Source organism: Castor canadensis, chromosome 7, assembly GCF_047511655.1.
Source record: "Castor canadensis chromosome 7, mCasCan1.hap1v2, whole genome shotgun sequence".
Lineage (NCBI taxonomy): Eukaryota > Metazoa > Chordata > Mammalia > Rodentia > Castoridae > Castor > Castor canadensis.
In genome coordinates, this window is record NC_133392.1 from 68954335 (window position 1) to 69024866 (window position 70532).

General features: G+C 45.1%; 4 protein-coding genes across 4 annotated transcripts in view; 1 reads left to right on the top strand and 3 right to left on the bottom strand.

Annotated features, from left to right (window-relative positions):
* The first annotated feature begins 6474 nt into the window (after nucleotides 1-6474).
* Sftpd (surfactant protein D) lies at nucleotides 6475-31859 on the top strand. The gene is made up of 8 exons (XM_020184722.2): nucleotides 6475-6599; nucleotides 9200-9401; nucleotides 14981-15097; nucleotides 15368-15484; nucleotides 15823-15939; nucleotides 16370-16486; nucleotides 16992-17075; nucleotides 19084-31859. The coding sequence occupies exons 2-8, from the start codon at nucleotides 9203-9205 to the stop codon at nucleotides 19458-19460; spliced, it is 1128 nt and encodes a 375-aa protein (XP_020040311.2). The 5' UTR covers nucleotides 6475-6599; nucleotides 9200-9202; the 3' UTR covers nucleotides 19461-31859.
* On the bottom strand, nucleotides 31494-35424 carry LOC109699851 (mannose-binding protein A-like). The gene is made up of 5 exons (XM_020184723.2): nucleotides 35281-35424; nucleotides 33703-33872; nucleotides 33249-33365; nucleotides 32353-32427; nucleotides 31494-31942 (listed from the first exon to the last, which is right to left on the bottom strand). The coding sequence occupies exons 2-5, from the start codon at nucleotides 33866-33868 to the stop codon at nucleotides 31569-31571; spliced, it is 732 nt and encodes a 243-aa protein (XP_020040312.2). The 5' UTR covers nucleotides 33869-33872; nucleotides 35281-35424; the 3' UTR covers nucleotides 31494-31568.
* Nucleotides 35425-43389: 7965 nt separating this feature from the next.
* On the bottom strand, nucleotides 43390-47252 carry LOC109699849 (pulmonary surfactant-associated protein A). The gene is made up of 5 exons (XM_020184721.2): nucleotides 47117-47252; nucleotides 46308-46502; nucleotides 45948-46067; nucleotides 45153-45230; nucleotides 43390-44691 (listed from the first exon to the last, which is right to left on the bottom strand). The coding sequence occupies exons 2-5, from the start codon at nucleotides 46477-46479 to the stop codon at nucleotides 44315-44317; spliced, it is 747 nt and encodes a 248-aa protein (XP_020040310.1). The 5' UTR covers nucleotides 46480-46502; nucleotides 47117-47252; the 3' UTR covers nucleotides 43390-44314.
* An 18944-nt stretch (nucleotides 47253-66196) lies between these two features.
* Nucleotides 66197-70532, bottom strand: part of Mat1a (methionine adenosyltransferase 1A) — a 15417-nt gene continuing 11081 nt past the window's right edge. Inside the window, exons 6-9 of the mRNA XM_020153773.2 lie at nucleotides 70515-70532; nucleotides 69255-69437; nucleotides 68763-68896; nucleotides 66197-68154 (exon numbers count right to left, since the gene is read on the bottom strand). The exon at nucleotides 70515-70532 is cut by the window's right edge and continues 201 nt beyond it. Coding sequence (XP_020009362.1) covers nucleotides 68052-68154; nucleotides 68763-68896; nucleotides 69255-69437; nucleotides 70515-70532 — 438 coding nt within the window. The 3' untranslated portion in view covers nucleotides 66197-68051. The remainder of the gene's footprint in view (nucleotides 68155-68762; nucleotides 68897-69254; nucleotides 69438-70514) is intronic.

Here is a 70532-nt window from a genome sequence, read left to right on the forward strand (position 1 = left end):
TCCAGGAAATCATCAGAGACTACTTCAAGAACCTATATTCAAATAAATTTGAAAATCTAAAAGAAAAGGACAGATTTCTAGATACATATGATCATCCAAAACTGAACCAAGAGGAAATTAATCACCTGAATAGACCTATAACACAAAAGGAAATTGAAGCAGCAATCAAGAGTCTCCCCAAAAAGAAAAGTCCAGGACCTGATGGATTCTCTGCTGAATTCTATCAGACCTTTAAAGAAGAACTGATACCAACCCTCCTTAAACTGTTCCATGAAATAGAAAGGGAAGGAAAACTGCCAAACACATTTTATGAAGCCAGTATTACACTTATCCCAAAACCAGGCAAAGACACCTCCAAAAAGGAGAACTATAGGCCAATCTCCTTAATGAACATTGATGCAAAAATCCTCAACAAAATAATGGCAAACCGAATTCAACAACACATCAAAAAGATTATTCACCACGACCAAGTAGGCTTCATCCCAGGGATGCAGGGGTGGTTCAACATATGAAAATCAGTAAACGTAATAAGCCACATTAACAGAAGCAAAGACAAAAACCACTTGATCATCTCAATAGATGCAGAAAAAAGCCTTTGATAAGATCCAACATCATTTCATGATAAAAGGTCTAAGAAAACTAGGAATAGAAGGAAAGTTCCTCAACATTATAAAAGCTATATATGACAAACCTACAGCCAGCATTATACTTAACGGAGAAAAACTGAAACCATTCCCTCTAAAATCAGGAATCAGACAAGGATGCCCACTATCTCCACTCCTATTCAACATAGTACTAGAATTCCTAGCCAGTGCAATTAGGCAAGAAGAAGGAATAAAAGGAATACAAATAGGTAAAGAAACTGTCAAAATATCCCTATTTGCAGATGACATGATCCTATACCTTAAAGACCCAAAAAACTCTACTCAGAAGCTTCTAGACATCATCAATAGCTATAGCAAGGTAGCAGGATATAAAATCAACATAGAAAAATCATTAGCCTTTCTATACACTAACAATGAGCAAATGGAAAAAGAATGTATGAAAACAATTCCATTTACAATAGCCTCAAACAAAATCAAATACCTAGGTGTAAACCTAACAAAAGATATGAAAGACCTCTACAAGGAAAACTATAAACTTCTGAAGAAAGAGATTGAGGAAGATTATAGAAAGTGGAAAGATCTCCCATGCTCATGGATTGGTAGAATCAACATAGTAAAAATGTCGATACTCCCAAAAGTAATCTACATGTTTAATGCAATTCCCATCAAAATTCCAATGACATTCCTTAAAGAGATTGAAAAATCTACTGTGAAATTTATATGGAAACACAAGAGGCCACGAATAGCCAAGGCAATACTCAGTCAAAAGAACAATGCAGGAGGTATCACAATACCTGACTTCAAACTATATTACAAAGCAATAACAATAAAAACAGCATGGGACTGGCACAAAAACAGACATGAAGACCAGTGGAACAGAATAGAGGATCCAGATATGAAGCCACACAACTATAAGCAACTTATCTTTGACAAAGGAGCTAAAAATATACGATGGAGAAATAGCAGCCTCTTCAACAAAAACTGCTGGGAAAACTGGTTAGCAGTCTGCAAAAAACTGAAACTAGATCCATGTATATCACCCTATACCAAGATTAACTCAAAATGGATCAAGGATCTTAATATCAGACCCCAAACTCTTAAGTTGATACAAGAAAGAGTAGGAAATACTCTGGAGTTAGTAGGTATAGGTAAGAACTTTCTCAATGAAATCCCAGCAGCACAGCAACTAAGAGATAGCATAGATAAATGGGACCTCATAAAACTAAAAAGCTTCTGTTCATCAAAAGAAATGGTCTCTAAACTGAAGAGAACACCCACAGAGTGGGAGAAAATATTTGCCAACTATACATCAGACAAAGGACTGATAACCAGAATATACAGGGAACTTAAAAAACTAAATTCTCCCAAAACTAATGAACCAATAAAGAAATGGGCACGTGAACTAAACAGAACTTTCCCAAAAGACGAAATTCAAATGGCCAGAAAACACATGAAAAAATGCTCACCATCTCTAGCAATAAAGGAAATGCAAATTAAAACCACGCTAAGATTCCACCTCACCCCTATTAGAATAGCCATCATCAGCAACACCACCAACAACAGGTGTTGGCGAGGATGCGGGGAAAAAGGAACCCTCTTACACTGTTGGTGGGAATGTAGACTAGTACAACCACTCTGAAAAAAAATTTGGAGGCTACTTAAAAAGCTGGACATCGATCTACCATTTGATCCAGCAATACCACTCTTGGGGATATACCCAAAAGACTGTTACTCCAGAGGCACCTGCACATCCATGTTTATTGCGGCACTATTCACAATAGCCAAGTTATGGAAACAGCCAAGATGCCCCAGCACTGACGAATGGATTAAGAAAATGTGGTATCTATACACAACGGAATTTTATGCAACCATGAAGAAGAACGAAATGTCATCATTTGCTGGTAAATGGATGGAATTGGAGAACATCATTCTGAGTGAGGTTAGCCTGGCTCAAAAAACCAAAAATCGTATGTTCTCCCTCATATGTGGACATTAGATCAAGGGCAAACACAACAAGGGGATTGGACTATGAGCACATGATAAAAGCGAGAGCACACAAGTAAGGGGTGAGGATAGGTAAGACACCTAAAAAACTAGCTGGCATTTGTTGCCCTTAACGCAGAGAAACTAAAGCAGATACCTTAAAGCAACTGAAGCCAATAGGAAAAGGGAAACAGGTACTAGAGAAAAGGTTAGATCAAAAAGAATTAACCTAGAAGGTAACACCCATGCACAGGAAATCAATGTGAGTCAATGCCCTGTATAGCTATCCTTATCTCAACCAGCAAAAACCCTTGTTCCTTCCTATTATTGCTTATACTCTCTCTACAACAAAATTAGAGATAAGGGCAAAATAGTTTCTGCTGGGTATTGATGGGGGGAGAGGGAGGGGGCGGAGTGTGTGGTAAGGGAGGGGGTGGGGGCAGGGGGGAGAAATGAACCAAGCCTTGTATGCACATATGAATAATAAAAGAAAAATGAAAAAAAAATCATATGAAAAAAAAATATATAGTACTGGAATTCCTAGCCAGAACAATAAAGCAAGTGGTAAAAATAAATAAATAAAAGGGATTCAAACAGGGAAGGAAGAAATCAAATTATCCCTATTTACAGATAGTATAATCTCACAGCAAGAAAATCCTAGATCTGATAAGCACTTTTGACAATGTAGCAAGATATAAAATTGCTATATAAAAATCAGTGCCTTTCTGTACAATAATGATCAGTTCAAGGAAGAAATCAGGAAAACAATTCCATTCACAATAGCTTAAAAAAAAACTCCTAGGAATAAGCTTAACTAAGGAAGTGAAAAACCAATGAAATATCATAAAACCTTGAAGAAACTGAAGAAGAAATCAGAAGATGGAAAGACCTGCATTTTCATGGACTAGCAGAATTAATAATGTGAAAATGGCTATATTACTGAAAGGAATCTACAGATTCAATGCAGTTCCAATCAAAATCCCAATGTCATTCTTCACAGAAATATAAAATGTCAACCCTAAAATTCACATGGAAGCATAAAAGACTCTAAGAAGCAAAAGCAATCCTCAGCAAAAACAGCAATACTGGAGGTATCACAATACTGGACTTCAAATTATACTACAGTGCCAAAACATCATGGTATAGGCACAAAAACAAACACTATGACCAATGGAGCAGAATACAAGACCCAGAAGTAAAACTGCACAGCTACAGCTAACTGATTTGACAAAGGAGTTCAAAGCATACATTGGAAAAAAGACAACCCCTTCAACAAATGGTACTGGGAAAACTGGTTATCTACAAGCAGATTACTGAAACTAGACTCCTATCTTGCACCTTGTACAAAAATTAATTAAAATGAATCAAAAGTCTTCATGTAATCTGAAACCTCTAAACTACTACATGACAACCTAGGGAAAAAAACTGGAAGATATAGGCATAGGGAGTTATTTTCTGAATAGGGCTCCAATTGCTCAGGAAATAAGAGCAAGAATTGACAAATGGAATTTTGTAAAATTAAATAACTTCTGCAAATCAAAGGAAATAATTACTAGAATCCAGAGATAACTCATTGGGCTGGAGGTGTGGCTCAGGTGGTTGAGCACCTGCCTAGTAAGCATGAGGCCCACATTCAAGTCCCAATACCATCGAGAGAGAGAAAGAGAGAGAGAGAGAGAAAGAGAGAGAGACAGGCCACAGAATGGGAGAAAATCTTTGCCAGCTATTCATCAGATAAAGAATTAATATGCAGAATATACAGAGCTCAAAAATTAAACAGCAAAAAGAATATCTAGTTAATAAATGGGCAATAAATTAGACAGTTCTCAGAAGTACATGAAGAAATTTTTATCATCTTTGGCCATAGAGGAAATGCAAATCAAAACAACATTGAGATTCTATCTCTCCCCAGTCAGAATAGCTATCATCAAGAAAACAAGCAACAACAAATGCTGGTGAGGATGCAGGGAAAAAAGTACCCTCATGCATAATGATAATTATTATTATTAGTGATAATGTCAACTAGTACAACCACTATGGAAATCAGTAAGGAGGTTTCTCAAAAACTAAAAATATATCTACCTAACTAAAAATGACACCTATGTTTATAGCAGCTCTCTTCACAATGGCCAAACTGTGGAACCAGCCGTGCCGTGGTCCCAACAACCAATGATTGAATAAAGAAAATGTGGTATCTATACACAATGGAATATTATTGAGCTATAGAGAAGAATGAAATTATGTTGTTGGCAGGATAGTGGATGGAATTAGAGATAACCAGGTGGATTGAAATAAGCCAAGTTCAAAAAGCCAAATATTGCATGTTTTTGGTCATACGTGAAATCTGGACCTAAAATGATAATGATGAAATGATGATAATAGGACATGACTGTAAAAACTGACTGTGGTGAATCAGTGGGATGTGGAAGAGGGAAAGGAGAAGTTACTAGTGGGTGGAGAGGATCAAAGTATGGTTTTATATATATGATTATGTATATTTTTGTAATGACAGCATAATGAAACCCATCAAACACTGCTGAAAGTGGGGTAGAACAGAGGGGAGCTAAGAGAATATAATAAAGGGGGTGAACTTGATCAAAGTACACAGTACACATCTATGGAATTATCACAATGAATATCCTTATACTATTAACATATGCTAATAAAAAAGGGAAAACGTAAAAAACAAAACAAAACAAAAGGTGATGGGTAAGAGAAGCATACTTGCAAGAGATGAAGTACGGGGCTCCTGTAGTGAAAGTCACTGTAAGGAAGGAAGAGTCTTTGTGGAGAGGAGAACTGTAGTTCAAAGTAGCCTCCATGCTGGCCCAGATCTCTAGAAGGCACATGAATATTCTAGAATGAAAACAGCTGTGTGTCAATAATGAATCAGCTCTATTATCAGGGACATGAATGGCTTTGTTATGAGATCCTACTTCAAAAAAAATGCAATGGGAAAAGCATACTATTCTGCTTCCAAAGGGAAGACTTGGTGTACTAGATTCCCTAGTATGAAGGAGATGCCACAAAGAGTATCAAAAGCCAGCAGCAAGTCAGGCCACCAGTTGGGTGGCCCATGGAGAAGGTTGGAGACATAGGTTTGCTAGTGTGTGAATCTAGGCAAAGAGTTGATGCAAGGAATGAAGTCACAGGAGTCCAGAGGCAAGCAAAGATGATACCAATGGCAGTAAGATGTCTGACAGTTGCCCAGTAATCCTGGAGACTAAGAGCCACCTGGAGGTGGCCGAAACATAGTATCAGGAGCTCAGGCATTCTAACCAGTCAGTAGAGCAATGCAGAGACAGATGGAGAGAACACGCCTGAACCAGGGCAAGGTAGACACCTGATAAGGGAAGCCTACCACATAAAAGGTAAGTGAAGGTCTCTCTGAGTCCTAGCATAGGATGCAAAAGAATGACACCTTCCCATGTCAGCCACTTGAACTGCTGCCCCCACAGGTGCTGCCTCTACAGCCCCTCAGCCTGCCCCACCCTTGCCTGGATTTGCCAAGCTGCTTCCAGCTCTTTCCCAATATCTGGGCAGGGCTTTTGAGATGAAGAGAAAAGAGAAGTGGACACAGTAGGTCTTGGCCCTTGAGATTGCAGATGCGAGCCTTTTTTTGAAACCACTGTAGACAATGGACTGGTCCCTGAACCTGGAATTCCTGGACATCTGCACAATATAGACACTAGAGATGCCACTTCACTCCCAGGGCTGCATGCAATCACAGTCTGAGAAAGCTCTAAAGTGACAGGCATGCATAGGGTATTGCAGATGGGTGGCAGCTTTCCAAAGTGCAGGGAGCTGGGAAGGCAGGTGGGGGTGGGTAAGTGTGAGTGAGTCACCAAGCAAAAAAATTGTTCCACTTTGTTCTGTTGTTTCCCCTCTTGAAGGAAGTTCTCAGAAGGCCAAGGCTGGGCAGCTCCAGTCACAGGACAGGTATAAATAGTGGGTGCCTGCCAAGCAGAGGCTCATTTGTCTGAAACTCCCAGGACCTAGAGGAAGCAACCTGTGAGTGTCTCTGTCCCTGCCTCTCATTTTATTTCCCCCATGTCCTATGAATACCCTCCTGTCCACTGGTGTTGAGGACATGGCCAGGGTGTGTGTGTGGGGGGAGTTCTGGGCTCTGGTTCTAGGTTCTGATTCAGGAGTTGTGGGTGTGGGAGATGGGAGCCCTGGGCCAGCTTCCCTGGTACAAGGGGAGATTTACTTTCCCAACTTGGGTACAAAGGATGAGTGTGAGGTGACACCCCCACCAGACCCAGAAGCAATCTCAACTTCTCTTTTGGCTCCCTCTTTGTCTTCGATTTCTTCGGAGAGATAGTGGTAGAGAAACAGACCAGGCATTCTCAGGGCTGAGTTTTAAATCCATCCAATCATAGCCTCAAGTCTTTACTAAAAAACACACTTTACTGCGTTAGGTCTCTGGTTTTCCAATGACCAGATGAGTCCCTTTTTCAACAAACTCTTACTCTGAAAGCACAGCTGCCCTGAACACTGCCTGAGCTTGGGGGGGCTGTGGTTGTGCGCACTCCATCTGCTGCCCTAGCTCAGTTGCCTTGCCTGACTCTTGGCTGTGGGAACCTGTAAGTTGCTCTCTGTAAGGCTTCTTCATGCCCTGGTGAGTAGGTGGTGGTGATCTCCATGCCACCTTGAGCTTGTGGAGGAATGCCATTGCTGCTATTATTCCCTAGAATGAGGCATAGGACTCCAGAGTTGAGGAGGCTGCAGGCCAAGGTCCAGCACCTTTGCTCTTGTCCTCCGTGCTTGTGACGGAGTCTCTGTCAGAACAAGGGCAACAGACTGCCTGCTACCAGCCTGTGAGCCCACAAGGGTGTTTCTAGGGACTCCCAGGATAGCTGAGGAAGTTATGAATTCAAGATGAAAAGAGGCTAATGGAAAATAAGGTTCACCCGCAGTCCAGAATCACTAGCAGCTGGAAAGGAGGCACTTCTCTGGCCAGAAAGGCTCTGTTCTGCCACCATCCCAGATAGCTGGTGAGCCCCTGCATCTTTGCACAGTACTCTGGTTTTCTTCCCAGCATCTGTGACTCCTACTGACTCTTTTCAACCTCATAACTTTATAGTTTCTTTCTTGGAAAGGGGGGATGCTGTTATGGTTTGGGTTTTAAATGTCCCCCAGTGGCATGGGTCCCCAGCCTGTGGCACAATAGAGAAGTGGTGGCACCTTTAGGGCATGGAGCCTAGTGAAAGGAAGTTGAATCTTTGGGACTGTGCCTTTGGAGGGGATCTTGGGAACCTGTCCCCTGCTCTCTCTCTGTTTTCTGGCTGCTATAAGGTGAACAAGCCTCTTTTGTCCTATGCTCCCACCATGTATTCTGTGTCGCCACAGGCCCAGGGTGATGGAGCCAGACAACTATGAACTGAAACCTCTGAAACTCTGAGCCAAAATAAATGTTTCCTCCTTTTAAGTTGATTTATCTCAGGTATTTGTCACAATGATAGAAAGCTAACAGATGCCCAGTGTAGGAATGACCCGGGTCCTGCATCCCCTGGCTCTGATCTCAGTTCCTAAGTCTCTCTCAGATGGTAATCGGAGGCCCTGTTGGATAAGTTTTCTTGCATCCCTGAAAACTAGCCTTCCAGCTGACTGAGCCCATCTGATATGTCCTTTTCCTCCACCAGCCCCTCCTCCAAGCCCTCTCAGATGGTCTGGCAGACCTCTAGATGTCTTTGCAGCTCTCTACTTCCTGATTTAGTACCTCTGAAACCTTTCACCTGCATTCTCTCTGGGAATTTGGGGACAAGGAGCAGTACTGGGGTTTGAACTCAGTGCTTTGCTCTTGCTAAGCATGAGTCATGCCACCAGCCCCTTTTGTTCTGGTTATTCTGGAGATAGGGTCTCACTCTTTGCTCAGGCTGGCTAGAGTTCCTCCTCTTCTGTAGCTTGAAATGACAGGTGAGTGCCACTGCACCCAGCTTTTTTTCCATTGAGGTGGGGTCTTACAGACTTTTTTGTCCAAGTTGGCCTAGAACCGTGATCCTCCTGATCTCAGCCTCCCAAGTTGCTAGGATTGCAGGCATGAGCCACTGGTTTTTGGCTCTCTCTGGGTCTTTCTTCATGGAGTTATTGGTTGGTCCAGGAATGAAAAATTGCCTGTCAAACATTCAGCCACAATCCAACTTGAGCTCAGGACAGACATCACAAAGCCCTCAAACTCAGGCTTGCTTTCAGACCAGCCCTGTGGGCTGCCTGCGCTAAACCATTCCAGGCCACAAGTGAGAAGAAACAGATTTATCTTGTCTGAGTAAGCCAGCTGCCTCAATGGCACAGGCAGGGAAAAGGAGGTCCAGGGAGGGGAAGGTCCTCAGTAAGGAATATTATGCCACAATCACTATTCTGATGGAGCAGCTGAGAACAGATGGACACTGCTGTCAACCCCTGTCAGAGTTCTAGTCAGGTAACTCAGGCCCTTCAAGTCCAAATCATGTGCCCACCTCCCTAAACAGATTTTGGAGTCTTACTGCTCTGTGCTCCACAGCAGGGAATAGGATACAGGGAGGGGGACTTTTGACCTCCAGGAGCTGGGCCAAACCCTTACCAAAGTCTTCCAACCAACATCGTGTCTTTCTTCTTCCTTATCTCCCCAGGCCATGCTGCGTCTCCTTCTTTCCATGGTAGTTCTGCTCACACAGCCCCTGAGGTACCTGGGAGCAGAAATGAAGACCTTCTCACAGAGACCTGTAACCAATGCCTGCACCTTGATCATGTGTAACTCAGTAGAGAATGGCCTTCCTGGTCGTGATGGACGGGATGGGAGAGAGGGCCCTCAGGGCGAGAAGGGTGATACAGGTAGAGCTGGGACCTGGGGCTTATCCTGGTGGGGAAGGGTGAGCGTCAGAATGATAACTAGTCTGCACTCTGGATGCTCTGTGATGGAAGGATTGGTGGAGGTGGGCTTCTTCCTTCCAGGAGAGTAGGTTTCTCCTGATGTTCATTCCACTAAAAGTGCTGCACTTGGCAAATGCATGTCTGTCTTGAGACTCAATGTACTTCCCCTGTCACCCAACTGACCTGACCCCTTTCCTAAGATCTCTGGATTCTCCCTACCTGAAGAATGAGGAAATAGTGGGTAAATCACTGATATTGGGGAACCTCAGGACTCTGTTCCAGCAGTTAGCAGTTGTTCATTTTGATTAAATGGTGCCTGTGCAGGATGTTAAGTGTTTTAATATTTCATCAAATTCTACTGAATGAAAGGTAGGAAAAGATGAGTTTCCATGGCCTCATACACAGACTTAGTCAAAAATATTTGCCTTAAACATTACAAGGGGAATGGGAGAGCTCATATTTCTTTGTCCAGCCCTGTGGTTGAGTATTCACTTGAGCAATTCTTTAACCTTCCAAGGAACATACCAATCTCCCTTGCCAGGTAAGAGAAGGTCAATAGCCACCATTCCAGAAGGTGGAAAGAACCTGGGCCTCTGCATCAGACAGACCTTGGATTGACTGCTAGCTCTGTCTGCACACATGGGACCCTTAGGACAAGCCACTCAGTCTCAGAATCTCAGCTTGCTTATCTGCAAATGGGAATAATATTTTGCCATCAAGTGACAGTTGACAATGATCTTATTTTTTATTGTCGTCATGAATGATGAAGTTGCACCGTCCTGATGACCATTAGGTGAATTCTCGTGATGTTACCAGAGGTGCTGATTAAGAGAATTGTCCCTGAAAATATTGCCTGTGCTCTAAGAGAGGACCTGAGCCTTATTGGCAAGTAGGGAAAATTCAATGAACCAACAACATGAGCCAGGGGACCACATGGCACCAAGCCTAGGTTTTCATGGGATCAAATGCAGACTATCTTCCTGGAATTTGCCTTTTGATTGGGAGGAAGGAAACTAATGACACCTAAGACAGACAGAATGAGAAACATCCATGGCTTTGTGGATAGGATGTGGCTCCCAGGGTAAATGGGGAGGGTACCAGCTCTCTCAGAGCTCCCCGGTTCTTTCTGGCTCCCTGAGGGTCTGTGGATTGAGTACGGGTGTGGAGGGAGGTGGGGCCTCCACAGTGGCCCTCGAGCTGGCCTCACTCCTTGCATACACTCAACCTGACTTTAAACAGAGACTAGCACACAGCTGGGTGGGGAACGAGGCTCCGCTCTGGTACTTCAACCCCACGCACTTTAGTCACTGACCCTTTCGGGTCTGAAAATGTCCTGGGGAGCTTGGAGCATCCTCAGAATCCTGACCCAAGTAAGTGCAGGCCAAAACCTGCACTTGTGACAACCTCTTCTGCAGATTTTGGGGTATGTGGTCCACAGAACTTGCTGGAAAGGGCAGTTGGGAGGGGGTAGATGGTGGGGCTGAGGTCCATTTGGAACTGGTGAAGTTCCAGATAATGGAGAGCAAACAAGACTGAGACCTACATTTGGGCAGACAATTCTCTTGTTCGTCAGCACTTCCAGCATGACTTCCAAGAAAGATTCACCCAGAATCTTTGTGGGGATGCTGATCTTTCTCTGAGTAAAACCACAAACCTCACAGTACAGACCTTTCCCTATCCTTGCTTGCTTCTTTCGTCCAGTGCCTTCTATTCCCCCCCTACACCTGCTAGTTTACAACCATGCTGGCTTCTTGCTGGTTCTTAACCACACTTGGTCGCCCCCCTCTTCTTGGACCCTGCATTTGCTCTTCTCATGGGGGTCCCTCAAGCTGTCTCCACTCTGTTTAGGGTTTTATCTCCCTGTGAGGTATTCTTTTTTTTTTTTCATTTTTCTTTTATTATTCATATGTGCATACAAGGCTTGGTTCATTTCTCCCCCCTGCCCCCACCCCCTCCCTTACCACCCACTCCGCCCCCTCCCTCTCCCCCCCCTCAATACCCAGCAGAAACTATTTTGCCCTTATTTCTAATTTTGTTGTAGAGAGAGTATAAGCAATAATAGGAAGGAACAAGGGGTTTTGCTGGTTGAGATAAGGATAGCTATACAGGGCATTGACTCACATTGATTTCCTGTGCGTGGGTGTTACCTTCTAGGTTAATTCTTTTTGATCTAACCTTTTCTCTAGTACCTGTTCCCCTTTTCCTATTGGCCTCAGTTGCTTTAAGGTATCTGCTTTAGTTTCTCTGCGTTAAGGGCAACAAATGCTAGCTAGTTTTTTAGGTGTCTTACCTATCCTCACCCCTCCCTTGTGTGCTCTCGCTTTTATCATGTGCTCATAGTCCAATCCCCTTGTTGTGTTTGCCCTTGATCTAATGTCCACATATGAGGGAGAACATACGATTTTTGGTTTTTTGAGCCAGGCTAACCTCCCAGTGAGGTATTCTTACTAAGGACATGCTCCAATGCTCCCTAAACTTTACTGTACCTCTGTGGCACCTGCTATAATCTAATGTGCCATATGTTGTACACTTTAAATTTTTAAATGATTTTATTCATATATGATAGTTGTACAGGGAGTTTCATTGTGACATTCTCATATATCTATCTACACATATACATATTTTGTACCCTGGTTTGGTTCATCCCCTCCATTATTGTCCCTCTCTTCCTACTCCCCTTCTTAAAATGACTTTGGCAGGTTTCATTGTTACATATTCAAAGATGTCTAGAAAGTACATCAGTCATATACACTCTCCGTTACTCTCCCCATCCCACTATCACCCTCCCCTTACCATACACATTTTACATTCCTGCCCTTCATTGTGTTAGTCTCTTCTTTGTTCAGTGAGGTCTTGCCTTGGTATTTTGCCTGATATAGTTTCATTTTTGAAAGCCTATTTCTATGCAGTAGACTTGAAACCTAATGAGGAAAGGGATTTTTTTTTTTTTGGTCTATTTTGTTCACTACCACATCTCTAGCATTTAGGACAGTGCCTGGTAGAAGCTCAATAAATATCCATGGGATGAGTGAGTGAATGTAAACTGGAAGGAGAGGAGGAATTTTAGGACAGTCAAGACTGGCCAGGGGGCCAGGCCACACAGCTTCACTTCTGGTGGCACCAGGAAGCAGAGCTGGGTCTGTAACACCAGCTGCAAAATTAGTGCTTTGGGGTGCTGTGGTTGAGGAGGGTGCCTCTCCTCCTCCTTGGGGTTCTATGGACTCCGTAGCATATGTACCAAGAGTGGGTGGCCTCTTACACTCCTTTCTAGAGAGTGACTTTGTTCCCTTGGCCCAATGTGCCTGCTTGGCTGGCAGCCAAGGTGGAGTCATGTTGGAGTCCGAGAGAGAGCACAGCCTGAGTCTGCAGCATCTCTGCCCTCAGCACAGTGCTGAGGCTGTAGAATGTGGCAGAGTTGGATGTAGAATGTGGACCAGCCCTGTCACCCTCTATGCTTCCATTTTGTCCCCAGGAAGGATTTTAAGCAATAACAAGCAAAGAACCTCTTGGCAAATTTACATGTAGTCCCATCCCAACCACGCTCTTCCCCCATTCCTGCCACAGGAGCACAGTTTCCAAGTCTGAAATGTCACCTCTCTTTTCTCTTAAATAATTTAGAGAGGACTCAGTCTCTCTAAACCACCTCTGTTCTCAAAGCCCTGTTTCCTCCTTCAGGAAGATACTCTAGGATGTGTCTGAGCTGGGGTAGGGGCACAGTGAGGAGTTGAGAAACATCTCACTTATGTCCTCTTCACCTGACATCCTGGTCTCTCAGTTTATTATAAATCTCTGGCACCCCAGGGCCCGAGCTTGTATTTGCATGTGGTCCAGTACAAATCGTAAAGTAGATATGCATAGATTTTCAAAATATTTCTGTTAACATTATTCATTGTATATAAGGGGTCTCAGTGTAATATTCACATGCACTGGTCAAATCCAACCTCCTTTCTCCACCCTGCTCCCTATACTTTTCCCAGCGTCTGTTAATCACAACTCTATATTCAGGGCAACTTTTTATATGAAAAAGATCATGCAATATTTGTTCTTCTTATTCTGTACCAGGGTTTGAGCTAGGGACTCTAGCTTGCTAAGCAGGTATTCTACCACTTGAGCTATGCCTCTATCCCTTTTTGCTCTTAGTTTATTTTGCCTTGGCTGGCCATGGACCATGATCCTCCTACCTCTGCATCTCATGAAGCTGGGAATACAGATGTGCACCACCATGCACAACCCTTAGGATTTCATTCTTTTTGACTGAATAATATTCTGTTGTGTATATATACTAAACTTTTTAGATCCATTCATCTGTTGATGAGTATGTAGGCTGATTCCATATCTTAGCTATTGTGGCTATTGTTACAATAAACATGGGCATGCAAATATCTCTTTTGTATGCTGATTTCATTTTCTTTGGATAAATATCCAAGAGTGGTATAACTGAATCATATGGTTGTTCTATTTTTAGTTTTGTGAGGACCCACCATACTGTTTTCCATGGTGTCTGTACTAATTTACATTCCCACCAACAGTGTATAAGGGTTCTTTTTCTCCTCATCCTCACCAGAATCTGTTTTCTTTTTTTTTATAATAGCCATTCTAACTGGGGTGAGATGGTATTTCACTGTGGTTTTCAGTCATCTTTTTTTTTTTTTTTTTTTTGGCAGTATTGGAATTTGAACTCAGGGACTTGCACTTGCTATGCAGGCACTCTACCACTTGAGCCACACCCTCAGCCTTCATTGTGGTTTTGATTTGTATTTCCCTTATGGCTACACATAGTGAACATTTTTCATATACTTGTTGGCTATTTATATTGCTTCTTTTGGGAAGTGTTTGTTAGGATCATTTGCCTATTTTAAAAATTGAATCGTTTGGGGTTTTTTGCTGTTAAGTTTTTTGAGTTCCTTATATATTCTTGATATTAACTTTCTGTCATATGAATAGTTGACAAATATTTTCTGCCAGTAGATTGTCTCTTAACTCTGTTGATTTTTTTTTTTTTTTTGCTGTGCTGAAACTTTTTAGTTTGATGGAAATTCATTAGTTGTTCTTGTTTCTTGTGCTTTTGGGGGATTTTCATGAATAAATAATTGAACAAATGGACAAATACCTGAGTGAACAAGTTAGCATCTGTCTGATAAAAACAGTTGGTACACGTGCACACACATGCAGACATGCCTGTGCACATGCTGCGTGTGTGCACACACACACACACACACACACACATGCACGCACACACACACACAGGGAAATCAAGAAGTCCATGTTCCTTGGTAAATGCCGACCAATTGGCTCCTGCTGATACTGTGACTGTGGGGCAGGGGAAGCGCTGCATGGAAACTCACACAGATTCAGGCTTGTCTCCACCTCCAGCTCTGGAAAGATTGTTTCCTCAAAACGGGAAGGTGATGCTCATTTCCTGGATCACCATTGCAGTAGGCTGCGTGACTCTGGAAAGTCCATGCTCTGCAGAACCTTGAAGGAGTACTAGGAGCTTTCACCTAGGGCCAACTTGATGTCTATTTCTTTTGCTGCTATAGGATCACCTGGAGCTGTAGGGCTAGCAGGGATGCCTGGACCAGCTGGCCCTGTTGGGCCTAAAGGGGACAATGGCTCTGCTGGAGACCCAGGACCAAAAGGAGACTCTGGACCAAGTGGTGAGCAACTGGGCATGGAATTCAGATGTCCCCCAATGGTGCTTCTGCCATGAGGGCATGTCAGTGGACATGCACAGAGCCCCTCCAAGGAAGAATGAAGAAGATTGCTCTGAAGGAGGCACTGGGTTATTTCAGGCTGAGCTTCCTATGGAGCAGTTCAATGGTGCTGCCTCTTGACCTGTACTTTGACCTTTGCCATTACTTTCATCTTATGCAGCCCTGTTGCCAAGGGGATTTTGTGTCACTGACTGAGTTGATCCTTTTCCCCAGGACCTCCAGGACTTCCAGGTATGCCTGGTCCAGCTGGAAAAGAAGGTCCCTCTGGAAAGCAGGGGAACATAGGACCTCAAGGCAGACCAGGACCAAAGGGAGAGGCTGGACCCAAAGGTAGGTGGATAGGATGTGGCTACCCTGGGAGGGAGAAGGGAGGAATGACAGTGGCAGTTCATGAGTGGCCTGAGGCTCACTTAGGGTGATGGGAATAGCCCAGATCACCAACACTGTGAAGGCCTCGCCATGCACCCCTCCCCCCGACTCCTTCACGTTAATAAAGCTTCCCCCTTACCCTTCACAGAGGAGCCCCAGGCAGCAATGGGCAGTCTCCCTGCTCTCTCTCTCTGACCCTGGAGTTGTGGGTAAAAAGCTATACTGCTGTGGAAACCTTCTCAATGCATGCTGACTGAGCACACTCTTAGCAACTTTGTCCCTGTTCGTTCCTTCCTAAGGAGAAGTAGGTGCCCCAGGCATGGAGGGCTCTGCAGGGCCAAGAGGACCCACAGGATCTAAAGGAGACAGAGGTATCCCTGGTGAGCGTGGAGCTCCTGGAAATGCTGGGGCAGCAGGTGAGTGATGGAGAGATGTGGGGCTGGATCCAGATCTGTTGTGCCCACATGGAGCCACCGAGGCCTGTCCCCTCTCCCTTACCACTCTTGAAGTCAGGGCTGGCACTGCTGGGCCGTGGAAAGGGACTGATTCAGGGAAGGTGCACTTTCAGGCTCTGGGAACTGTCCACATGTAGGGGGGTACAGTGTTAAACCATGGGGGGAGACTATATCCAGGGAAGGTTAGTTATAAGGGCTATGGACAGTACATAGAGGAGGGTGATTGCCAGATGATGGGGACAGTCATTACAGAGAGGGCTCAGGGCTGGATTCTGGGAATATTCTGCATGTGGGGAATAGTCTGCTCTACAATAAGGACAGCCCATGTGCTAAGAAGATGAAAATGCTGGAAAATGGCTGCATAACTCACCCAGCTCTTCTTGGATTCCAGGGCCTGCTGGAGCTGTGGGTCCACAGGGAGCCCCAGGAACCAGGGGTCCCCCAGGACTAAAGGGAGACAGAGGTGCTCCTGGAGACAGAGGAGCCAAGGGTGAAAGTGGGCTTCCAGGTAAGGCAGCAGCTCCTGTGCGGGTGAAGAGAGAGGAGTCCCCTCCAGCTTGGGAAACTGCCTCGGTGGTGGGTGGAACTCAGGAATGGCTGGCAGGCTAGGGGGAAGAATTAGGCTCAGGTCTTAGTCATCTAGAGTTGCAGGAAGGCAAACCTCGGGAAAATGATTTGGGCTGCTTTCTAATTCATAGGATACCTTTGAACATTCAGAACCCAATGAGTGGGGATTACATGTGGAATGTGTATTCCTATCCCTCTCCCAAGAATGGAGATGCCATTGTGTTTCCAGATTTAGGAGTCAAAATGTCCTCTGGTTTAGTGGCAGTGGGGTTCAGGGACTTGATCTGGGAATAGTTTATCCAAAGCAGAATCATAAATCCCTGCACAGCAGGGGCCAGAATCATCAGCAGATGTGAGAACTGGGCACACTTCCTCTGAGACCCAGGCCTGAGTTGTTCCTGGCCTGTGAGGGAAAAGTCTTCATATGGCCATTTCCCAACCTGCAGACATCACTGCTCTGAAGCAGCAGGTGGAGGCCTTACAGAGACAGCTGCAAAATCTCCAGGCTTCCTTCTCTCACTATAAGAAAGGTAAGTTCCTGAATCCATACCCAGCCTTGCACCAATATTAGGCCCCAAACAGGTTCTGGGCCTTGGTTGAGGGTTGAGCTGGAGCTACACATTTGTTGGACCACAGGCTGAGCCTCACCCTGGGTCTAGGATGGGAATGAGCAGGGTCTGTGTCTGGAACTGGACTTGGGGCTGGGGCAGAATTTAGGGTTAGGCTGCAGCAGGGAAGTCACATGCTCCAGGAGTGGAAGTAGATCTAAGGGACAAGTAGAGGGGTGTGGCCCGTGACACCAGCTTACTAGGTTGGCAGAAACATGGTTGAAGCTAGTAGGCAGCCTCTAATGTTAGTGCCACCTGTGTCCCAGGACAGATGGATGTCCTGGGGTCAGTATACCTTCACTCCTACTGCCAGGGCTGTCCCCTGGATAAGAGGATACCCATCCTGGGCTGTGTTTCTGTGTTGCTGGCCAGTTGGAGAAATGTCCAGAAATGTGGCTGCCTAGTACAAGGCAGTACAGAATCCAGAGATTGTTCTTAGGGCTGAGACTGAGATTTTGTTCTAGGGGCACAAGGTCAGTAGGGCCTGACCTTGGTGTATGGCATTGATATCTCTCCTTGTACATGCTTCTGGGGTTAAGCAGGGAGACTGCCTCTGGGCTCCAGCCAGTACTGGGCTTTGCCTGCAGCTTCTGGTATGTTTAGAACAGAGGTTGTACCCTAACTGTGAAATCCTGGGGTGTCAGAGGACTCCAGCAGCACACACCTGAGTGTTTTGTGCCTTTTTGACTCTCAATTTCAGTTCCCAACTGCCCTACTCACCTGCTCTCACTCTATGACATTAGTTCTGAGTTTACATCCTGGGGCAAAGCTCATTAAGCCAGAAAAAGAAGAGTTGTTTTTTTTTCCTGCGTGTTTCCTTTTGGTTAGATGTAGGTTGAGGCCTAAGGACCCAAGCATTGCTTATGTCTTCCTCTCTCCATAAACATATTTGTCCAAGTACTTATTCATTCATAGGCATGCACAAAGCCCATGAGCATCCGCCCCTGCCGTGTGTGTGTGCATGTGTGTGTGTGTGTGTACTTAAATGTCATTCATTCTACATCTATCCACATATGTAAGCTCATGTGCCTATATAGGCACAGGCAGACACACACATCCAGATGGACGCTGGGTACTACTGTGTGCTCCTGGATGAATGCATGGGAATATTCATGTAGTAGTGGGATGGACTGGAATAAAAGGACAGACTTGGCACATTATGCAGAGGATGGTTTTGTGAGGTGACCCCTTGCTTTAGAGATGAGGAATCGGAAACCCTGAAAGGGGAAGTAACTTCGCTTTGTTTGCCCAGACAGTCACTACCAAGGTGGGTCTTAATGCCTGGTCTGATGCCTATTCAGGGCTATCTCTAGCACTCACCCTACCCCATCACATGCACGTCTCAGATGCCCTTATCCCCTCCTCTGCCACCTCCAGGGCAGGCTAGCTGGTTGGGGCATCACCCATGGGCAATTGAGGCCAACACGTTATATTACTCACATGTCCCACTCTATCCTCTCTGGCACTCCATCACAAAGCTCAGACCTTCTCTGACAACCAACATTGCAACAACAGGGGTAACAGTGGGCTCCTTGCATTGTATTTTCTGTACTTTCAGAAATCATTTCCCTGGGAAAAGTTATTTGATGCTGCCTAGAAATTAGAAAATCAATTCCAGAATACAACATGGGCTGAAACAGAAAGAGCATGCCTGAGCTTTGGACTCAATGAAGTCTCCCAAAACTGCATGCTTGAAAGTTGCCTTGTACTTAACTCCCATCTGTGAATGGGGGACCATGGCACCCTTCTCCCCACGGTGAATCATGGTATTGGTGCTGCTTTGGAACTGCATGTCTCCCTTACATCCTCTGGTGCCTGATCCACTGAATGGGAAGGTCCCGGATGCTTGGGTTGCATCCCAGAGATCTCAGGGCCCCAGACCGCTGGTCAGGGGCTGCCACACCTCAGCCTGACTCTCCTCTTCTTTCAGCCGAGCTCTTTCCTAATGGCCGAAGTGTTGGGGACAAGATCTTCAAGACAGAAGGCTCTGTAAAACCTTTCCAGGGTGCACAGGAGCTGTGCATGCAGGCTGGTGGACAGTTGGCTTCCCCACGTTCTGCAACTGAGAATGCTGCCCTACAGCAGCTGATCATAGCCCAGAATAAGGCTGCTTTCCTGAGCATGACAGACAACGACACGGAGGGCAAGTTCACCTACCCCACAGGGGAGCCCTTGGTCTATTCCAACTGGGTCCCAGGGGAGCCCAACAACAATGGTGGGGCAGAGAACTGTGTGGAGATCTTAACAAATGGCAAATGGAATGACAAAGTTTGCAGTGAGCAGCGTCTTGTGGTCTGTGAGTTCTGAGCCACCATGGAGTGGAGGGCCAAGGGTAGGGTTTGGCCCAGGAACTTGGCACAAGGAATAGCCCAACCTGAGTACTGCCAACATCTTAATAAAAAAGGTGACCACCTCTGCCAGCCTGGGCTTCTTATGCAGCAGCCAAAAAGCAGGCCTCTCAGAGCAAAATGTGACACTGCCTTTCCATATTAAGACCCTTCAGAAGAAGGGGCCAGCCTTCTTTCCCACGTATGAGGACTGACAGTTTGTTTCCAGTGACCTCCCTGTCCCAAAACCCACTGACTTCTTTTTCAGCTGTCTTTTTCAAACTATCAGCTGCGTTTGGCCCAGCTGATCACTCCCTCCTCTTTTCAACTCCTTCTCCTCTGGGCTTTCAGGATACCACTCTTGCTTGCGGTTACTCTTAGCCTTCTGGCTACTCTTTGTTTACCTCTTTCAGGCATCCCTATTGCTCTCCTTGACCACTCAATGGTGGAATGCCTGGCCTTCAGCTCTCAGTTCTCTTCCGTTCTACACTAACTCCAGGATAAGCTCATCCTGGTCCCTGGCTCCACATTCTGTCTTCAGGAGGTGGCTCCCATGTGTTTGTTCCAGTTCAAGGCTTCTCCCTGATCCTCAATCTTCTCTAGCATTTCAGGGTGGAGTCCCAGGAATGGAGGCTTCTGGCTGCTTATTGCTTATGCCCAGGTAGCTGCCCAGCCCAGCCCAGCAGGGTGACCTTGTAGGGAATGTCTGCCTGTCCTGCTGGACTCCATGGCCCATACCCAGAACTCTTCTCCACCCACACACTGCTCAGCATCCCTCTCCAGCCCTGTTAGTGTCACTGTGTCTTGGCTCACAGGAGGAGGACCAGCTGCACAATTCTAAAGCCATCTGGACTCTCAGGGAGCTTTCTGGCAGTTTCAAATTCATCCCAAAACTTTTGTCTGGCAGTTCTAGGAATGTTCTTTCCCTTCTCTGCCTTAAAGATAATCTTGTTAAATCTTCCTCTTCAGTTTTCAGATATGGAAACCAAGGCACAGAGAGGGGAGGGGACTCATGCAGAAACCCAGGGGACTGTGGTATAAGAGCTGGGTCACGAACAAGGTTTTTCTGACTCCAAAGCTTATATTTTTGCCTGTAAATACATAGGTCAAAGACTTCCAAATATTTAATTGATTTTAGTGACACACCGTTGCAAAAGTTATTAAATGACTCTTGTGTTCAAGAAATGGGAAGGATACCTAGGAACCACAGGCCCATAAAAGGGGCACAAATGCCTCTTCCCCCAGACAGGAAACCAAATGCTCTTTCCTTTATTCACAAGGACCAGGGGGATAGCCATTTCTGGACAGGGACCTCCAAACCACATCCCCCCTTTCCCAGTAGTCTTGGAGCATGTTCCTGAATAAAAAACACACTTCCAGACTGCATGTAGCCTAGGCTCTCTATTGAGACCTTTTTCCTATTACAATTCCTGGCACTTCTGAAATAAAAGTCAGTTACACAACAATGGGCAAACAATTCCCCAGTACAGAGGCCACACCCGGGCACACTCATGGAGGGGTGTTAGAAAGGCTTTTTTTTGTATCACAAGTGAAAGGAAACAAATAGATCTAGTTTAAGCCAAAGAGAAGCATTTTTCTGTGACTAGATGGTTGTGAATGGGCTTGAGAAGTGTTGGGGGAGCACAGGCAGCATCAGGACATCTCCCTGGCTTTGCCTCTTTTCCTCCTCTGCATACTGGTCTCCTCTGCTTCTGGCTGCCCAAGGATGGAGGAGCATGCACCAGAGAGATGAGAAACTCTCACTTTCTTTCAATTTGTGGAAAGTAGCTGCTTGTCTTAGATGCCTACCCTGTTCCAATCAACTTAGCTTTTGGGGCTGGGACTAAACAGCACAGTTTGACCACTGAGATCCATTCAAGGACAATGGTAGTCTTGGTAGACCCTCTTAAAGGGATCACTCCCCATCCCAATACTAATGCCAAGTTTATTTCTTGACACGGGGGAGGAAAGAGCAGCAGAACTCTGTGAAGAGAAAAAATGTCTCCCATGGTGCTGAAGGCCTAGAAGGTTAAGAACCTTCAAATCTGCCAGCTCCACGGGCATAAGGACCTGGTTTACTCTCCAGCACAGAACATGCCAGGAGGGTCAACTGGGCTTTGTAATCACAGGATGATTAAAGAGAGGATTGAAGCATATATTTCAGAAGTTCAAGTCCTAACTTGAGGTTTTGAATGCAGAAGGCTCCCTATACTAACACACATGAACAAAATTTCACTTGGATCTTAAGCAGTTTCTACCCCCTCAACCAAATTAGCCAAGGTCCCTCTTTCAGTAACTTAGATGTCAAGTGAAGCCATGGGACTCTTATGCTTGCTCTCCAGAAATATCATGGCCCTCACAGTACTAAGTGACCATGAGAGCCTGTGGTGTCTGTCCGTGTCTGGAAGGAGATATTCTACAGAAGTTATACTAAGAAGTCCCTCTTCAGTTTAGTAGTATATTCTCAAGGCCCCTCCTGTTCTGAACCGTTCTGCCATCAAACCAGCCCACATCCTATAATGAACAGCCAATGAGGAGCCCTCCGATGTTTGCTTTTCTAGGATCCTATTTTTGTCTGGATTCCCTTGATGCACAACATTGATAACTGAATTGGTTAAGGAATTCTCAATGACTCTTATCTTCCAGAGAGCTACCTTAGTTCACGCTTAATGATGTACTTCACCTTTTCCGGTCACCTGCATTTTATGTACAAGAGCAAAGAAACTAGCTATCTATGAGGGGAATTCAAACGTTAATTTAGATGTCAACTATTTATCCAGGCACTGGATACAAAGATGGCAATGGATAGTCATACTCAGCCCTATACTTCCTTAACATAGGGGAGAAGAAATCTGTCAAACTGTGCTCCAGCAACATACACTAGAGGTGGCGACAAGTACATTTTAGGAAGAATGGATGGATTCTAAGAGCTTTTAACCAGGATCATAGAAGAGAGTCACCTCCTTGTGCAATCACCAAGCTACTCAGAAAGCCAGACACTCTTCATTATATTACTGTCCACTTTAGTTGCAGGTGACTGTGGAACCTTGAGTAATTGCATGCAAAACAACTGCCCTCGGGATTGGCTGGATCTCACTTTGAGTTAGATTTGGGAGTCCTTACTGGATACATTTCAAATATTAACATATTTGACCTTTATTTACTTAAGAGTGTATAGGCTTTGTCATGCTGCTTGGCTGAACTACCTAGTGCCACAGAGGAACTTAAAAGGGCCCTGCCTGAGTGAAATGGTTACTTCCATATTTATTCGCTTAAGAATTGAATGGAGTGAATAAGTGAGAGTCGAGTGAATGATATTCTTTATTCCTACTTGAAAGTCTTGTTTGTAGGACTGAATAAAGTGTTTTTAAGATGTCACCATGCCCTTTGATGTCAGGTAAGAGCTCAGTTACTTCACTGCCTGCCTTTCTGCATATTTGCTTTTAAATTCCATTAATACTTCATTTCAGGTATGAGTAGCTGGAGCCAGGTCAGAGCCAAAAGGTCAGATGGTAACTTCAGGACAAGAAATGCATTCTGTAGTCAGACGGATGGTCAGAGCAAGAAGGAGAGGAAATTGGGTGGTGGGTTTTTGAGCAAGCCTGGATGATTCGTTCCCCAACGAGAGAGAAAGACAGTCAGAGAGAGAAACAGAGAGACAGTCAGACACACACACACACACACACACACACACACAGAAAGAGAGAGGCTGAGAGAGCAGACAGAGGAAAGGGGTGGGAATTCTCCACTTCATGTACTTCCTATAAAATATTCAGAGAAAAAAAGGAATGCTTTAGACTGTGAAAACTATAAAATGATCCTAAAGTTCTTCAGAAAGAATGAATCCTAGAAGAGTCAGGAAAATTGCTTGGAATAGCATAATTAGAATGGACCCGGCCCATCTTACGTTAAAGGGTTTTATAAAACTAATATGATTAAAATAATATAGTAATGATATAACAATAGAGAGAAAACTGAAGAACATAACGTCTAAAAAATGGACCCAAGTACATGAAAATGGGACACTTAAATTATAGGAAAACAATGATGTGTCAGTTAATAATGCTGGATTAAATGACTAAGCATTTACAGAAAAAGCAACATCAGATTCTTTTAGTTACATATAAAAATAAAATTCACAACTTGGAGGTAGAGTGTTTTCCTAGCAGGTGCAAGGCCCTGAGTTCTATTCCCAGCATAGCAAAAAAAAAATTTTAAATTAAAGTCAAAGAAAATATAAGTGTGATTCATGTACTGTTGGAGGAGAAGAGCTTTCAAAGATGCTATTAAAAAGGAAATCCAAATTGATAGTACTGATACATCTGACTAAGAAACAGATTAAACGTCTTTGCTGAAAAGTAAAACACAGAATAAAATTTTTTAAACATGCTGATGTGTTTGCAATGCACATAACAAATAAATTAACAAGAAAATGATGGCTATCTAAATAAGTAAAATGGAATAAGAATAAGAGGAGGAAATTCATAAAAGAAATAGTAATGGTCAATATAACTGAAACATGAAAAATGCACAACCTTAGTAGAAATCAAAAACATTAAACAGTAGTAAGTATCCCCAAATCTAGGGTTAGAGTTAAAGCTATATTCAGAACAAAATATTATAATATAACTTTACTTTCTTTATTAAAAATTTTAAAAAGTCATGGACTGAAATAGTTGAATCAAGTGCTTATCTCCTTTTAAAACAAAATTAAAATAATAAAAATAAAGTACAAAAGAAACAAACATGGAAGTAAAATTAATGAATTGAAAACTGATTAAAAATAATAGGAATGAGAAATTAACTTAGAAGTCAGACTTATTTAAAGTCAGATTTGAAAACTATATCCTTATAAAGCTAAATAAGAAAAAATCCTTCAATCTGTAAAGATATTGCTCAATTTACAAGGGAGTTGTACCCATTAAACAATTCAGAGCTAAAAATATCATAAGTTGAAAAATATACTTAATACACCTAACCCACTGAGTCAGCTTAGCCTACCTTGACTGTGCTCAAAGCACTTACATCAGCCTATAGTTGGGTAAAATGATCAAACACAAAACCTATTTTACAGTAGAGTGCTGACTCCCATGTGCACACACTGCAGTGGGCATTTTGTAATCACGATGGGATGTGAAAACATGATCCCCATAAGAAATGCTGGCAGCACAGTACTGTGTGTGCGTGGTTTTCCCCCGTGATCTTGGGAGTTATCGGGAGTCGTGGCTCACTGCTAGTGCCCAGCATCGTGAGAGAAGATTGTACTTGATCATTGCCAGCCAGGGAAGATCCAAAGTCAACATTTGAAATATGATTTTATGCCATCAGAAAGTTAAAAAATCCTAAGTCAGGGACCATCCATAGTCGAAATAAGAAAGGAGCCTACAGCCACAAATATGCACCTCTTTGTAAGAGGTAAGGAATTTGGCATTCCTCTCCACCTTCCTTGGTTTTGCTCTATGGCCTAAGCTCAGATTCTCCACCTCTTGCCCTGAGCTACAATTTATAGCTTCCTGGCTATGGAGGAGGAAAGCAGTACTGCCTTATCTCTGATCTGGAATTTAGCTCCTAACCTTGAGGCATCAGTCAAGAAAGGCCATGCAACAGTGAGTGTGGTGTTCAGCATCCATCCCAGACACAGTTGGCTGCTTCCACCTCCAGCCTCTTCAACCCGTTCACAAAGTGAAGCCAAAATGTACACCACCTGGTAGTACTTTTGCAATTGCTAAAGCTACAGGTTCTTTTTTGTGTGTGTTGGGACTGAGGTTTGAACTCAGGGCTTTGCCCCTACAAAGCAGGTGCTCTACTGCTTAAAGCCATGCCTCCAGTCCATTTTGCTCTGTTTATTTTGGAGATGGGATCTCATGAACTGTTTGCCCAGGCTGCCCTCAAATGGTGATCCTCCTGATCTCTGCCTCCCAAATAGCTACGGTTACTGGGTGTGCCAATGGAGCCCAGCAAAGCTATAGGTTCTTGGAGGAACAGGAAGCTGCACATTTCAGGAGCACTAGGCAGGACTGGATCATGAGTTCTTTTCTACACATTACCTCAGATCTTTGGAAATGACTACAGGGTTCAGTGACTCCCAGGGCCTTAGCCAGGCAGTGCAGGAGGTAGCTGGTTAGCTGTGTCCTCAGCTGACATGGGGAAGGAGAGGGCAGTGTGTGTGCTGATGTTCAGTACCTTTGCTTGAGTGTGTACTGCTTTATAGGACAAGGAGCACTCTCTGGGACCCTGCATCTTGGTTCCTCTATCACCTGGGCTGCCAGGACAAGGAGCAAGGACAATGCTGCAGCACCAGCTATACTTAGTGTGAAGGCAATGACATTTCCTTTGGGACCTGCAGGAGGTATCCACCATCTCTCTGTGCACTCTCTGCACTTTGTCTGATGGGCCCCAGGCACAGTCCTTAAATTGTCTTTAATTACAGGTCCCTAGCTTGAGTCCTGAACTTTTGAGAGGATGTACAACTTTACAAAGATCCCAGTGTTATCAGAAAGAACACAATTCAGAAAAAGCCCGAATTCCTGCCCTGCTGATGTTGAGAGAAGAAAAAAAGTGACTGCATTTTAGAGAGATACCCAGAGAGTCCACAGAGGGAAGCCAGAAAGAAGCCCACCAATGTAGACCCAAAGGGCCCAGGCAAGAACAGCAATGAAGTCCTGTCTTGAGATCTGTGGGACACTGTTAGGAAAGAAGGTAGAGAAGGCAGCCGGCACCTGGGTCTTGCCCTAAAGAGCTCATATTCTAGGTTTGGAAATGAGACAGCTATGTTTACAAGGAGCAGTGAATTCCAGCAGAAGCCTGGCCTTGCTGGGCCGAGAGGACTGTCAGGATCCAGCATGCTTGGAGACCTGTGGCACCTCAGTGGGAATCAACATCTGGATCTGGCCCTGCAAGGTGTGGGCACAATCCAGGTGGGTACAGTGACCAGGACAAAAGTGGAGATGAGGAAATCAGGACCATCCCAAGTTGAGACCAGGGCCCTAGCACTTACCTGGCCTCATGTGTGCATCTTTCTGGGTTTGTTGGCCCTTCCTTAGACAACCAGCAGAGGGCAGCACGAGGACAGAGCAGCTGTTGCACAAGGTCACTGCTGATCTAGGTCTGGGATTCCAGGTTACCTGTGAAAGGAGGCTGTGCCCATAGCCATCTTCTAAAAGGAGTTCTGCTTCTCGCTAGATTCACCCCAGTGTGAGTTAAGCCCTGGAGAAAGGAGGTGAGTCACACATCTTTGGAGGACTCAGATCCATTCGTTTGTTCATTTTTTTATTCATTCAACAGCTATGAATTGAGTGCACACATGGTTCCCACTCTTTCCTGGGACTGCTGAGGTGAGTGACATAGTCTTGTCATAATCACAGCAGCAGGGCCACTACTTGCTTAGCATTCACTGTAGGTCAACACAAGTCCTGATTGCTGTACTTATACCAGCTCATGTATTCCTCACAGAATCCTCTGATGTGGACCCCAGTATTATCCCAGTTTTGTCAAGAGGAGGACTAAAGAATAGAAAATAGATATGACCTACCCAGAGTCACACAACTGCAAATGGTAGAACCAAGAGTTGAATCCAGTCAGTCTGGCTCCAGAGTCCCCGCTCTTAATGACTTTGCCATACTGACATATCAAGACAATATGAAAAACCTATTGTTTCTGTGAAGAAAATAGAACAGGTGTTGTACTGGTACTGGGGTCAAAAAAACTTTAGATTTAGTGGTTGGATAAGGATGGGGAGGCAGTGGTGACATGGTTCAAGACCTGCTGGCATCCAAACAACCTCTATTGATCCCCTGGTGTCTTACAACACAGCTTAGGGCCACTTGTGAGTATTTTGTGTATGACTAAGCAGCCATGCTTCTCACTCTGAGCCTCTGGAACCATCCACAGCCAATGTTCCTCAGAGTAGGATGTGTGGAGAAAGGCTGGACCCAGGCTGGGGGAGGACCTGGCTGACTGTCCTGGTAGCAGGATGCAGGGAATTTCAAGCATCGAGTCTGCTGGTTTCCATATCTACACTTAGCACACACTCACACAGTCACAAAAATATGTACAAACAGCCCAAGCTTGTGGACACACAAGTTCCCAGAGTCTCCCATGGCATCCATGCTCTGACACTCAGCCTCTGATCCACTCCCTAAAGTTACAGGAGGTAGTTAGACCCTGGGGATGAGTAGGGAGGGATTTGGGTTAGAAGTTGGTTTTTCACTAGTGGGACACTAGTTGGTTGAGAAAGATTGTTTAGGGTCTGACACTGTAAAGTGAAACAGGACTTTTTTTTGCCCCACAGGGCTCAATCTGAGAGATTTTAATTCACTGGGCGCAGAATGGGACCATAATTCTATGATGTGTCCAGGTTCTAGTCAATTCCTGTCAATTCTGCTGGTCAGTACTCTGAAGAACTGCACAAGGTACATAAGCACTTTGCTGGCCAGGACAGGCAGCAACAGCTAGTTTAGTCCAGGCATTTGCTAATTAATGAATAGCACCCCATTTCTTATAATCATGATACCTGTGTTTCTCTGGACAGAATGGTTCCTACTTGGAGCCACTATCTCCTCCCCACACAGGTGGCCAGCAGGGTTGAAGCACCCCTTCCTAGATGGACTCCTTCCCTGAGCACCCCCAGGCTTCCTAGCAATCTGTCAGCCTCTCAGGGCTACCAGGACAACACCACTTTCCAAAATCACTTCCTGGCATCTCCAGCCTAGGCCTCTGGATGACGACATATCCCTTCCTGGTTAATGGGGGGGAAAAAAATCCCTATTCCTGGCAGTTTCCAAAGTACAGATCATTTACACAATAAGCAAACAATCTTCCAGGTCAAAGGCTTTGCTGTGACACATATACCAAAGAGGTGAGTACAAGGCCTGATCTCTGGTTCTGATTGATCTCTGACAGGCACAGAGAAAGGAGGCTGGCTAGACCCGGGTGTGAAGACGGGTTGACAGATGTGAATGTCAGGCCTTCAAGTGGAACCCTAAGCAACCTCCTCCCCTGGCAGCTGGGGCATGGTAAGAAGCGTCAGATACAGAGCTGAAGGACTACAGCAGAGCTGTACAAACAAAGTCTGAGTTTCTGGATCCAGAAACTGAGTCAGAACCTGAGCCTTGACTGTCACAGCTTTGGTACTTGTTTTCATTTTGTCAGATGAAGTAAGTTACAATCTCATTGACTGCATCTGTACTTCCACAGGAGGAAATTGACTCACATAGCTAATTTAAACACAAAGTCCCCATCTCAAATGCAAGTTACATTTGCCATTCCAACTTACTCAGCCTGGCTCTCCACAGAATTCAGAGGTAGTTGATATATGTTTAACCCACAATTAGGCTAGACAAAATTGACAGACAGTAAAACTGAAAATAGCTCTCAGATCTGTCAGCCCTGATCCTGCAGTGGGCCCCATGGTCTGTCCCTTTGATTCAGACACCTTTAGAAGAGAGAAGCCTTTGGAGACTGGTGTACAGACATGGAAACTGAGGCCCAGGAAGCTAACATGCCACTCAGGGCAATGATAAGGAAGTGACCTCTGCGGTCTGCTGCAGTCTCCTACTTCCAAACTTTGAACTTCCCACCCATCACGCCAACTCTTCTTCAACCCTAGCATGACACACAGAGGTCTGGGCCTTCTTCTTCCTCTGGCATGGCTCCAGGGTCAGAGCCCAGGCTGCAGAGAATTCTGAACACCAGCTTTCTTTCCAGGAATGCTCTGAAACATGGCCTTCAGGTTCTCACTCTGTGCAAGAGGTAGCAAAGGCAGCTCAGAGACCTCTGCCACTTTCCTGGTCCAAAATCCAGCATGGGAAATGAATGGCAGAGGCACCTATTTCTCTAGAATGGTGAGACTCCTCTCAGTCCTCCCCATTCCTAAAAGCTTGAGGCAGACCCTGAGGTCTATTCTTGGAGTGCCTGACTTCATTGGGTTCTCTCTAATAATAGATGTCAATAATTAGTAAAGAGCTGCCTGGCCTTTGGGGTGAGAGAAAGAGAGAGAGAGAGAGGAATGCCTTGAATCCATCATTTCCATCTTGTTTTAGGTTCTGCGAGGCCTGGATGACCTGTAATTTCTATTGCTGGACTCTCAGAAGAATTCTATATTTTTAGATCAAACTCCACCTTCTTCCAAGCTAACTGTCATTGGGCCCACATTGATTGGGGTAAGAATTGGGAAATGAATCTAGCAGGCAGTTTGTCTTTATTCCAGATTGAAGTCAGAATAGTAGCACGGGAGACATTTAGAGAGAAGAGCTGAGAAAGAAATGTCAGGTACTAGATCAGGGAAGGAGTAGGCTCTATCCACCCACAAGCCTATGGAAAAGCCATTGTGCCCTGCAAGGCAGGCTGGGAGGGGAGAGACTCAGCAAGGCAGGGGTGGGTGTGGCCATGAGCAGGGAGAAGGAAGATGGGTCCTGGGTAGCATAGACAGCTCCCTGAGCCAGAATATGAGGCTCTAGTCTTGTAGGGATGTAGGAAGGGAGGAGGGAAGAAGGAACCAATAGAAACTGCCTGAGAGAAGAATGAAGAATCTGAACTTGCCCTGAAAGTTTCCATTGCGTTTCCCTAAGTGAGGGGCAACTGATAACATGCTGGGGACCAATCCCTACAAACAACATAAATCCTTCTACAGTTTTAGAGCTGGTGATTCTGTCCTTTATGCATCATTGAGCAAAGGGGGCTATATGTCAGGGTAGACCATGACAACCCCCTGACTATACAATAGAAAGGACTCTAGAAGAGTTAGCTGTGCCTTCTCCCATTTCTGTCTTGACTATGACTTGGTTGCAATAACTCTTGTTCTGGGTCATCTTGTACCTATAGTCTCTTCTTTTTTACACTGTTTCTGATCTTTCCTTTTTCTATTTTCCCTAACCCACAGTTTTATAGGTACTTCTCATTCTAAGCAATTTCCAATACCTTTCTTTGGTAAGCAGTCAAGATTTGAATTGGAAGTACTGGATTGTTCTGCTCTACAGCACAAAAATAGTCCTCTCATGGCCCTCAAACATGTGTCATCCAAAGAAAAATTCAGTAATGTGACATCCTAGGTGTGCTAGAGGCCAAGGATACAAGTCGTGCCACCTCTATCCCTGCTGCATGTACCAGCCTAACCCTCACACCTGCCTGGATAGTCCTGCAGAAGGAGCACATTTGGTCAGGAAAAAGCACCACCTGAAAGTCACTTCTTGGTAGCAACCCATTCATCCATTTGTAGTTTTTCGATGCATCCATTCAATAAATATTTACTATGAAGTGCTCTCCCTGGCAGTTCAGATACAAAGAGAAATAAAATAGCAAACCAAGGTAGGCAAAAGCTTTTCACTAAGTGAGAGTGGCCCTTGGCACATTCATAAAATGATTTCTAGTACCATTTTGTGATTGAAATACAGCTAAAGCTGTATTTCATGTGGAGGGCACACTCCACATGACCATTTGCTTTCTCCCCTGTTGCTAGCATATACCACAATACCAAATCAGTCCCCTGAAATTATGCAGGAAGAAAAGGCTGCTCTTTGCTCTCCATGTCACCCTGCAACTAAAGAAAGGCTATAGCTACTTGGTCAGGGTGAGGGAATTCTTGGGAGAAAGGAGCTCTGGAGCAACTTGTGGGCACTAGAAACAATAGCCATGCCACAGAGAAGGCTGGGCCAGCCATGGGGAGGAGCCTATGTCAGGAGAGTTTGGTGCCACATTGTGGCAATTCTTGGAGAAAAGAAATTGGTTGTCTTTGTGCTAAGATGGACTGCTCACTCTGGCACAGGTGTGGCCCATCTTTGGACCCTCTGGTGAGCTGCAGTATCCTCAATGTTAAAGGAGAGAGTTTTATCATGGCCTTTTCCGTGGTTGACCTTGGCTCAGTACTGTGGTCCTAGCAAGATAAATGTGACCTTTACCCTGTGCTGGACCAGACCCTACCCCTACCCCTTGTCAGCTTCTCCTCACTTCCTCATCCCATAATCAAATATATGCCCCTCCCTTGCCCTCCCCACAAAGGAATGACTTAATACCAGGCTAGGAAGACCAGCAACGAATTCTCTTTGGAAGCAGCAGAGAGGTCAGAAAGGAGGGATTGGAGGAACGAGCTGCCTCAGGCTGGGAACTCACAGACAGCCAGGAAGGAGGCTGAGCAGGAGATGTCATTCCAGATCCCTTCCTTCAGTATAATCACACAGTCCTCCCCCGAGCCATGGTTGTTAGGCTCATCCTTCCTCCAGTTGCTGTAGGTCAGCCTCCCTCCTGTCACATACATGAACTGGCCTTCAGTCACTTCATCTGTGATGCCCAGGAAGGCGTTGTCTTTGGCCACATTTTGGATGGCCCTGTTCTCCTCAGCATCCTTGGGGGCAGCCACAGTGGCCCGGAGCTCCCTGCACAGGGACTTCACTTTAGAAAAAGGCATCATTTCACCGTTGGTCACGTAGAACTTCTTTCCAGACTTTTTGCCCAAAGAGAAGTGTAGCACTGAAATCACAGTAGATGATGCTAACTCAGTTTGGGGCCCAGTCCTGGAGAGTAGTTGAAAAGACCCTTCTCTGGGAGCTGAGCACTCTGAAAAGTAGTCCCATGCCTAAGACCCTCAGGCCAGAGCCTAGGAGAAAGGCATGTCCAGGTGCAGAGCCAGGGAGGGAATCCACAGCCCCTGGCAGGCAGCCTGACTCTCCTGGGCTATCCCACCCTTGAGACCAACAGCTGCAAAAATCTGCCCCAACACAGGGAGATATGTGTGTGCCTCACTGTCAAGCTGGGCACCAGGATAGGAAAGAGACTATCTAGGAAGAGTGAATGAGGAGAAGGAGCAAAGATTTTGGAGACTACAGTCCTCCATTCAACACTTCCTCTGCTCCTTGCCTTGAGGCAGAGGAAAAGCTTACACTTTTTGGTGTGTTCCAATTCTGATTTCAGGATGTTTATCTCTCTCTCCAAGTTGGCCACTTTGGTCTCAGTAACTGTAAAGCAAGGGGGGGAAGGTATTTACTGAGAAGACCTTAAATTGGAGGGCAGAGAATTTCATGAAAAAAAAAATTGGCTTATTTCAGAAAAAATAAGAAAGCAAAAAAAAGACAATAACAAACAAACAAACAAACAAAACCTTATATTCCTACCTTCCTGGATATGCCTTAGTTACCTTAACAATCTGTGATTATCGTTCTGGATTAATTTTCTTTGCATGGTGCTTAAATATTGTAATATCATAGTAATTTACAAGAAAATGCCCATTAGTCTCTTTTTTGAAAACATTTCTCTGAGATTCTTTTTCATTTCCCATCTCAGGAAAACTCTTTAATAGTTTATTATTTTGACAGACTGATAAAAGAATATTAATAAAAGGGCTACCATTTTTTCTTGTCCATACTGTATCTGCCCTATTTCACTCTGAACTAAGTTGCTGTAATGTTCCCTACTACCCAGAAGTTTTGTGAGGCAGACCACCTACCTTCACACCATTCTTGTGACGACAGACACAAATGCCACTCCTAAAAGGACCCATGTCCTCCCCTGCAGCCTGGAGCCTCACACTGCATGTTCAGCTGAAGGACAGTCAGGTCCCATCACCTACTAAAACCTGATGAAGGGGTGGCCCTGTGGGATTTAGAAGTCTATACTTGGCACCACTGGGAATTCCTTCAAGCCTCAAGTGACACTGGCTCAGGAAGCAGTGTTGAGCATCTTCCAGTGAAGCAGGAGGACAAGAGATACCTCCCACCTTCCTTCCATTCCCAGGGTCCTAGGTCCCTTTAGGCCAGTCACACTGGTGTGCACTCCTTACCTGAACTGTCTCCAGGATCTCCTTTGTGGCCTTTTATCCCTGGAAGTCCAGGAAACCCTGTATTTCCTGGAGGCCCCACTTTCCCTGGAGGGCCCTGTAAGCCTCTGAGCCCTTGACCTGTTTGAAGACAAAGAAAACACAACCCAGTGGCGGTCACTCATTCTCTTTCTCCAGAAGCTCAACACTCTAGAAGTTTCACACTGACCCCAGCCAGTCAACAAGTTAGTGGGAACAGAGAAGAAAGAATCTTCTGCCTCCCCTTGCTGGAAGGCCTGTCCTAATTCCAAGGTGGAAATACAGGATCCTGAAGATTCAGAGGGCACCTTTGATTGGGAAGCAGTGACATTTTACAGGGATTATTCTGAATGGTCTAGTGCCCACCATATTGGAGCCTAGAGACCACTTGCTGGGGGGAGGGGTCAGAATTTAGGAAGCCAGAGCAGCCGCCCTGTACCTGGTTCTCCCTTCTCTCCTTTGGCTCCATCTCGCCCATCTCTGCCTGGAACACTGCAGTTGATCACGGAGCAGGTTTTCTGGGCTTCTTCACAGGTTTTCAGCTCTGAGGAGGACACTCTCACCGTACACAGGAGAAGGAGAGGGAGTGAAGGAATCAGGATCATGGTCCTTGGAGTGTGAAAAGTCAAGGAAAGTAAGTCCATCTCATTTTGTTTAGTTAACATTTGCTATCGCCTGTGATGCACTGTGCTAGGGACAGTGAACAGAAGGAATCACACCGTTCAGCTCTGACCTGCTTCCAAGCCACCAGGGTGACCAACAGGTAAGAAAGATGAGACTTATGTGAGTGCTGAAACCAAAGAAGATGCAGGAGGAGTTGGGCCTGCTTCTTTCTGGGGTCCAGAGCCCCTTTGGGTACAATACTTAGTGGTTTGGCACTCCTTACCTAACATCCTACCACTGAAAATTATAAGCTAGCCCCACTCCTGGTTGCCCAGCACAAAGGCGGAAAGCCCACTGCCTGAATGGGTCATGGCTCCTCTAATTCTTAATTCCTTTTCTTGGCCACTGGAACCATAATCTCCCTCTTTTTCCATTTCCATGGGCCCTAGAGCTAGCCCTAAACTGTAGAAGGGACCCAAGTTGTCACAAGGTCCATTTCTTGGATGAACCTTGTTTTATAATATCCATACTCCCATTTGAAATAAAAATTCCTGTTCCACTCACCAGGACACCACTCATCCTTCAGCTGTTTCCTCAAAAACCTGCGGACCATTTTTGTAGTCCTTGCTTTGTGACAGTCACTTCCTGGAGACTCAAGACTCAGAGTGCCCTGAAGCAGGATTCTAACCCACAAAATGGAAACCTCTTTGGACATTAGTTCTGTCCAGATGAGACATTCCTTGAGATTTTCCACCCAGAACCCATTTCTGCCAGGCAGAGCCCAGGCTTCTGAAATGTATGCTCCCCCAGGTCTGCTCCTTCTTCTAGCAGGATCCACAGAATGTGCTGCCCACATCCAGCTCTGAGCCCTCATGCAGCAGTCAAGTTGCCATCCACCTTGGCTCAAGATGGAACCTCCTCCAGGAAGCGTTGGCAGGCCAGACGCTTGGCCTCTTCCTCAGCTGTGCTCCAGCTCAGATTCCTGGCCATTGATGTACAACTATTGGTTGAACTGCCTGTGGACTCCCTTAGCCTTCCCTGCCTCCAGCACTCACTGAGAGGTGGCCAGCTGAAAGAGGCCTGTGATCACATTCATCTCCATCTTTCTCCTTTCTTTTTGAAAAACCTCCCCTGATGGTACTGGAGGTCAGGGATTGTATATGTTCCTGGTACCCCCGCCCCCCCCCACCCCACACACACTGCTGTTTCTCCCTTTGGAAAAGACTACCCCTCTTAAGTGTGCATATGGTCCAGGAGATCTGGAATGACAAGGATGCCTCAGATCACAGACAGTCTGCGACTCAAGAAGGCATGAAGGCCCCACTAATGCCTCTGCCTGAACCTCACCAGGTTCAAACCAAGAGACCAGACTCCTGGCCCAGGTCCCCATCCCTTTCCTCCAGAAATAACTTACTAGGCTTCCTGTGGAGCACAGAGGCAGTGAAGGGAAAGCTAGTTCTCCAGCCCAGGCATCTGGCAGCTTTCTCTGTAATGTCAGGCCCAATTGCCCCAGTGACAGGGGACTGCACTGGACTGGACTTCGACCCCAGATTAATAAACAACTATCCTTAGGACTGTAGTAGCTGGGCAACTCTCCAGCGCTGCTGGTGGGGTCGCAGCATAGCACCGAGCAGTTCTGTACTTCAATACCCTAAACTCCTGCTTCGATTGCCCACTTCCACACATCCATCCCTACAGCCCAGCAACTTTGATCTTATAGAATCACAGGCTTTCAATGTTGCTCCCTCTGTATACTTATTTCCAAAAGAAACATTTGAAGACTGTACCAGACAGAGGTACACACACACACACACACACACACGTAGAAGCACACAGCTCTGTATCAGTTGTTGTGACATCTCCATTTGTCCTTTATTCACTGCAAGACCAGTGTGGCGAGATTAAAAACTTTTAACCTTGGGTCATCTCATTCTGTCCTTCTCAATCAGAACATTTATCACATGTCTCCCTTGGGCATATCATAGGGTTAGATACAGGGGAACATATATTTGTATATAACTTAAATTCAAAGCTGAATGTGGCCTTTTGCAAGGACTGACCTCTGTCTTTCATTGTTGGTTGTTGTCATTCAGATAACAGCTTAAATATTAGTTCACGAGAAAGGGCTTTCCTAACCATTTAATTTTAAGTAGTTGCTCTATTGACAAATTATAATTCTCTGATTAATTTTCTGCCTATTGCTTGTTTCTATGTGATATATTGACCACCCCATCCGTTTAGAATGAGGACTTCATGAGAGCAGAGTCTTGTTCCCTAGCCCATCTGGCAGAAACAAATTGTCAGTGCTCAAGAAAGATTCTTGGAACGGGTGAGCCCTCTAGCCATTGTGTCCTCAGTTGGGCCCTCTTGGCTTCTATTGCTTTTCTTGGGCTGGACCTGTGTTCAGTTCACTTCCTTGTCCCCAGGGTGTCCCCCAGGGCTGGGCACCCAGGAAGGACTCAGTGATAGAGTAGGGATAGAAGGAGAGGCTTGGAGCAGGGCAGATATAGGACCAGGCTGTGGCTCTTCCAGGTCTGAGGGTCCAGGAGTGTCCAGTGTTTATCATCGCCAACCTGATAAAGTGGCCCAAGCCTCTGTTTTGACCTTTGATACCTACCTGCTTTCTCCCAAATTCACAGTCACCCTCTGAAACACTTTGTCTCACAAACAACTCAAGAGGTTTGCTTTCTTCCTGGTGAGGAGCAAGGCCAGGTCACTTCCCTTTGACTCTGTCTTATGATTGGTGCTTTGGCTTCTCAAGGGCCATCAGCCTGTATACACTCAACTCACCATTCCTGTATACACCCCTCCCCATTCCTGTTACAGTGAGCCTTCCAGGCACCAAGAGGGGATCCTACTGTTAAGAAAACCCCTCTCAGGGCTGTGTTTCCTGAAACTATTGGTACAACTATGCAAGGCCCATGGGCTCAGAGGACAAAGGACATTCAACTCTTACAGCAAACAGTAGATTTCCTCAAAAAGTAGGGATTTAAAATGGAGAGATTTGCACAATACCAGGACCCTAAATGTGCTTAGAGAAAAGCTGACTTAGAAGGTAACACACATGCACAGGAAATCAATGCAAGTCAACTCCCTGTATAGCTATCCTTATCTCAACTAGCAAAAACCCTTGGTCCTTCCTATCATTGCTTATACTCTCTCTTCAACAAAATTAGACATAAGGGCAAAATAGTTTCTGCTGGGTAGCGAGGGGGTAGGGGGGGAGAGGGAGGGGGTGGGGGGCAAGGGGGGGTAAGGGAGGGGGTGGAGGAAGGGGGAAGAAATGACCCGAATATTGTATGCACATATGAATAAAATAAAAATTTAAAAAAAAAGAAAAGCTGGATTGGGGAAAGAAAGGAAGAAGTACGCTTGTGAACAAAAGAATAGTAAGAATGTGTGGTGGAACATGCCTGTAATCCCAGTACTCAGGAGACTGAGGAAGGAGAATTGTGAGTTCAAGACTAGCCTGGGCTACCTAGAGATAACCTATGTTAAAAAAAAAAAATCTTTATCTGGTGAGGAAAATGTTTCTCTCTTAAGAGTGTATATCCATACGTCTGTGCACTCAGATCTGGGGTTTGAATTTATGCTGGTATTACTACTGAATTTTGCTATTTATGCCAAGATGAAATATTGTTTCAAGTGTATTAACTTGTCACAACCTAGTAGACTGTGGAGACATAAAAGCAATGGAGACCCCTTCACCTAGAAGGGAAGGAGATTCAATTTGAGTTTTTCTGAGGTGGAGATCCAATTTGAGTTTACCTTGCAAAAATTTCCAAACCTAACAGAAAATAAGCAAGTGAGAGATGACAGAAACAGTGAGCTTCAGAAATCGTCCTCCCAGGATCAGGGGCTCAATAGGACTGAGAGATAGTGCAGCTGGCCCTCCGTGTGTGGGGTCCTGACCTGCCAATTCAACCAACCACAGATCAAAACCTAGTTAGGCTACCATAATTATGTCTGTGCTGAATACATACAGATTTTTTTATTGTCATTATTTCCTAAACACTATCGCAATTATTTACATAGCATTAGGTATTATAAGTAATCTAGAGATGATTTAAAGTATACAGCAGAATTGTATAGGTTATGTGCAAACATAACACCACTTTATAGGGGGTTTGAGCACCGGTGGGTTTGGGAATCTTGGAACCAATCCCCTGAAGATACCGAGATACCAAGGGATGACTGAATATTTAAAAGGAGTAATTAAGAAATTTTAAAAAATTAAATTAATGAACTAGAATAAGGAAATAATTACAGAGCTAGTAAAACAAAAACTGGTTCTTTGCAAAAAAAAAAAATCCCTCATAAAATTTGGCAAATGTGACTATGGTAGTGTGAATTATTGTTTCCAAGGTTTTTCTTCCTCCTTATTATAGAATTACATGCCATGTCCTTTGCTAAAGTACTTTGCAGAGGTGTTCACAGGAGTGCGTGGAGTAAACACCCAGCCCATTTGATATTTGCCTTGGCTGTGTGACTGTGAGCAGATCGGAAGAGAACAGCAGCCTCAAGGGTACTCATGGTTAAATGTGGCCTCTTGTGTTTCTTTCCCAATCATGGGAAAAATATGCTCCTGGTAGCCACTAATATCAGGTAAATTACATGATATAGAATAGTCATGAACTCACCTGAAAGCCCTGGCCCTGCTCACTATAGCTTAGTGTTGGCAAGCTCAATTGAGAGCAGCCAAAGCCTAGCACACTGGAAAACCCAGAGCAAAAAAGAAAAATGTGTGTTGTTATAGCACCTGAGATGGAGATTTATTGTTGCCTGAGCTGACTGATATAGTATCAATGATTAAAAGAAAAAGTATAAGAAACAAGCAAATTAGGAAGGAAAGGAAAATATTTTACTAATATAGACAGCACTGACATAAAAGTATACTATGTACAGTTGATTTAATAGCAACATATTTGAAAACTAGATAAAACATATTAGAAGACAATTTAGCATTGAATTACTTAAGTTGACTCAAGAGGTATTAAAATGACTGATAAATCATTATTAGTAAAATATAATCAGAGAAGAAGAAGAAAAGAGAAGTCAAAAACTATAAACCATCTTCTCCATCAAAAAAAATTGTTTTAAGGTGAGTTTTACCCAATCTTCAAAGAAGACATAATTCCTTTCTCATGTAAATGGCTACTATAAAAAACAAAACAAAACAAAACAGCTAAAATGATTAGCTGTTCATAAATAAATAAATGTTCATAAATCAGAATGAACAAGGACAGAATAAAAGAAGGGAATTCTTGCAGAATATAACTAATAAGCACAGGTGCAAGAAATATATAATTTAAAAATAGCTTTAAAATATATAATTTAAAAACCAGCAGTGCATTAATGGTTAATTGTATAGTCTCTGAGCTCCTGTTTTCATTAGCCCATGAATCACCTGTGTGACCTCTGGCAAATCACTTTAATCTCTATGTGCCTCAATATTCTTATTAATAATTGGGAAGAATAATAGCATCTACAGATTAGAGATAGTAAAGTTTGCATGAATTAACACAAGTATAGTCCCTGGCACAGACTATCAGCCATCAGATCAAGATGGCTATATCCCAGGAATGCAAGGATGGGTCAATGTCAAAAAATAAATTAATGTAATTAATTAATATATGAGTTTCATAACATACTAGTTTCATCAAAAGTCTCAATTCAGATATGTATATGATTGAAGCTTTCTCTATTCTCAAATTTAATACAAGTTCTCAAATTCTTCATACATGTTTTTCCAAGACCCCTGAAATGCAAACTTTCTGGGATTTATTTAAAACATCCCAAACCAGTCTGGCAGAGTGGCTCAAGAGGTAGAGCACCTGCCCAGCAAGTGTGAGGTCCTGAGTTCAAACCCTAGTACCCCCAAAAGCAAAAACATCCCAAACCAATGATTTTTTCTTCCAGTTTTGTCATTAAGATCTCTGATTTGACATCTGAGATATACTACCAGGGCAAGAGAGTGGTAGCAGGGTTTGATGCTGTTGCTTCTTGCAATAAAGGTGGGCAGCACCCTGCTCTCTTACTTCTTTGTGTGTGTGGAGGGTGGAGAGAATGTTGGGATAAAGAGAGGCTATTCCTGATCCCATGAGGAACCACAGATCACTGGGCACACTGCTGCTTTTGGGTCCACACTGACTGGTTGTTGTGTCCATTTGTACAATGGCTTACAATGACACCTCCTCGTGGCAGCTGATTCTTCTGGAGAGTGACTCTGGGAAAACCTCCAGCTACACATTCCCCATCCTCAGCATCACATCAGTGGGCATGTTGGATACAGTGCCTTATTGCTGGAGTCCTGTATCTCAGGCAGCAAGCTGTCCGTGGGTAAAGTTTAAAGGACAGTAGCTTTTGTGACATGGGTGTCCACATGGCCCATGGGAAATGTCTTCTGAGGGGTGGAATCCACATCACCCCAGAACACACCTGCTCACAAATCTATGTTCCTGTTACTGAAGATTTGATGCCAATTCATAAATAATGAGAGCAGTGTTTTAAGGAAAAGGAAGTACAGTTTCATTAATTTGCCAGGCAAATAGATGACTACAGAGGACTAGCATGCCAAAAAACTGCAGTACAGTTCCAAGGGGTTTTTTTTTTATTTGTTTGTTTTTGTTTTTTTGGCAGCATTGGGGTTTGAACTCAGGTCCTCAAGCTTGCTAAGCAGGCACTTTTATCATTTAAGCCACTCCACCTGCTGACCAAGGGTTTTTAAGGGAAAGCCCAGGAGTTTGGGCGTCCAGGTCTGCTTATTTCCTGGCTTATTGGTACCAGTCTCTGAAGCTGCGTGTCTTGTTGATAACGGCTTCTGCCTGTGGCCCTGAGATGGAGATGGGGAGCAAGGTAGTCCAGCTCCCCATCTGGGTGGTTGAGTGACCCAAAGGGGAGCATGATGGCTCAGCAGGCTTTGGAAAAGTGTTGAATTCCTCAGCATGGGGGAAGGAAGAGAAAAGGACAAGGCAAACTTGAGCCTTGAGCACAGGAAGGTGGCTAGTGTGATGATTTAGTTATTAGGCTAAAATGACAGCTGTGAGCACTTTGCAGGTGTCTTTTCCTGTTATACTCCCCTTCTTTTTTTTTTTCTCCTCATGACTCAGCAAAAGCAGGTTCTCTGCTGGGTCAGCATTTTAGTAATTTTAGAACAGGAAATGACTTCCTATCTCTGCCTCAGCTGCCTTAATCAGGTAAGTTGAGGTAATTGGCACATCGCAGTTTACAAAGATTGGAAGGGGAATCCCACAGGGAGAGGAGGGGAAGGGATAATTTCCCCTGTGAGAGTACAGACTTCACCCAAGTGAGGTCAGTCTCCTTTTCCCACTCCACCTCTCCTTATACCACTAAGGAAAAGGGGATTATTGAATCACTACTATGAAAAGCTGCCTCCTTTTGGACCCAGTGGAAGTATCCTCAGAGCATTTCTCCAGATTTAATATGAGGCACTTGGAGGCTGTTAATCTCAGCTGTGGACAGCCAGTAATGGGCATGGCTCCACCCACTGCTAACGCTCCATGCCTTAGCGTAGGCTAAAGGAAATGCTAGAACATCATCTGATAAAGTGCAACACACATTCATGGCAAAAATAAGTCTTTGTGGGCTAGGGGTGTAGCTCAGTGGCACGATGGCAATCCAGGCCCTGGATTTGATCCCTAGTTCTGCAAAAATAAACTTTAAAAATAAAGTAGAATAAAAATAAATCTTAGCAAACTAAGAAAAAGAGGAAACTTCGCCTTGATTCAAGGTGCCTCTCAGAAACCTAGAACAAGAAGTATTTTCAATAGTGAAATAATGGAACCATTCCCATAAAACAATAAAGGAACTCTTTTATCATTGAATCTTTTCAACATGTATAAAGGCTCCTGAGCCCTATAAAAAGGTAAAAATTCAAATATAGGAATTATGAGTCTCATAAAAGAACTGGAAAAATTTCCATTATCTGTAAATACCATCATATATTTATAAAACATAAAAGAGCCAATTTTATTAAAAGAATTAATGGAAAAAATGAGAATCTAAAGAGACGGTTGGGCGTAAGGTCAACAAAAAAAATAAATTGCATGCTTTCTCACAAACCAACAATAATTAATTTAAAATGTGAAAAATTATAGTATCAGTAACAAATAAAACCATAAAATAAAGAAAATAAACCTAAGAAGAAGTGAGGAGACAGGGCATAGTGATTCATGCCTCTAATCCCAGCTACTCAGGAGATGAAGATAGGAGCATCATGAGTTTGAGTCCAGCTCAGGCAAAGTTTTACAAGACCCTATCTCAAAAACGAAATAATCTAGGGGTGTGCCTCAAGTGGTAGAGCAGTTGTCCAGCATGTATAAGGTCCTGGGTTCAAACTCCAGTATTGCAAAAAGAAAATAAAAGAAGATACATCAATTTCTAGAGAGGCTTAGACTGTTCATATATAAAATAGGGAATATATGCTTCTCCTTCTTGATTTTCTAATTTTGGGAAAGACTCAACAATTTGTATGCTGTGTCCTGAGCACATATGGGAGTGATCGGATTAAAAATTAAAATTCCTGGGATGGGGATGTGTCTGAAGTGTGCACTTGCACATCCATGAGTTCAAATCTCATTACTTCCCTCCCCATAACATTCATGGAAGAGTGAGAAACAGCCCCCACCCCCCGTTTCCATCTGGTTTTGTTCAAGAGCTTCTTTTTGTCCAACAAAAGACATGAATATAGTGAGAGAATATTGAAAGGTGTATTGGGGACAGAGGAGCCTCTGGAGACGAGATGGATGGTAGCTCCCTTGTAGGATTCAGTTCCATTTCCACATAGCCCTGGGGCATGGGGCATCGTCCCATTCCATGTACTTGAGACTGGAGTGACCCTCAGAGGCCCAGGACTGCACATTGACTGCCATTTCCACCACTGCCCTGCGTAAACCATCCAGGTTACTGAGTGGGGAGGCATGGGATCACCACCTACAAATGGACCACATGGACTCAGGCTAGAAGCCATCAACACTCAAGTCCATATGTTCTTCCTGATGTTTCTGTAGTTTTCCATCCCCCTGTACAACCTGAAGGAGGAGATCAAGTTGCACCTCCCACCAAACTAAGCAAGTCCTGAGATTGGCTTTTCAATTCTTCAGGCAAGTGGGGGCTCAAAGCCAGAAGTAACTTGACTTCCATAAATACAGAAATGTGAAGCTTCGTGGAACCGAAGCAAAGGAAACTCATGTTAACACACGTATGACTTATTACATCATCTCCACTCAGCTCAAGGGCGGGGTAATTATGAGTATGAGCTTCCGGTCAAGGTGGAAGGGTTCAGATCCAGCCCCTGCCATCCACTGTATGTAATAATACTCAAGACATTGAACTTCTCTAAACTTCAGTATCCTTGTATAATACCTTGTATGGTATTATGCAAGACAAAATTAATAAGAAGTTGAGGAAGTGCTGGCCAAAGTGCTTGATATGCACTGTGCACTCAATGAACAGTCTCTTTTTGTTGTGGTAGTAATTTGGGTAGTTACAGCAATGGTAATAATTGTAACAGCAACAAAGGTATTTTATTTATTCATAGATGAAAAAACTAGGCTCAGGGAAAGTCACAGGATACCTAGCCCATTCCTAGACAAAACCTAAGACCTGGTTTTGATTATAATGAAAGAGCTGAAAACAGAACCAGTGGTGTGGTTAGTGGTGTGAATGCCTTTGTGAAGTGTGAAGTGAGGTGGGGATGTTTTCCTTAGCAGGAAGTTACTTGGGTTAGGTCTGGGGTGGGAGAGGATCTTCCCTAGAGGACAAGATTGGCTGCTATTAGGTCAGGAGGCTGAATTGGCACCCCAGAACTCAAGGGAGTGAACCATGCATACCAAACAGTAGGTTCAAGTTCCATCAGCTCTGTTCTGGAATATCACCTGGCTCCCTGATTTCATGGAGACCAGGTTTGCCCCAAAGAGCCCAGGTGCTAGGTCATCCTGATTGGGTCCTTAGCTGTACACATTAGGAATTTCCCAGGAGTCTGGCTGTCATTATGTTTAATCTTGATGGGACAGGGGACAGGGTACATGGCAGAGGGAAAGTAGAAGGGCCAGGAAGCAGGCAGCCTCTGTGTGATTTGGTGTGTCCTTCCATCCTGGGACTCATGGCCACTGTCTACAAATGAAAGAACTGGACAAATGAGGAAGAAGGAGGTCACCATCTCATAGTGAAGGCCAGGGTTGGAAGTGGCTGCTTTCAGTGTGTGCTCAGAAAGGATTCCCAGGGAAGCGTCAAGATGGGTTAGTGATTATGGGGAAGAGTCAGGGCTCATCTGGGAAATGAAGTGACTAAGGATACCTCTAGCTCTAATAGCCACAAATAAATTTGGTTGAATAAGCATTGCAGCATCTCACAGACGAACTACATCTTCAGGATGGAGGCTGAAAGGCAAGGCAGGATCTTTTCTATCTTGTCATCTAGATGCCTGTTCAAAACTCACAGATAGCCAATCGATACTGCAGACAGTTTTTGTCATTCCATGACCCATCTGTGTACATTTCCACACACTTCTCTTTGCCTCGACCTCTGGGCTCCCCTCGGTACCAGTTGGTGTAGTTCACAGGGGCCCCATCCAGGTAGTAGAAGTCTCCAGGGGTCTCTCCCTCGACCACGCCCAGGTAGGCATAAGTGTTGTGCTTCTTCACAATGCTTGCAATGGCTTTGTTCTCCTCGGGACTCCTTGGAACAGCAATATTGCCACCTGCTCTGGCACATGACTCTCGAATGGCATCGAAGTTGACAGACTGCCCACTGGTGGAGAAGACTTTCTCTCCCACTACCAGCATGGACCCCTGCAAGCTGAGGACTAAGAGCAAAGGAGTCTGGGTCAGACCACCAACCTCTATCAATGTCCATCTGGTGTACTCAGGCTTCTGCCAGTGTGTTCCTGCAACCTCTACATCTCTGCCTCTTTCTATGCACTCCTCTTCCAATCCCAGTTTTTGAAATTCCTCTCTCTGCTCTTATTCATCCATTCATTCACTCACTCATTTAGCAACTACTTATGTCCAGAACCTGAAAATTTCTGGGATTCAACAGAAAGCACAATAAGCAAAGAATGTGCTTTTCCAGGACATTGGGAAGAAATCTGTGTTGGCTTCTGTCTGCTGTGGGCCATTCAGAGACACCAGAAAAGGAAATAAGCATTCCTTCCTCCAAGTCCTGCATGTCCCCACTTGCTTGTCTGGCCTCTAGGCTCTGGAGGATGGGGGTGAGAGGGCTGTGAGAGACCTGAACCCTGTGAGACCCCCTCTCCTGTACCCTTACCTCCCATTGATTGCTGGATTTGATGTCTGAGCTCATGGAGTTCGGTTTGGAGCTCCTCATCCAGGTAAGCTGGGAGCCCTGTGGAGAGACACCACACTCAGGATGAGGGGCAAGCTGACAAAGATCCCCACTTGCTACCAAGCAGGTGTTTTGACAGCTGCAAGCCTAGAACTCTGCCCTTTAATTGTCCACACCCACAGCCCAGCCCCTCGTTGCAAGGGTCCATGAGGCGGAATGCTTCCTCATTCCCTGTGCACCCATCTATCCATGCAGCCTGTCAGTCCCTTCCTGAATGTCTTCCTTGTGGTATCCCTTGAATGGCTCCACCTGTGCACTTCTGTGTGGTTTTCTGGTGTGTGAAGATGGCCTCTCTACAACCCTCCACCAAGGGTAACTGTGATGATCTCTGCATTCTTCTGATGGACCTTGACCTTTCCTACTCGGAGCTCTGGAGCTCCCCTCTGCTCCTTTCCTCCTCAGAGCTCCTGATTGCACTCTCTGCCTGGATCCCAGGGCCAGGTAACCCTGTATATGTGTCGAATGGCCCAGAACCCTGCCTCCCAGTACTGCCCCTCTTCCCCCATCTGATACCTTGTGTCACTCTATCAGTGGTTATGATGCATGGAGCACTTCCTACACCCATCCATCCCTGAATTGTGACCACTTTACCTTGACACCTCTGATACTTAGGTTGAGCAGTATGCCTTGGACACCTGCCATCCCCAAGGTAACTGACCATATGGGCACTGTGCCCATGTCACTACTGCCCATTTGCCCCTCTCAATCCCCACTCACCTGGAGGCCCCCTCTCGCCAGGCTCTCCCTTGTCTCCATGCTCTCCAGGGGCACCAGGGGCTCCAGTCAGCCCATCACGCCCAGGGAGCCCTGGCATTCCTCCAGGGGGACCCATGGGGCCTGCAGAGAGAAGTGGACACAGATGTGTGGACCTCCATTATAATCTGGACTGACTCACCTGCTGCTCCATGGGCACTTTAAGGACGAACTCTTCAGGATGTTCTAGCCTAAGGGCTCCAGGCAACTCCCACCATGTCCTACCCACCTGTCTCTTGGACCTAGCCTAGAGTCCTAAACAGATGGGCCTCTTGAAAATGGGTCCCGATCCCTCAGCTGAGGGTGGAGTCTCCCACACAGTACCTGGAGGTCCAGGGTCTCCTTTGATACCATCTCTCCCATCTCTACCAGGCAGGCCATGGGTTCCTGGAGTGCCAGGGATACCAGGGCTTCCAATACAGAATTCTGTCCCATTGCACATGACGCCAGAAACCACAGTCAAGATGAGGGTGAGGGCCAAAGAGTACAGCGACATGGTTCCTGCTCCAGCTGCTTTTTCTGCAGAAGGGAAGGGCCATTGGCTCATCTGCAGCATTTGCAAATGTCTTTCCCCATAACTCTCCCGCCTCTGTTGTGTTTTGTCAGGACTCCAGGATATGGCAGAGGCTGAGGGACAGGCAGGTCCAGACAAGAGTGCTGGGAAGACCCGAACTATCCTCGCTCAGAAATCCCCAGCATCCTTTGGTATATAACATGGTCTCATGCGCCATCCCACTGACTTGAGGTTGTACGGTCCCTGGGCAGGTGAGGAGTAAAGAGCTTTGGAAAGTCAGAAGCCTGAGTTCACATGGAGTCTCTTTTCTGTTAGCGCCTCACTGTGGGAACTCACTGCACCTCTCTGACCTCAGCTGAAGCTGCTGTGCTCAGAGACAATCTGGTAATTGTTAGGAGGTGGGACACAGTTATTCACTCACTGACTTGTGCCCTTTTGGGGGGTTTTAAGGGATTGTGGTCCTGAGGATAAACAGATGACTGAGGTCCAATCCCCCACCCTCACTCCATGGTCAATGATGGGAAGTCCCCTCCTTCCCAGTCTGGCCTTTAATTAGGCCTGTGGCTTTTAGGCTGAACCCTTACATGGAGAACAACCCAGGGGATGGAGCTGAGCTTACCGTCACACAGAGGCTCCAGGCTGCATGGGTCTCTGCCTCCAAGTCACAGTGGAGAAGTGGGCAGCACCATTTATAGGATGTGGACTGCCAGACTTCCTCCCCACCCCTTTCACAAGGGCCTCTACTCCAGGGAGGGCTAGGTGGGAAGCAGCCATCTTGTTTACACAGCTCATTTCCCTGCAGAGCACTCAGCTGGAAGAGCACTTAGGAGCCTTGAAGGGAGCACGGAATCTGCTAAGGGAAGTCTCCCTTTGGCGGAGGTCACCTACTCTATTCGTAACAAGCTTTGCTAGCAGGGGAAGATGAAAGCCTCCAGCCACCAATGGAGGTCCTTTTAGTTTTTGATTTGGTTCCAGAGAGCACAGAGGTCACAGTTCAAGATCAGGGACATCAATCTGTCCTGGGACCTGGCTCACCACTGAGCCCTGGGTTTCCTCATCCCTGCCTCTGGAGACTGCCACCGAATTGGTGGCACATGAGCAGAGTGACAGGTGAACATACTGCAAGTGCCATCTTTTGTCCTGGCAGGTTCAGCTGTGGTGAGGCAGGGTAGCTCTGGACAGATCCAGGATTGCAGCAGTTTCTGGTTTGGCCATGGGTGATGTTTGGCAACCTGCAATGGTGATTATTTTAAGTGGTGAAATGGTATCTGAAACCCTCAATGAAGAGAACCCCTGTTCAAGCCACTTGACTAAGAAGGGAATCTAACTGTAGAGATGGTAGCCATGGGGAACCAAGACAAGAAAAAAAATCCCCTCACTTCCTATAAGTGATTTGAAAGATTTTGAAATCCCCAAGGAGTGTGGAGACCTTCTAGGGAGTGGGAGGTCAGAGAACAGAAACCCAGTCCTGCTGCAGGAAGCTCTCGGAGCCCTGAGGTACTTTCAGTTGCCCTGGTGCTGCTTGCAACTTGCCCTGAAATGGCTTCTGACTAGGCTTGGGATTTGGGAGCTAGGGCAGTGTAAAGCTGGGGTGGGTGGAAGAGGAGCTCCATCTGCAGGTGAAGAATAGGGACAGAGGCCAGCTGGGATGTCTGGTTGGCAAGGAAGGGTGTGGCTTTAAGAGGCAAACACACTTGAGTTTCAGTCTAGAGTTGCCACTGGCCGGGACCAGGTTATGTAACTGTCTGTTTGTTTTTTTGAAACAGTGTCTCACTACGTAGCCCAGGCTGGCTTTGAATTCATGATCCTCCTAGAGTGCTGGGATTGCACCACCACACCTGGCTTAGGTTAGGTAACTTTTGAACCTCAGTTTTCTGTGTTCACTTCATTATTTTGAAATTACATCAAACTTACAGAAAAGTTGCAGGTAAAGTAAAATACTTTCCCCTGAAACTATAAGAATAGGTGCTCAGGGCTGGATATAGAACTCAGTGGTTGAGCACTTACCTGTCATGCACGAGAGCCTGGGTTTGAGCTCCAGCACTGGGGAAAAAAAGAGAGGAGGTCGACACCAGGATATTAATCACACCAATACTTGAATGTGTATTTCATACAAAGATCTTTCCCCATATAACCATGAAATAACCATCAAAATCAAGACATTGTCACCAATACAGTATCTCCAAATAGCCTTCAGGCCCTCTGCAAAATTCACCAAGTACTCTGATAACCTCCAATTCAGAGTCAAATGTCCCATTTGGCTGTCATGTCTCTTTAGTTTCTTTAAATATGAAATAGTTTCTCAGTCTTTTCTTAACTTTCATGGTCTTAACACTTTTTGGAGATCAAAGGTTAGTGTGTAGAAGTCTCTCAATTTGATTTTTCTTGATATTATTACTTCATGATTAGATTCAGATTTGGCAACTTTGGTTGAGTTACCATGAAAAAGTTGGTGTGTTCTCATCACATTCTATCAGGGTGGCACATGATTTTTAATTTGTCCCAGTACCAACTATGTCTAATTTGATCATTTTTTTTGGGTGGTACTGGGATTGGAGCTCAGGGCCTCACACTTGCTAGGCAGGTACTCCACTGCTTGAGCCACTCCCCACCAGTCATTTTATTAAGGTGGTATGTGCCAGGATTCTCTACCATTAAATTATCCTCTTTCTTTCTTTTTTAACAACAACTATTTTGTGGGAAGATGCTTTGGAACTGTATAAAGATGTCATCCCTCTTTTTTCCTTCTTATTTATCTTTGTCAATATGGGCTCATTCTTGAGTTATACTAAAGGGAGACGTTCACTCAGGATGCAGGGAAGAAGAGGATACAACAGCTATAGATAATTTTAAAACAGTCTATGGGCACACATGCAAGATGGTGGCCACAATCCTGGACTCAAGATGCCCCTTTAGGTTTCTGAGCACAAGCATCAAGATAACCTTCATGGCCTTGTCCAGTGAGAGGACAGGGAAGCAGGAGGCTCCTGAGTCACCAGTGGGGCCTGTGTAGCCATCAACATTCCAGACACCATGGCCCACCTCATCAGCCCCCTTCCTTTCCCTGCAAGAGGCATCAGTGCTGCCAACTTCTGCCCATGCAGCCCTTGGGTAGTGGGGTCTTCAGCATAGAAAAAGGGTTGTCTCTTTCTAGTCAGCTGGTCTTAATCGCTATTCAACAGCAGCTATTCCCAGTGATTAAGCCCATCACTTACACTGTTGCGACCCCAGTGACCACCTCCATCTCCCAGCTGCCCATCATGTAGATAGTTCATGTTATCTATAAGATACCAGAGGTGTCAATCACCAGTGTGGCTGGACTTCTCCCAGCAAATACATATGCAGTTGTTGGACAAGCCATGGTCACTCAGGCAGTGGTGCTGCTACTCCCCAAGGCAGAACCACAAGAGAATGGGGACCACAAAGAAATCAAAGTGGAAGTAGAGCCCGTTCTTGCGATTAGCCATGCCACACGAGGTGCTTCTAGCTGGACCATCCCAACCTCACAAGGCACCCTTGTCCAGATGGTCACCATAGTGCAACAGACAGCTCTAGGTCAACACCAGCTTCCAATAAAAACTGCAATACAGATGGGACTCACGTGGTACCCACTGCAGTGCACAACCAGGTGGACAGTGCAGCAGTGAGTCCTCCACACATGTTGGCAACCCGTGCATCGGCATCCCTGCTCACAAAACCCCAGGCACGGCAGCCAATCTCAAACGGATCAAAGTGGAAGATGGTGAGAGCGACATCATTGCCTTGCCCTGAGTGTGGACACGCCACCAGCAGCCACAGGAAAAGCAGATCCAATGTTAGAGCTAGGGAGCTCTTCTTATATAAAACATGAACTTTGTGTGCCAAAAGGGGATGCAGCCTCTCACGGATGCTCATTCTCTCAGTGAACAAAGGGCCCTGTGGTTGAGGTCCCCTTCGTACTGAAAACACCCAGGGGGCCTTAAAACTCTTTAACATAAAGACAAAAGTCAAATTTGAACAAACCCGCAGCAGTGAGCCTGATTCCAGAGGTTGTGTCTCACACAGAGTGCTTGCTGGGATGCTGCTTGTAGACTTGCCTGTTAACTACCAGCAAGAACTCATGGTCCTTCCTTGGCCCAAGCCTCATGCAGTCAGTGCTAATGTGGGCAGATCTCACAAGACTGGGCTGCCATCTGAGGACAGGGCCAGAGCCACTGACCACCCTCACAGGAGATGAGACGGTATTTTTGTTGTTCACATGTGGAATTCGATATTTTGAGGTTACTTTCTTTACAAAATAATTGAATCTTAGACATTTTTATATCACTCCATTTCTAATTCTGGAAATTTTGGAATCACTGGACCTTTCATATGGATTCATTTGGGAGAAAAGAAGCAACATTGTTCTTTCTGTTTGTTTCTGTGGTTTGTTCTCATCCCATAGAATGGTTTTCTCTTGTCTGTCCTGTCCACTTCCAGGTGGCACTTTTTTAGGACACTTGCATGTTTCTAGGTCAGAGCAATTGCCTGATGAATTGCCTTCCCCGTGTCAGCATGTAGGGCTGTGGGGATCCAGGAGGCCAGGGAGAAGTGGAACAGAAGGGACAGCCGGGATACATCTGAGCTGTACAAACTGCTCTCCTTGCTGGGTTTTTGTTGTCTTTTTCTTTATGTTGACATCCTTTCAAACCAAGATTACAGATCTCTCCATGGTATATGCGATACCTTAGGTGTCTTCACTGGCTCCTGGGGTAACCTGATCAGCTGTCCACACAGTGCACTGCAGTTTCTGTGCTTATCAAGAGCCTCTGCACTGTGGGAGAAGTTGCCACCTGACAGAGGGTCTTGGAAGCCAGTGCCCTGAAGCTACCTGTTGAAAGCCTCCAGACCATGTTCTGATTTGCAGTAGAAGGCTTCTCTGGCCTCTCAGAATCAGTCTCACACTGAGGCTGACTTGTCTCCTACAAGAAATGAAATCAAGTGGGAAGGAAAAGGCAAGGAGAGGTGGGAGGCCGCAGTCACAGTCCACCATCCTCAGTGGAGTCACTTGCCTTTTTGGAGAGCTCCTGGTTAGGGCTGGATAACAGCAGGACAGAGAGGGCTTTTGCTTTACTGTGTGTTTTTTAATGTCATCATCATAACATTATTTATTTGAATGTCATTATTCTGGTATTTATTTTTTTTAAAGAGAGGGAAAACTCCCATATTTTCCTGGTGGGATGAAATGGCTCAGAATGGTATATTTAGACAATATTAAAACATTTATTATTTCCTGAAGACTATAGTAATTCTATTCTGAGTGTTGATGTCACCCCACAGTCTGGAGCTGATATGTATCAAAATTCTGAGGTGTCTGTACACTACCTGGATTTATAACTTAACTACTTAAAAAATAAAAATAAGACATCAAAAAATCCAATATACAATTTATTAGCACATTGCTCCAGCAAATCTAAATAATGTCACTAATAAATATTTCTCTTCCTAAATAGTTAGCTCCAAAGATTGCTGCAGTGACAGCTGAGTCCTGACAGCCCAGGCCAGGCCACTCCTCTGCATAATTCTCTTCTTATCCTGCCTAGGTTCTGACCCTCTACCCCAAGGAGTTTTCTTTCTCAGGTATCTTCCTTGCCCTCCTCAGGGTCTAACACCCCATCTGGGCCACTTCCTTATATAGGTGGCCCAATATCCCCCATTAGGATGCTCTTCTGTGGGGGCTTACTTGTCATTCTGCCCACACTCTGGCAGTCCACACCAAATCACCTCAGAGCAGATTGCCTCACTCCACAAATAGTCTTACTTCCTTTGGACAGCCTCTTATGCATATGCTCCTCACTCAAGGTAAAGTAATGTGTAGAAACCAGGAAGATGATACTTTTGTAAGTGTGCTTGAGGTAAGACTGAAGACGTACAAAGAGAAAGTCATGCACTCCCTCTTAACTGCTTGGGGAACTCCATCTTAACTGCTTGGGGAACTCTGTTGTCCCCCTTCTCCAATTGCCCTGGGTTCTAGCTGGATAAGATATCTGGATGTGTCTCTCTTGAGATTTTCTTTCTTAGATTATCACAATTTATGAAATGTACAGAAAGTAAATCCTCCTTCAATACTTTAGTGAACCAAGACTGAGAGGGGTTTCACTTCACCACTAAGGACACCCACAGACTGAAAGTGAAAGGATGGGATAAGATGTCCCAATGGAAATGCAATCCAGAAGAAAGCAAGAGTAGCCATACTTAGATCAGATAAAAGAGGCTTTTAACTTTAAATCAATAAAAAGAGATAAGGAAGGCCATTGTATAATGATAAGGGGATCAATTCAGCAAGAGGAAATACCAAATCTAAATTCACAGGCACCCAATAACAAAGCATCCAAATATATAAAAAAATATTAAATAGACAAAAAGTAAGAGATAGGTTCTGATACAATAATATTAGTGGATTTTAGCACTTTACTTATAGCAATGGACAGAATACCCAGACAGAAAATCAACAAAGAATCAGCAGCTGCATTGTACCCTAGACCAAATGGACCTAAAAGAACATTCCTCCAACAATTACAGAATACACATTCTTCTCATCAGCACACGTAATGTTCTACAGGGTGGCTCCTATATAGGACACAAAATAAATCTTAACAAGTTGTTTTAAAATTTGAATGTCTTTTACAGTGTGTCATTGGGTTCTCACTCACCTACAGGTCCATTGTGGTCAAGGTGGACAGGTCAGTCCAAAACAAGGGATTGTAAAGCTGTAAGTGACAGACTCTGTCATGGTGGGGACATGGGCTGATGTCCCCAAGCAGAAGGGCCAAGGGACAAGTGTTGTGGTAAAACATAAACCAGAGAAGAAAGCAGTGGATTAACACACAGAGATTCAGGGACATGAGCACTGACCACTGCTCAGTGGAAAGCAAGAGTCCGGTAGAGTCATTCGTCATTCTATACCCTTAGATGTCCTTCTTAGAGTAAAAACTTGTGTACTGCCAGTGGGCTTGGTGTACATACCATGGGGTCCCCAGTGACTCTCAGGTCCACTGTGGTCAAGATGCATAGGTCAGTCTTCAACAAGGAGTTATAAATACCTAGAAGACGACATGATATGCCATGGTGGGAATATAAGCTGGTGTCCCCAGGTAGAAGGGTCCTTGAATGCCTCTGGACATCAGGGTCAGTTTCCAAGCCTGCAGCCCTCCTCCAAAAAGAGGAATGTTTCAGATCCCCTAAACAACGAGCCTGATTCTAGCCATCACTTTTCCTTACACCCAAAGAGGGCCAGTCATTCTTCCCACTCTCTTATTAAAAACCGAGCTTTAGCACCCCAAAGCAGATCAGAAGGAAGACAGAATACACACACACACACACACACACACACACACACACACACACACACCCCACATTCCACTTCAAGCCCAGGTGGATTCTGCTCACTGATAATGATGACCTGCAATGGGCCTCAGTTCTTACACCTATAAAATGGCATAAAGGCAGCTTGCTCCTAGCTGCAAGCATCACATGGAATAGTGGTTTTGTGCATTATCCTTAAGAAAAGGACTCACATAACAAAGAAAAAGATGGAGCCCTCTCTGGGCTAGAAACCTAGTTGGACAGATAATAATAAAAACAGTTTGCACAGAACTCACAAGAGGGAGTCCTCTCTGTGTACAGGGACTGTGTGGTCAAGTCTGCCTTCTGCTGGCCGCATTAAAAACTGCATCCAGTTGAGGGGCTGGGCAGACAGATGTCAAACACCACCTCTCCCTATTCATCCATTCACTGTATCAGACGCCCTGACAGAGCAGGAGGGCTAATTCACCAAGCCTCCCAGTGACTTCTCTCCTGCTTCACCGCTTCCCCCATGACCTGGCCTGATAGAATCGGTCTTTGCTCTTGTGTGCCTCCGTTTTGTCTGGGCTCTTCTGGCTGCTTGTTCCATCCCTATTTGTCCACAGAGACCAGGTCAGTGCTTGTCCCTGGAGAAGCATAGGACAAATCACTATCCATACCAGTGCACCAGCAAGGCAGCAGGCACTGGCTGGACCCTGTATGTTTCCTCACCCCTCCCTGGCTCTCGGGAAGGTGGATCTATCTTCACTCCCTGTAGAAGACAGAGACACTGGGGCTCAGCGAGTTTTCATAACTCAACTGAGGTGGCACAGCTGAAGGTTCTAGAGCCTGATTCAAAACTCGTTCTGGCTGACACCAGAACTTGTGTCAGGTTTTGCTGAAGACGTTCAGTGTGTTCTCCGGCCATGACAGCCACAGTCATGGATTAGGCTCTGCTCAGGCTCAGGCTGACCTTCAACTCTGCAGGATGGACCTGGTCCAGGCCTCAGCTCCCAAAACTGCCCACCCTACTCCCCAGAGGTTCTGGCCTTGCTCTTTGGCCACGGCTCATACCCACACTTGGAAATGCTTGACCTGACCCAGTCAGGCTGCTGGGCACAGCAACCCTCACTTCCTAACCTTGGTCCTAAGGCTGCAGATACCCCAGAGCACGGCTGCCCTGAGACCCTGTGCACATGCATCATATGGGTGGTGGTGACTCTGGGGCAGGCTCTTGTGGTCCAGGTGCCCTGGTGGGAGGAGCAGAGCTGAGGAATCCCAGAGAATACTAGCCTTCTCCTGCTGTGAGAAGCTGTCCTTAGGCCAGTCCTGGCCAGGGCCCTGATAGTCAAGAGGGTAGCAACCCTGCAGGGTCCAGATCACTGGGGAACCCCTGGGCCCCTCATTCCATGCACCTGCCCTCTTCTAGGTCACCCTAGCCCAGCCATGACTGAATCACTTTATATCTAAGGAAAGCAAGAACTTCCACTATTATCCTGTCACCGAGCACTGTGGAGGCATTGGCCTGACATTTATTTTATTTTTACTTTTTATGATCACATTCTTGTTGTACTGGGGGTACATTGTGACATTTACCAAGGTTCTTACAATATATCATAGTTGAATTCACCCCCTCCTTCATTCTCCTTTTCTGGAATAGTATCAACAGGTCTGACATTTTGAGTGTCTTTGGTTGAACTGCTCCCAGATAGTAGCATATTATTTAGGAAACAGTGGGTTGTTGAATTAAAAGTAACTCCCTGTGTGTTCTAGAGATCATAATATAGTAAGTTGAATGTGCACAATTTATTAAGTGCCATCTGCAAATTTATAATACTGTTGAGATACAATTTGAGGAAAAGTACACTTACCTTTAGAAGTTTTTCTTTAATTTTACTTGTTAATTAGTATACATTGGCAGCACCAGGAGTTCCACTGTGGTAATTCCACACATCTCATCTGTACAGCGTACCCTGAACAAGTTTCCAAACAGCAGTGTTTTGTGGGTTTCCTTACACTATCTTCATAGGTATATATTAATATATATCATACTTCAATCCTCTTCGCTCCTCAGTATCCTTTCTTTCTTCCTTCCCCTCTTCTGATTCCCTCTATATGGGCTAGATATAGTTATGGTCCATTACTACCACCACCACACCACTGTCGTCATTGTCATTTTTGGTCTAGATTCCATAGATGAGCAAAAACGTGAGATATTTGGCTTTTTGAGCTTGGCTTATCATGCTCAGCGATGATTTCCAGTTCCTTCCATTTTCCTGAAAATGACATGATTTCTCTTTTCTTTTTTGGCTGAATATATATAATATATATTCATATACCATATAAATTTTGTTTATTCATTCATCAGTTGTTGGACACATCAGCTGATTCCACAGCTTGGCTATAGTGAATAGAGCAGCAATAAGCATTGGTTTGCAAGTGTCTCTTGTATATTGGTTTACACTCCTTCACATATATGCCCAAGAGTGGTATGGCAGGGTCATAAGGTAGGTCTATTTTTAGTTTTTTGAGAAACTCCATGCTGATTTCCATAGTGGTTGCACTAGATTACATTCCCACCAGCACTGCATGAGGGTCCTTTTGCCCTGCATCCTCCCCAGCATTTGTTGTTGTTTGTTTTTTCTTGATTATACCCAATAGGACTGAAGTGAGATGGAATCTCAGTGAGTTTGATTTGACTTTCCTTTATGGCTGAGAATGTGAACATTTCTTTGTGTGCTTATTAGCCATTTGCTCTTCTTCTGAGAACTGTTCAATTTATTTGCCCATTTATTAATTACATTATTTGTTTTGCTGTTTAATTTTTTGAGCTCTTTATATATTCTGGATATTAAAGATTTATCTGTTGAATAGCTGACAAAGACTTTTTTCCATTTTGTAAGTTGACTCTTGATTCTGGTAATTATTGTCCCGATATGCCGAAAAATTTGATGCAATCCCATTTTTCTATTCCTGTTCTTATTTTCTGGGCAGTTGGAGTCCTATTCAGCAAATAATTACATAGGCCTATATCTTCCAGTGTTTTCCCTATGTCTTCCTGTAGTGGTTTCAAAGTTTCAGGTCTTACATTAAGGTCTTTCCATTTGATCCATCTGGAGTTGATTTGTGTACCTGGTGAGAGAGGGGTCTAGTTTTAGTCTTCTGCGGGTAGATACCCAGTTTTCCCAGTGCTGTATATTGAAGAGGCTGTCTTTTCTCCAGTGTATGTTTCTGGCTCCTTTGTCAAAAACCAGATGGCTGTAGTTGTGGGTTTATTTCTGGGTCTTCTATTCTGTCCCATTGTTCTCCGTGTCTCTTTTTTGCTAGCGCCATGCTGGTTTTTCTACTATGACTATGTAGTATAATTTGAGGTCTGGTGTTGTGATAATGCCAGCATTGCTCTTTTTGCTTAGGATTACTTTTGCTATTCAGGGTCCTTTATTTTTCCATATGAATTTTAGGATTGATTTTTCTATTTCCACAAAGTAGGACATTAGGACTTTGATGGGCATTTCACTGAATCTGTAGGCTGCTTTTAGTAGTGTAGCCATTTTTACAACATTAATTCTGCTGATCAGTGGACATCAGAGGTATTTCCATCTTCTGGTGTCTTCAATTTCTTTCTTCAAGGTTTCATAGTTTTCATTGTAGAGGTCTTTCACCTCCTTTGTTAAGTTTATACCTAGGTACTTTTTTGAGGGTATTGTGAATGGGATTGTTTTCCTAGTTTTTTTCTAAGCTTGCTCATTGTTGGTATATAAAAAAGCCACTGATTTTTGTATGTTGATTTTGTATCCTGTCATTTTTCCAAAAGTGTTTGTCAGATCTAGAAGTTTATAAAAAGGCTTTTTAAAAAAGCTAAAAACACCTTTTGATAACTCAAAAACACACATGAAGATCTCGGTGCAGCGGCCTGTAATCCTAGCTTCTAGGGAGGCAGAGATTGGATCATGGTTAAATGTCAGCTTGGGAAAAAGATTAGTGAGAACCCATCTCAACAAACAAGCTAAGCATGGAGGTTTGTTTCTGTAATCCCTGCCACAAGGGAAGCATAAGTAGAAAGATTGTAGTCCAAGGTTGGCCCCTGGAAAATAGCAAGCGACCCTATCTGAAAAATAACCTAAAGCAAGAAGGGCTAGAAGCATGACTCAAGTAGAAGAATACTTCTTAGCAAGCACAAGTCTTTGAGTTCAAACCCCAGTACCACAAAAACCAAAAACCAAACCAAAAAACACATCACCCCCCCCCCCCGCCAAAAACAACCAGTCAAACTTAAAGAAAAGTAAGAAATTACATACAGCATTATGGTGACTCGTGCTTTGGACCAAGAGTCATATGGAGGCTCAGTGAGCCAGGTGGTGACTCATTTCTAGTTTTCAAATGGGGAGGACAGTGACTCCTTTGTGGAGGCCAGCTCAGGGGTGCCCCTGCAGGAGGGGTGAGTGAACTCCACTTATGGGCTGACTGCCAACAGGCATTGGGAATGGAGAAGAGGTGGGGTGCCTGGAAGCTGGGGTGGGAGCAGAGTGAAGCCTGCATCTCAGAGGAGGCTGCATCCCATGCAAATTCTCCTGGATGGATGCTGCACTGTGTCATCGGCCACGTGAGGATCCATGTCTAGAAGATTGGGTTTCATGGCTATTTCTGTTCTCTCTGTCTTAGTCCACTTCTCCATCTGGAGGTGACGAGGCTCTGCTCAGTCTCCTGCACTCTCAACCAAAGGTCATGAGCTTTTGGTTGAAGGAACAGGATTTGGCTCTGAGAGAAGAACTCATTCTGGGTTAGTCAGCTCTCCATCCATAGCAAAGTCCTTGAGATGATTAATTTATAAGGAGGGAAATTTATTTTGACTCACAGTTCCAGAGGTTTAGTCCATAGGCACTTGACTCCAGTTTTTTGGATCTGTGGCAAGACAAAAATATCACTGTAGAGAGTGTCTGGTGGAACAAAACTGCTTACCTCATGGAATCCAAGAAAGAGAGAGAGAGAGAGAGAGAGAGAGAGAGAGAGAGAGAGAGAGAGAGAGAGAGAGAGAGAGGAAGAGGCTGGGGACCCAGCTGGGAGTGTGGTCCAGAATCTAACTTCCTCCTACTAACCCTACCTCCTAAGTTCTATTACCTCCCAATAGCACCACTGGCTGGAGACGAAGCCATCACAGAGGAGACTTTTGGGGACATTCAAGATCCAAACAGTTTTATTATAGGAAGACTATATAAACCCTCTAACTCCACTTGCTTTTAGTTGATTTTCAAAGTCATTAATTTTGGAGGTAATGTCTTTTGCCTTCCTCTGTGCTAGAGTGAAGCTTGAGTACAGCTTCCATTTCACTAAAATAGCCTAGAACATGGGATGTCTTTTGTCACTGGTTGAACAAGTCTGTCCAAAACCAGAGAACCATCCACCGTGATGCTCTTCCCATGTCCTATTGAGACCTGGAGAGAGCGAGATTTGGTCTCACATACCTGAGATTCTTCCCTGAAACTCTGAGACACTTCTCCAAGTCTATCAAGGTGACTTCTGGGATCACAGACATAAAGGCTTGGAAGGTTGAAGCATCTCCCTCATTCCCCAGGCTGATGCAGGGACTCTGAGGCCACCATGACTAGCTGAGCCACAACACTGGAATCACTGGGTTCTGACCAGAACCAAAACTTCCTAGTCAACCAGGTTGAAGAGAGGGTGGGAGGACAGCAACAGTCAAGTCACAAAATGGTCAAATCATACACTTGAAGCTCCTTGTAGAAAGAAAATGTGTTTAGTGAAGGAGGCATAAAGCCATCATCAGCCACTTCTTAGAATTCACACATTCCTCTTTGTTCTCCTCTCTTATAAGTTGTTTAAAATCCTTGTCCACAGGAATATCTGAATTGTATAATTAAAAATGTAAGTGACCAGGCATGGTGGCTCAAACCCGTAATCCCAGTTACTTGGGAGGCAGAGATCAGGAAGATTGTGGGTTCGAGGCCAGCCGTGGGATACAATTAGCAAGACCCCACCTCAACCAATAAAAAAATCTGTGTGTAACAGCTTCCCCAAGAACACTTCCAAACTTGGATGAGATTATTCTTAGCAAACTAGGTTAATGAGATTTATAAGATAGGAATAAGATGGTGACACTTCTAAATGCCAACTATTGTATTGATATTGTATGGCGCCTAAAACCACTTAATATGACATTTCTTTGAGACTTAAATACTTAGAATACGTAAGTGACAAGTCAGTAACTGCTTTTCATAACTTAGATACAGTTCTGGAAAAATTAATTTTCTCCTGATTAAGAGAAAAAGGTTTTTTTTTTTCAAGTTTAGAAACCTATTAATATATCTTTTTAAAGTTTTACATTCAGGAAGTTACTTTGTCCTTGTAAGCAAAAGGATGGGTCTTCTGGTGAGCATGAGGCTTTATATATTACAGGGATTTGTGCTGGAGAACTTTATAAACTTTTTCTCCTCTACTCAAAATATTTTTAATAAAGTATCAAAATGTTCTTGATTTAAACAAACAAGCAAAAATCTGGTGTGGGCATGCGCCAATCATTCCAGCTACTCAGGAGGTGTAAATAGGAAGACGGTGGTTGAAGTCAGCCTGGAAAATAAATGAGAGACTCTATTCAAAAAAATAACTAAAGTAAAAGGAGCTGGGAATGTGGCTCAGTGGTAGAGTGTGTGCCTAGTAAGCGCAAGGCCCTGAGTTGAAGCCCCAATATTGCAAATATATATATGTATATATGAATATATTATATAATTTTAAATATTCAACAAATTCAAATAAATGCACATCTACACTTTGATAGGGCACAGAATGTTTATTAAAAATTACCACTTTGGACTACAATGAAAATCTCAGTTTTTAAAAAAATACTAACAATGGAAATTTTGTCTGCAATTACTTTTTTTTTCTTTTTCTTTTATTATTCATATGTGCATACAAGTCTTGGTTCATTTCTCCCCCCTGCCCCCATGTCTGCAATTACTTGGCAGTAAAACTAGAACAAGTAAAAAGCTGAAACAAACAAACCAAAAAAAGCAAGAAAGGTGAAATTTTAAAACACCCTCAGAAGTAAATTTTGCATCAAGAAGCCACCAAAACCAACATGCAGCTCAGAAAGTTAGGAGTGCAAAAAGAGATGTAGAAATGAGAAACAAATCAAAATATCTTAGAGCTCAGAATACCTAAAAGTTTCCATGCCCAAAACGCAAGAGCCAATTACAAAGTGAATTTTTAAAAGAGAGAGGCGAAAATTTACAACTAAAGAAGAGAAAGAGCAGAAAACCAAAGATATTGAGGGGAATACAAGTAACAGATGTTGGGAGTAGCTCAGAAGGAGGGGACAGTGCAAGGCTGGCCCCTGAGGATGTGGCAGGGTTTCTCTGAGTCCTGGTATGAAGATGAAACAACCCTAAGTTCACCCCTAGGCCTCACTGCACCCGATCCCACCTCACTTGGTGTTAAGAGCAGGCAGTGGGCCCAGGGGACAGGGACAGTGTGCAAGTCAGCCCCCAAACTCTTCCCAGAGGGGCCCCTACAAAGCCAGGGCAAAGTTGAGAGTCAAGGGCAGTCCCTGCTGCTGCAGACCTGAAGGAGAGGTTGGATGGATCCCAGGAATGCAGAGTCCTGGGAATAGTCCCTCAGGAGTGCCCTATCCAGTGAAGTGCAGGGGACTGCTGCCCCTGTCCCTGCCCTCCCCTCTTCACTTAGAAAAGTCCTCATGTGCCTAAGCCTCAGTTTCCTCATCTATGACTGTGGACCTAAACAGCCTTGGTGGTAGGAAATTTCTGTTCTCTCAGGCTGTGTGATCATGTCAGAAGCTGTGGCAGCTCCTTTCAGCCTGATGCTGGGTCCCAGGGTTTCCTGGAGGGCTTCTGTGAACAGCCTGAAGGGACAGAAGGGGCGCCCTGACCTTCAGTGACCAAGAGCAGATGTGGGCTTTCCAGATAGCCTCTTTTCCTCCCATCAGGCACACACCAACCTTGCCCTCCTGCTGCCCAAGGGCTAGAGCTCTGCCAAGTGACCTACAGGTTGGAATACCATGTCTGACCCCATGAGGAAATCATGCAAGTGTGACATTCACATTAACAGAAGAAAGAACCAAACTTCCCTCCAGAAAGTTTGTATCAAGTTACACCCCATTAACTGTGCTTAGGGATGTTCATTTCCTTATAGTTTTGTCAACTTTTTTCTCCTTCCTTTCTTCTATTTTTTGCCATCTGTTTGTCAAGAAAGTTGTTTTACTTTTAAAAAATTTTTATTTATTGAAATATAAATTCAGTTCAACAATTTTTTTTCTTGCAGTACTGGGGTTTGAACTCAGGGCTTCATGCTTGCTAGGCAGGTGCTCTACCAAGAGAGCTACCCTTCCAGCTCTAGTTTAGTGACTTTTGTTTCTCCTGGCTTTTCCACTTTTATTGCATTTGTTTACATTCATTTACTTGTTTATATTTTGTACATTTCCTACTGAGGTTTTTGTTGCCTTCTTTTTTATCTGTGTGTGGCTCATTCAATTTGACACTGCAATTTTTTTTATTATCACTTATCTTTGATCTTTGTGTTTTCTTCTCTTAATGTGTAAAGGGTGTATGCTTATAAAACCAAATTTGGCAAGGGGTATGAACTGCATTGCTTGTGTCCCCCACATGCCTCCAAGATTCACATCTTGAAATCCTAACCCCCAGGAGGAGGGATCTTTGGGAAGTGATTAGGCCGCCAGCAGCCTCTTCCTGAGTGGGATTTATGCTCTGATAAAAGACTCCACAGAGCTCTTTTGCTCTTTTACCATCATCTGAGCACATAAGAAGTCCCAGGCCTTCAATGGGAAGAAGATCCTCACCCAAAACAATCATGCTGGCTCTCTGATCTCAGACTTTCAGGTTCTGGAACTGTGAGAAGTAAGTTTGTGTTGTTTATAAGCCACCCAGTTTATGCTATCTTGTGATAGTAGCTTGAATTAAGACAACAATTTATTTCCCTTATGAACTCTGAGTTTCACCCTGCTCTCTGATGGTCACATCAGATGAGTCCACACGACTTCCCATATTGTAGGGGATATCCCATAGCACCACTGATGGGGTCTTCTGGGTTGTAAACTCCCCTGTTCCCTTGGGCTGCTTCCTTCTTCCCATTGGTTGTTCATCTCCACACATTCTTCTGCATTTGGGCCAGAAAAGAACCAAACCTCAGAACACAGGCCCCTTTCCTTATTTCTTCCTCTTGGGGATGTGGTAGAAAGGCAGTATGATTGGACCCAGCAATCCATCAGAGCTCATCTTTCAAAAGCCAATACCCAGGAGACAAGAGTTGGTAAGAAGGAAATTGGGCTTACTTCAGGAGTGGCCTGAGGAGAAGATGGGTGGGTTGTTGCCTTTCCTCCCTCCCACCCCCACAAAAGAAAACCCCATCTTGTGGAAATCAAGTATATGAAAGGACTTTTATAGGGAGGGTAGCAACATGCAATGAGACAGTGGGCGGGAAGGAGGGCATTTCATCATCCAGGACTCTCAAGAGTCTTTCTTTTATTCTTTGGCTGGAACATAACGATCAACCCTGTCTCCCTCAGAATAGTACCTCCATCCACTACCCACTCTAAAATACCTCTTTATTTCACTATCATTTAGAAAATGCTGAGTGATCGTAGTATAGTCATCACAGTCACAGCGCTACCTTTTTTTTTTTTTCCTGTTTGTTAGTACCAGGGTTCAAACTCAGGGTCTTGCCCTGCCTAGGTACTCTACTACTCGAGTCACACCCCCAGCCCTCAGCGCTATCCCTTTAATCGGTGCTATGAAAAATAGCAGCAACAACAAAAACCCTCTTTGGAATGCTTGTAATGTACACTTCTGAACACCTGAGCCTGGAAGGACCAATCAGAGAGTGAGCATCATCCTCATACCTTGTTGCTAAGAGAGGCATGAGAAACGGACCCTTCTCGAGTTTATTCTCTGAGGTAGCCTGTGCTACATGGAGCACCACTCTGTGCAGACCCCACACTGGAGCCAGGAACAGCATGGCAAATGATGCAGAGAAGGCTGGACACTGGGAGTGCCAAGGCCTGTCGGGGCAACAGGCCTAAACAAGCCAGGACTGATGGCTATAAGCAGCTCCTTAGGGAGACTGTGCTGATGACTATGTTGATAAACTCGATCGTGGCCATCACGTATCTGCATAGCAAATTATCTCATTGACCACCTCGAATATATACAATTTCGTTTGTCCATTATACCTTTGTAAAGTTGGGAAAAACAAAAAAAAAATCCTTTTTGGGTTGATACATCATTTTCAGTGTATGTTATTATTATTATTATTATTGCCATGGCATCATGATTAATAATTAATAAAAATACTGAGTTATTAAGCCAGGCGTGGTGGTGCGTGCCTGTAAATCCAGCTATGTGGGAGGCAGAAATAGAATGATCATGGTTGAGGCCAGTCCAGAAAAAAGCATGAGACCCTATCTGAAAAATAAACTAAAAGCGAAAGTACTGGAGGCATGGTTCCAGTGGTAGAGCACTTGCTAGGAAGTCCTGAGTTCAATCCCCAGTAATTTTTTTAATTACTTAAAAAATAACTCCCACCTTTGATATTCTAGTAGCAGATAAAGATGGCATTGAGCATAATTTACAGAGGCTCCTATGGAGTACCTTTCTGAAGGGAGATTTCTAGACTGAAGCTGGAAGGATTCAGGGAGCCACCGTGTGAAGAAAAGGAGGGAGGTGGGCAGATGGAAGGAGTTAAGTGAGGGCAGTGGGCTCCAAGGGGTTAAATAATGGGATATATTTTGGCACATGGTGTTAAACACTAAACAGGACACTAACAATGGAGTAGAAAAGAGAGGTGATCAAGAAATGCGCTTTCCAGAAGCAGAAATTTCATCTGAGACCCACAGGATGAGATGGATGAATGTCTCAAGCAAAGGTCCTGAGGCAGGAATGAGCCTGGCCTGTTGGGGGAAACCAAAGAAACCCCGGAGTCTGAAGTGGGGCGGTGGAGTTGGTCCCAGATTGAGGGTGGAGATGGGCACTGGGTGGGCATCAGAGTAGTGACAGCCTAGGCACAGATTTTGTGTTCTGAATGGATTTAGGTGTACTCAATGATTAGGAACACTATCATATTTACATTTTTAAATAAATTCTGCCATTTTCTATACCACCAATAAACTCCACACGGCTGAATTCTCTGGACCTTCCCAGGTCTCACATCTCGTAACTCATAGCATCATTCCTCAAACAGCTCAGAAACAGTTGTCACTGGATTCCTAAGTACATCCCCACCTCTAGAGTCCTATCCCTACCAGTCTCTCCCTCCTAACCACCTTTGCCCTTCCACATTTCACTGATATTTTGACACTTGAGGACTCCATGACTCAAAAGTTGTCCTCTTTTCTTGCTTTCAGTGCATATTTTGCCTTTTTTTTGCCCACAGATAAGGTCTTGCTGCTTCCGTGTTCTTGCAAAATGTGTGTGACTTTCTGTAATGCAAATATCACATTGCAATCCCCGTATGGCTTCTCTGGGCACAGAGTCTCTCTCACACAAGACTCTGAGACCTGTCTTTGACCTTTGCTTTATCTCTGTCCTTCCTGGAACCCAGGTCAGGTCTTCATGGAGTAAGGGCTGGGAGGAGGCACACAGAACTCACCTCAGCCTATGCCCATGTGCCCCAGAGCAGACACCCCTCCACCACCTGCTTATAGGAAACTGCAGAAGTCCCAGCTCCCCTTCTGCTCCAGCAAAGCCTCCAGGGCTCCATGCAGGGACAGTCTTCTAGTAAAGGGTCACTTGGTTATTCTCCTCCCAGCTGAAAATGTGGGAAATGTGAAAGGGAAATAATGAGTGCCTGCAGAAAGTCTTGGATCAGCGATGCCCACCCACACCCTTCACTCATTCACTGCTGACCACACCTCAGAAACCATTCACTCCCTGCAGACCACAGCCCTTGAATTATTCATTCATTGCAGGCTGCGCCCCTGAAATCATTTATTCACTGCAGGCCACTCCCTTTCACCCACTCACTGCATACAACTTTCAATCACTTATTCAGGCATTCAACAGATATGGCCTGAATGAAGGGGTAGAATAAGACAGACAGGCTGACCATAAAGTCAAGAAAATGCTCTGAGACTAAGAAGCTACTGGCTATCACAATGCCCTTCTCACATCCCCAGCTGTCTCAGGTCTCTACTTCAGAGGGTCATGGAGCAACTACAGCAATGCAGTGACAACACAGGATCTGGTGGATGAGAAAACCTCAGTCCATGGGAGTGGAGTTCCCCACACAGGTCCAGTTGGGGTAACCCAGAGGATAGACAACTTTCTCAAAGGTGGGTGTGGGGTGTGTGTGGGGGGAGTCAGGTATTGCTTCACAGCCAGGCATTTCTGGGGTTTTGCAAACAAAAACTAAGCAGTGTAGTTGCTTCTTGAATTTTTTATTCACCGATCCAGCAAAAACTATTAACAAAGACTTTAGTTTTGTATGAACAGTGTTGACAAGACAGATCTCATTTCTCTAAGGGAGTAGGGAATATAGAAAATTCTGAATTTCCATTTTGAATATAGCTCAGGTTAGAGAAAGAAGGCCACCTATACATCTGGCCCTCCCTCTGGTGCTGGAGACAAAGTCACAGAGTTTGATAGAAATTGGAGCTTGGTTGTTTTTTATTATTTTTCCCTCCTGCAGTTTCCTTTCCTTGGTGAAGCTTTAGGCACAGATACAAGGCATCTTCTCCCTAAGGGAGGCTGCCTAGGCTACCTCTCTTGGCCAGAACCAGTGCTGTGTGCCCTAGAAAGAAGCCATAGAGGCCCCTTCCCTAGCCCACATCCCTGGGAGCTGGGGAAAAGGTGCAGGTCTGCTGTGTGAGGTAGAGGTGGAGAATGGGTGGGGCAAGTGGAGCCAGCCATGATGGAAAGGCAGAGGAGTGCGTAGCTTCTAGGATCCTGATGGGTCAGAGACCACTCAGGCCCTTCAAGAACACACCTATATCCCAAAAGCCACCTGGTAGAGGCAGAATCTCCTCATGACATCTTAGGCAACTTGTCTACCATCATGAGGCCAGCCCTGTGCTTTGGTCACACTAGGTGTCTGGGCCTGAGAACTGGCTTCTCTGGGCGGGGCATATAGGAGCCCTCCCACTTACTCCAGCAGTACTCAGACTACAGAGGGCACAAAGGCCAGAGAAGGAGAAAGACTTGAAGCACACAGGAGCCTGTCTGAGGGCCAGCCACCTGTGTTAGGGCAAGCTGTTGTCCCTGCTCTTAGGATGCCCAGGTGGGAGAGGACATGACTAGTACCACATATCACAGCGGTCCAAAACACCAAACCTTTGCATGTCTCTGAGTGGTGGGGGATGGGATCATAGGTTGCTTCTTAATTCTAAATTCCAGTCCAGACTGACAGGTCAGAATGCCCAGGTATAGAACAAGTGAGGCAACTCAACAGTTCTTAGGCTCATCCCGAATTTGTATAGCACTGTCCAGGGCTTGCTGAGTGCTGATGGGTTAATCTCCTAATTCCCAGTGAGCCTGACCCCTTCGGGACAGAGCCCCCAGCCTCTCTTAACTCACTTTGTCATTAATTAGGTCTATTTTTGGTATGGGACGAGGATCTACAGGCTACACAATCAAAGCTCTAGATTTACTAGGCCCTGACACATGTGGCTGTAGAACTTTGTGAAAGCTACTTAGACTCTCTCTGCCCCAGTTTCTCCCATTTGTTGATGGGAATAATAAAAGGCACCACCTCATGATGCTGTGGTGAAGGAGACTTGAGATCAGTCACTAAATAGCAGTCACATATACACTGCAGGTACCCAGGAGACACCAGCTATGTTACCCCGGCAGATACCCAGCCTGGAAGGTACCTTTCAAAGGCGCTGGCTCAGGGGTGCTGGCCAAAGCTTTGAAGGAAGCCACTGTGCTCAGGTCCACAGGAACTTTGGAGTCTATGATACACTAACCTGGGCACATATGTGGGGGAGGGCCAGACTGTGAGGGGAGACAAGTGAGGGACTTCGTTCCTGCCAGGGTAGCTTTTCAACTAAATCAACGTTGCCTGGTCTGCAGGACAGACAGGGGAACACTGTGACAATCCTTGTAAGAAGCCCTGGCCCCCAGCACCAGGAAGCTTCCTGCTGCCTGCCATTTATGGTGATTACTGGATGGGGTGAAAACAGAGGGACCTGGCTTTGGCCTAAGGGTGGGGTAAGCTGGGATCCTGGAGAAGAGGAACACCTGGGACAGGGCCAGCCCCAGCTCCCACCAGCTCTAAAACACGAGCTTCTTGGGGACTTCCCAGGGAAACTCGCTTCTTCCGAAATGGCCATAGCATGCGGTCTTCTGGTAGATAGGCTTCTTCAAATCCAAATCCCTGCATGTTCAGCAGAAGTAAAGGTCATTTAAAATGGAAAAGCAGCAGGGTTTCTTCCTCTGCACTTTATGCACAGGAGCAAATGAAAGACTCTAGGGGCAACCCTGTGCAGGGCTTCACCGCCCGCACGCGTATCTTATCTATGCACGGCACAGTCCTGCTGTGGAGCTTAGGAAACAGAAGCTCGGGGGTTCAAACAGCTCAGTTCACACATGCACCAGAGACCAGGATCTGACATCTGCCCTATGGGGCTTTCTCCACTCCAGTCCATTCCACCGGCCTGGTGTCCATGTCCTCATGGCCAACCTCCAAATAACAGGGATGTCATGAGAACACGTGGGAATGGATTTGACTACTGGCTTCCTAGCCTCTTAAGATTCCCCTAGTTGCTCAAAGATGCCCCACTGGAGTTAGTGTATGGTGATCCAGTGGGGATCTCACATGGCCTCCTTCAACCTGAAAACCAGACATCTGTGCTGGGGCACACAGGGCTGAACCAAGTGCTTGAGACTTCTGTTATAAGAGACTGGTTCCCTCCACTTGAGCTGTCCATCTGGACAGGGAGGGGCAAGGTCCTACGTGATAGCATCCTGATGTCATTTTTTTACCTGACAATGACACCTGGCCGGAGGTCGAAGTTCTTATTCACCACCTCTAGCAGCTCCCGCTCTGTCTTCTTTGAGGTCCCGTAGGTGAAGATGGAGATGGAAAGTGGCTCTGCCACACCAATGGCATAGGATACCTTCCAGAAAGGCCAAGCTCAGGGACTGAAGCCCACTCAGAGACCCCTCTGGCTCTGGGCAGGGACGTCCGGGACCATGATTCTCCTATCCAACAGGACCTCCACCTCGTCTGCCCACCTGCCCTGATGCCTTTGCGGAGCACCGTTTCTGCACATGCTCCTCTTCCTGAACACTTGTTCTCCCCACCAGCCTTCCAGGGGCTGGCCACAGTGCCCAAAACAATATACGCAGAGCGGTAACCATGGACAATTATGTGGCTTTCCCACCAGGTCAACATCTCCTTATTTCAGGAGGAGATAGGCCTGGGCCTTCAGCAGGGACAGGAAGATAGAGTGAGGGTGGAAGGGAGTGACCTACCTGGACAAGCACTCTCCGGCAGAGTCCTGCCTTCACCAGGGACTTAGCCACCCAGCGGGCAGCATAAGCTGCTGAGCGATCCACTTTGGTGTAGTCCTTACCGGAGAAGGCCCCACCACCGTGAGCCCCCCAGCCGCCATAGGTGTCTACAATAATCTTACGGCCAGTGACTCCTGCATCTCCCTGCAGAGGGAAGGAAACAGAGGAGAATGAAAACCAGAGCCCTTGAGTGACTGGAGGGGCTGAAGCCCTCAGAGAGAATGCCCCAAAGCTTTTCAAAGGAATCAGCCACAAAACCCGAGCTTTCAGCTTTCATTGCAGTTCTGTTACTGACAAGCCTCAGAAACCAGGTGAGCTGTCAAAGCTTCATTGGGAAGTGCAGAAGATGGACAGAGACCATCTAGAGTCACAGCAATCACAAGGAAAAATAACTTACAGTAGGAATTGCATTGCAATAGGTACAGCCCCAAGCTGTGGCATGGCTGGTACCACCAGCAAATGCCAGGCTGTGAACCTCCTCAGTTGCTCTGTGCAACATCGGTCAGTGAAGATTCATTTGAAGTGCTGGGCGCTCTATATTAAATGGTTTGGGGAGAGTCTGCTTACCCGAGCCTCCCCTTGTAGAGATTCACAATATGTCTAGACTTTGAGATGTCCTGCAGGAAAACAATAACCTTGACCTTCCTTTTACCCTGAGTCTCCACACTCCACACTTGCTCACAGAGCCCATTATGGGGGCTCAACCTTGTGACAACACAGCTGCGGTGCTCTGGGCTGCCTCTCAGAGGTGCCAGCCATCACCTCCTCCATCTGGTGTGCATACAGATGAAAGGGGAAGCAGATATTGCTCCCATAAAACCCCTGATCTGCTGTGGTGCCCAAAAGAGCTGGAGGCAGCCATGGCAAATACCTAGCAGGTGCCACCAGGGGAGGGTGAGCCACCATCAAGCACTGCTGTGATGAGAGCCTGAGCAGGGAAAGATGGTGGTAGCTGTGACTGTCATGATGTCATCAATGATGGCTAGAGTGGGAGGGCCAGGTGGCACTAAGTGGGAGACTCCTAAGAGTCTGTCACCACTTCTTCATGTACCGCACAGACCCCACAGAGTGCATCCAATGTACAAAGGCCAAGATTGACAGATTTCACATTTAGTCCATGGCTAAACTGGCCTGAGCCACTTAGAGCTGTCTCTTGCTTTCTATGTCCTCTGAGACATAGGCAGCCCCAGCAACTGGGCCCATTCAGAGACAAGGACACACCTGGGGACCTCCGATGAC

What these genes read in the sequence shown, in the direction of transcription:
- Sftpd (XM_020184722.2), top strand. Translation starts at nt 9,203, where the DNA reads ATGCTGCGTCTCCTTCTTTCCATGGTAGTTCTGCTCACACAGCCCCTG. An exon ending in AGGAGACTCTGGACCAAGTG is followed by an intron (nt 15,098 to 15,367) that starts GTGAGCAACTGG and finishes CCTTTTCCCCAG; the next exon opens with GACCTCCAGGACTTCCAGGT. An exon ending in GGGAGAGGCTGGACCCAAAG is followed by an intron (nt 15,485 to 15,822) that starts GTAGGTGGATAG and finishes TTCCTTCCTAAG; the next exon opens with GAGAAGTAGGTGCCCCAGGC.
- LOC109699851 (XM_020184723.2), bottom strand. Translation starts at nt 33,868, where the DNA reads ATGATCCTGATTCCTTCACTCCCTCTCCTTCTCCTGTGTACGGTGAGA. An exon ending in AGGAGAGAAGGGAGAACCAG is followed by an intron (nt 33,366 to 33,702) that starts GTACAGGGCGGC and finishes GTCTTCAAACAG; the next exon opens with GTCAAGGGCTCAGAGGCTTA. An exon ending in AGATCCTGGAGACAGTTCAG is followed by an intron (nt 32,428 to 33,248) that starts GTAAGGAGTGCA and finishes CTTGCTTTACAG; the next exon opens with TTACTGAGACCAAAGTGGCC.
- LOC109699849 (XM_020184721.2), bottom strand. Translation starts at nt 46,479, where the DNA reads ATGTCGCTGTACTCTTTGGCCCTCACCCTCATCTTGACTGTGGTTTCT. An exon ending in AGGAGACCCTGGACCTCCAG is followed by an intron (nt 46,068 to 46,307) that starts GTACTGTGTGGG and finishes TTCTCTCTGCAG; the next exon opens with GCCCCATGGGTCCCCCTGGA. An exon ending in AATCCAGCAATCAATGGGAG is followed by an intron (nt 44,692 to 45,152) that starts GTAAGGGTACAG and finishes CTTTGCTCTTAG; the next exon opens with TCCTCAGCTTGCAGGGGTCC.